This window comes from Emys orbicularis, chromosome 1, assembly GCF_028017835.1.
Source record: "Emys orbicularis isolate rEmyOrb1 chromosome 1, rEmyOrb1.hap1, whole genome shotgun sequence".
NCBI lineage: Eukaryota > Metazoa > Chordata > Testudines > Emydidae > Emys > Emys orbicularis.
The window spans coordinates 304887397-304938441 of NC_088683.1; the positions used below are offsets into that span (position 1 = coordinate 304887397).

The 51045-nt window shown below is 42.3% G+C and overlaps 1 protein-coding gene across 1 annotated transcript; it reads left to right on the forward strand.

The window, feature by feature from the left end:
- The first annotated feature begins 1907 nt into the window (after positions 1-1907).
- WBP4 (WW domain binding protein 4) lies at positions 1908-35369 on the forward strand. Its single transcript, XM_065419751.1, has 10 exons — positions 1908-1967; positions 10987-11059; positions 13337-13399; positions 13511-13634; positions 14454-14624; positions 15610-15665; positions 19459-19525; positions 28682-28848; positions 29917-30128; positions 35162-35369. Coding segments are annotated over exons 1-10 (1143 nt in total). The 5' UTR covers positions 1908-1965.
- Positions 35370-51045: the final 15676 nt, after the last annotated feature.

A 51045-nucleotide genomic window follows, 5' to 3' on the forward strand; every position in this document is an offset into this window, starting at 1 on the left:
ATCTACTTCTCCAATATACAAATAAAGATGATTATCTGCGCCATGTTTAAGATGATTCCCAGCCAACTCAATGCCTAAGAGTCATAGTTATTAAGTGATAAACATCATCAGGTCCAGATGCAGAAACAGCCAATCTGGGGCTGACATGTAGATGTATTTAGAAAGAGGCAACAACAGCCTGCTGTTGCTGCAGTGAGTACAAACACACACACACTGTCTGGCAAACACATGGCGCAAGCATACCTTCTATTTCTCTGAGCCCAGCCTGGAGCCCTTCATTACAGGACAAGACCAAATAGTGCTGAGTGCACAGGTGCGAGTGTATGTAACTCTACAGCGCTGCACACACTACACAGGCGAAGCAGCCACCTGAAACTCCCCCAGTCCCTCTAACACCAATGCCAGTCCAGAAAGCCAACCTGAACCAGGACAGCTGCCATGGGGGGTTAGGGAAAGGAGTCCTGGTGAGGGGCAACATGGTGGGAGACGATCTCGTATTGGGGGGAGAGCACCCCAGGGAGGCAGAGGGTCAGGTGAGGGGGGGGGAGTGGAGAGCGCCCAGGGGAGGCACAGAGGATCAAGTGAGGGGGGGGTGTGGAGAGCACCCCGGGGAGGCACAGAGGGTCAGGTGAGAGGAGGAAGAGCGCGGGGGGGCACAGAGGGTTGGGGGAGGGGAGAGCCTGGGGGGGCAGAGAGGAAAGAGGATGGGGGGAAGAGCACCCCAGGGGGGCACAGAGGATCAGGTGACAGGGTGGAGAGCACACTGGGAGGACACAGAGGATCGGGGAGGGGTAGGGAGAGCCTCAGGGGGAGAGCACCCCAGGGTGGGCACAGAGGATCAGGTGAGGGGAGGGCAGAGCCCCAGGGGGGCACAGAGGGTCTGGTGAGCAAGGGCGTGGGGGAGCCGAGGGGTTTGGGTCTGGTGATGGGGGGAGCTTAGGTTCTGAGGAAGGAAAGTGTGGAGGGTGGGGTCTGGTGAAGAGGGGGAGCCTGAGGGTAGGATCTGGTGAGGGGAAGCCCAGGGGAGGACCACTGTGAGGGGCAATACCGGGAGGGAGGTTTGCTGAGTGGGAGCGTGGGGGGAGCCAGGGGGAACGAGGGAGCCGGTGAGAGGGGAAGCGGGGGAATGTGCTGAGAGGGGGAAGAAGGGGGGATTTCTGGTGAGGGATATGGGGGAGCACACAGCGGGGTCTGGTGACAGGGAGCGAGGGGATCTGGTGAAAGGCAGCACGGGGGAGCCGGGGATCAGGGGCAGCCTGGTGAAGAGGGGAGCTGGGGCGGCCGGGTGAGGGGGCCGATGAGAGGGCACGGGGGGAGAGACGAGCAGGAACAGTTACCGAACTCACGAGGCTCAAACTCCACGGAAAGTTGGCGCAGCCGCGTGGGTCGCTGCGCCGCGCCCCGGCCGGGCTGCGGGCGCCTCACGTACAGCCGGGACTAGCCGGAGCCAGGCGCTCCCGTCCATGTCCCTGGTGTCATTCGCCCCGCCCTACCCCCGCGCCGCGGGCCGAGCGCCGGGGGGATTCCCAGCCCCGCAGCGGGACTCCCCGCGCCACGGGGCGAGCGCAGCTCCCGGCCCCACTGCCCGGCCAGCCCCTGGGGGACAGCGCCCTCCCCCCCCGGGCGCTGAAGTTCCGACGAGGCTGCCCCGCGCCTCCCGCCTCCCCCCAGGTGCGCAGCGAGTGTTGGCACCAGGAGAAGGGGCGTTAGGAGCCACCTGTAGCGCGTGCGAGTCACTCACCGAGTCGCCGTGGCTCCCTTGCTCAGCGGCTCCCCGCGGAGCGCTGATGACTGACTCTCGCGGGGGGGGCGGGGAGCGCGGCTTGAGCCTTCCCGGCGCCCGTAGCTCCAGACCCTGTGACGGGCCAGACTGTGCCTCCGCTGAGTGTAGCAGCTCGGGGCGTTCGAAAGGGCCCGGCGCGCGGGGCTGGGAGCGGCGGCGGCACCCGGAGCAGAGCGGCGGCGATGTGAGTGTCTGAGAGGGGCCATCCCAACCCCCTACCCCTGTGTGTGTGTGCGGGGGAGCAGGGAGCCTCTCCCTCGCCGTGTGCAGTGAGTGGAACGGATCCTCCTCCCCATGCACACCCCGCAGCCAGCTCCCCCCTAGTGCAGGGCTGGGGGCTGCCAGCCCCAGCATACACGCTGCCAGCCCCAGCCTACACTCTGCTGCGGGTTTCCCGGCAGTGCACGTGCCCCGCTGGGGACCTCCCCCCCCCTTCCACAGTGCACCCCTCTCCCTAGTCCGGGGCAGCAGAGGACCCTGTCTGCTTAAAACGATCTATGCTTCAAAATAAATACCTCATCTGTGCCACTAATAACACCCAAGGTGATTAACAGCGAGGATTTGACAAACCTGATTCACGTCTCCCACACTTGGTGTTGTTTGTTTTGTGTCTGTGACTCTTGTCTTAGACTGTGGAAAGCAATCTGGGCAGCTTCACTTTTTGTTTCTTGTGAACTTCACTTTCTTGTGTTGCAATTGTTGGGTGGTAAGCACTGCAGAGGAGCGTTTACATTTCATTCCCTAAAACAGGACTCCTTGAGTGCCTGTGGCTCTAGATACAGTTGGTGTTGAAGAAATCAGTATAGGTACATAGATTTAATACTCTTTTACATGATTGGAAACAGCAATATTTAATTTTAGCTGTTACATTTTTTTCTTACAATATTTAAGTTTTGGCCTTAATCGACTTAATAATGAGTTAAATAGTCAATGTGAGTCAGGTGAATAATATTTGTTCTAGTGTCCCTTTAATCTCCTTCCTTTATGTTTCTGCAATTTGCATTATTTGCTAAATATACTTAAATACAGTGCTATTTACTTCACTCAACAATAATAGTGCTTTTGTATGGTTTCCACCACCTGTTAGGATTTCACAAATTAATTGTTCACGCAACCTGAAACAGACCAGTACTTGGTTTAGAGTTTTTTTCCTTCCCTTTTATTCCCTTTTATTTGTATGATGAGGTTGCCACAGTTCAGAGCAACTGTACCTGTAGTCCTGCTCCATGGTCCAACAAGCAAAGCCATACTTGGCTTCCAGCTCCTCCGTCATCCCCTCACTCGGGCAGAAACCTGCATCTCTCTCTCCCTTGAAATTGGAGTATTTGCAGGCTGCATGGTTTCCTGCTAATACTGTGTTATTCCCAGCAAACCTGAATGGCTAAACAAGCACAGATTCTGTCCTTTCTCTCTCTCTTCCCCCCCTCCCCCCCCGGCTATTAAAATTGCCTAGTTATAAGTTACCACGCATCTCATTCTAAGCAAGCTCATTTATTCTTAAAGTGATAGCATTACAGAGAAAACATAAACAATAAAAGAACCTACGTGCATGCTAATAAGCTTACCAAAATCACTCTACCCCAGCTACACAAGTGCTCAGGTAGGAGTCAGTCCTTCACACGCACAGACTGGGTAAATCAGCCTATGTCTTTATACAGTTTGGGCCTTTCATCTCCAGTCTTGATGAATGGGTAATCAGGATACAGTGGTTTTTTCCTCAGGGCATAGCTTCAAAAGGTTAGGTTCACATGCAGTTCAGCCAATCCACATAGTTCAGTCCTTTGATCACACAGGCCCACAATAATACATAATCTTTGGATTTAATATAATGGACTCCAAAGATACTTAAACTTTTCAATAGCGTATTGCAGGAAATGAGTATTAGGTGTAGGTTGTAACCTGGGCCCTGTCCACATTAGTATCAACCGTGCTAGCTACAGCTACTAGGGCATGCTACTACAAGGGCATGTCTATACTTGCGACTAAATTGGCACTGCTGCAGTTGATGCAGCGGTGTCGATTTAGCTGGTCTGGTGAAGACCTGCTAAGTTGATGTCAGAGCACTCTCCCATCGAATTTGTACTCCAGCTCCCCGAGAAGCGTAAGGTAAATATGCAGGAGAGCATTTCCCGTTGACACAGCACAGTGTAGACACCGCTGTAAGTCGACCTAAGTTATGTTAAAAGCAACAAAGAGTCCCGTGGCACCTTATAGACTAATAGATGTATTGGAGCATAAGCTTTCATGGGTGAATACCCACTTTGTCAGACGCATGTGAAGTGGGTATTCACCCATGAAAGCTTATGCTCCAATACGTCTGTTAGTCTATAAGGTGCCACAGGACTCTTTGTTGCTTTTTACAGAGCCAGACTAACACGGCTACCCCTCTGATACTTGACACCATCTAAGTTATGTTGACTTCCATTACATAACTTAACGTAACTGAAATAGCATAATTTAGGTCGACTTTACAGCTTTAGTGTAGACCAGCCCTAACTATAATTATTGCTAACATTGTTATTGCACAGTTCCCCAACCATTGTGCACTGTTTTTGTTTTTTGTTTGTTTGAGAAGCAGGCCAGATCCTGTAGCTCAGTCTACACAGTGTAATCCCTGTGCCGCCACAGAGACTTAATGAGTTCAGTGGAGCTCCATGTGTGTGCAAGGATATGACCGCACTGATCCAGTTGTGAATTTCATCTTATGTAGTGCTGTAGATGTTATATTGCTTTACATAATAGAAAAACTGACTTTTAAAATAATTTACAATCCAAGGCCCTAATCCACACAGATAGACCCTGTACCAGCCCAGACCCATTGTATGGGCACATACATCCTCCTATGGAAATTGTCTTGCAGGATAGGCGCCTGTGTTATTTTATTTCTTTGGAATTATACAGTAATAAAAAGGGGGAGGAGGGGAATGTTGAATGGAAACAAATTACAGTTAAGAAATAAAATTAAATAGCATCTTATCCACTGATAATCAGCCCGCAGCAAAACACAAAACTCCCCTTTCCTATGCAGTTATAACCCTCATCAAATCCCACCCTCTGCCACAGCCCACATAAATTGATGCATCTTGCAGCATGCCTGAAGGCCAGCAGATCCAGGGTCATTTTGGACAGGGTTGGGAATGGGAGAACTTGTTCCTGACCTGTTGTTTACGGAAAAGGCTCTACCATCAGCCCCCTCTCTTTTAAATCAAGAGGCATCCAGTTGCAGGACTGTCTGCAGGTTTTTGATAACAGTGATACAATGTTCATGTCTTTTCCCAGGAAAAAGGCTGGGTAATCTTTAGTCAAATAGCACTGTGAATTTAGAATTATTTCTGTTAAAGAAATTAGGCAAGTTGGGATAAATATCACATAAAGCTCGATTGGTGCCTCCTAGTTTTAGCATCCTGAGCAGGTAAACCTGTATTGTCACCTCAGCTGAAAATTCAGGATACATACATCTATTACCATTGAAATATGAGAGAGATTTCAAGGTGAGACTAGTACACAATAGGTGAAATCCTGAACCCCTGGAAGTCAATGTAAATGTTCCCATTGACTCAGAGCTTGATTTTTGCCCCATGTCCTTGCCTGCAGGTCCCAAGACTATGCTTCCTCTGCCATTTTGAGGAGCAGTTATTGAGTGAAGATGCTGTGAAAGCCTTCCCTGGGGTGGGCAGTTGTGGCCATTGACCTGGACCCCTGTTCACAGTACCAGGAGAACTTGTTCCCTCCTGGCTTCTAGAGGTCTGTTCAACCCTAATTTTAAAGCCCAATCCAATCCTGACTAGACCACAGCCAGTCCAAATCTGAGCCCATCAAGTTGTTTTTATTCCTGACCCAACCCGAACCTTGTAGTTGGGTGGTCCCATCGGGTCTTGGCTGGATTGCAAGCCTCTACTTCACTTGCTGCCCTCACCCTAGCCCATGGCTCCCTACACCTACTGTGCCAAACTCTAGGCCTGGAGCCCTGCGCCCCCTGCCCTGTCTCCAGTCCTACATTCTGCTGTACCCTGTGAGAGGCTCCATCAATGCCACTGCTGGGCACAGACATGTCACACTCCACCAGGGCTCTTTCCTGCAGGACTGGGATGGCCTGTCCTAGATGTGCCCCTCCAGGGAGATTGGCCATCAGACAGCAGTTCTGGGTAGCCCAGCACCTCTGCCCACGGGGCTTCCTGTGGGCAGGCAGTGGGGAGGGATCAAGCCCACATGCCCAGCCAGGTAGGTCTGCATCATGCTATGCCTGCCTTGCCGCAGTGTGGATGTGGGTGTTAGACTCTTACCTGCAGAGCAGGTCAGTGGGGGTTACCTGCATGCTTTAAGCTTTCTGTGTATGCTGGCACTGCCGCAGCTTCCTTTTCAGGAAGACAAAGGCCCCTTCTCAGCATAGCCAGCCCGCTGTCCCACTGCTGACTCCTCCAGCCTGTTGCCACCACCTCCACTGGGCTCTGAGGACAGAGAGCCAGATCCTTCCCTTGCTCCCTCCATCCTGGTACCGACCTAGCCCCCTGGTAGTCCAAATCCACCCTGACCTGAGCTCAAGAGTATCAAGTTTTTTTATACCCAATCCAACCTGAAGCAGACACTTACAAGTCTCTACTGCAGAGATTGGCAACCTTTGGCACGCAGCCCATCAGGGAAATCCGCTGGCGGGCCGGGACAGTTAGTTTATCTGCAGCTTCCGCAGGTTCGGCCGATCGCAGCTCCCACTGGCCGCGGTTCGCCGTTCCAGGCCAATGGCTGCGGGAAGCAGCGCGAACTGAGGGATTTGCTAGCTGCCGCTTCCCGCAGCCCCATTGGCCTGGAACAGCGAACCACGGCCAGTTGGGAGCTACAATCGGCCGAACCTGCGGTCGCTGCAGGTAAACAAACCGGCCCACCAGCAGATTTCCCTGATGGGCCATGTGCCAAAGGTTGCCAATCCCTGCTCTACAGGCTTCCTCTCCCACACCCTCCCAATCCTGCAAACACTTAGGGCTTGTCTATGCAGAGAAATTGACCAGAATAGCTATATATATAGGAATAACTATATAGCTAATAGTTTATTCTGCAATAGCTCTCAATGTGAATGCTCTATTCCAGAATAAAAGTGATTTCATTGCAGAGTAATTACTTCACTTTGGAAGCACACTGATTATTATGCAATTAAAATGACTTTTTTCTGGAATAGAGTATCCACATGGGGAGCTATTCCAGAATAACTGTTCAGTTCAATGGAACTACTCACATGCTTAAAGATAAACACATGCATACATCTTTGAAGAATTGGAGCCTTAGATTGTACAGGCATTTGGGGCAAGAAACTTGTCTTTAAACAGGATTGCAAAGCAGTCATTTGACACTGTATAAATAATTATATCCCCCGCAAAATGATAAAAGAACATTCAGATTGCAAAGTCAAGTGCTGAAAAATTAGGAAATGCTGGAATAAAGATTGTTTGTGCAACTTTAACTCGCCATTTTATGTGTGCATTATGATACAGCTTTTAATTACATGATCACAAACTATCTTATCTACAGTCCAGCCACCAAAGACCCTGAAAACAGTGCCTCACCTCCCTTGCCTCTACCCGGTCACTTACACAGAGTTCCATCTTGGCTGGGGTCACTCGGGCTTCTAGTCCCACCTCTTCGGAGGCAACGTGACAGGAAAGTAAGGAACACAGGCTTAGCAAAGGAATTTCTTAACCACAGTCACTTTAATCTTAAAAGACACAGAGAGTTACAGATCTCTGCAAAATAACAAAAGTTCTGAGACAAACCCTCCACTGGTTTGGTCTCACTCTTATCCCTTCTGTGAGTCTGAGGTTTCTCAGTGTTTCAGGCTGGGAGAAGGGGCAAAGCAGCGGCCACTCCCCTGGGGCTGCCAGCAGTGATTGGGTCCTGGCTGTCTGGAGACAGAAAAGCTGGAGGAGCAGACAGCCGGTGTGTGTTCCCCACCTTCCCAGGTGAGGTGGGGTTGGGCTTTAGCCCTGGGGTGGTGGGTGCAGGCTCCACCCATGGGGCTTTGGGCTCCATCCCCATCCCCTGGGCAAAGGGCTTTGGGCTCCATTCCCTGGCTGTGCGGTGACGGGCTCTGGCCCCGAGCTCACCCTTCCCAATTACCCCTGGCCCGTGCTGCCTCCCCCAGTGCCCCATCGCCCTGGTGCCTCTGTAACCACTTCCCCATACAGGGCTTAATTTGTCCCTGGGCTTGCTGGGACTGAGTAAGTGTGCTGTGAAAAGTGATATTTGTATGTTTGTTATTATCAGTTTCCACAGCAGACTACTAGCTAACAAGTCTTAAAAAAAGAAAAGCAACCCCCCCCCCCAAAAAAAGGCAAAAGAAACAAAAAAGACAAGAACATGAGAATGTGCAAAGCACCTTATTTGTGTTTTTATTCTGTTTAGATCCAGTAAGGAATAGAGACAACTGTATGTTATTTTTATTATTGAGTCTGCAAAAAACCCTACATAAATAAATTACAATGCTTTGGACATGGATATGTGCATATTTATTTGATTTTCCTGAAGTTAATTAAGTATTTTAGGAAAAATTGTCAGAGCAGCCACCAGCAAGAGTTGGTGGCCACACTCTGAGGCCACCAACATTTTTTTTTTGGTGAGAACCCCTGGTTTAAAGGATTTGGGACCTGGAAAACTCAGTATGTTATCAGCTGTTTAGCAATGCGTACTTTCGTTAGGCAGTGAGAAAGCTAAGTCTGCACATGTTTGTCATGCTAGTCCATCTGTTATATCAAAAAACTGTCGGAGCTTATGCCAGAACAGATGCCTGATTTACATCTTTCTCTTACTGTATTGACCATTTCTGTTTCAAGTATTATTTTAACATAATATATCCAATTATCTTTGATATATGATCATTTTTAATGTAGCATGTTTTAAAAAGAGAATAAACTTGCCTTCATGTAAACAACTTAACACTTGGTAAATGTGCACAGTGCTTAACAAATTTATGCCCCAATCCCACAAACCGCTAAGCATGTGCTTAACTTTATGCACCATGGGCTTGTACCAAGCATAGCTCAGGTACAGTGAAGAGGCATGATTCTGAGGGAGCTGCTCATAGTTCCCTGGTTCTGGTGCCTGGCTCACGTGCAAGTTGGGGCCAGCCTTAACTTACTCCACTGACATGAGGTTCCTTAGGCCTAGTCTACACTAGAAATTTGTACTGCTTTAACTATACCAGTATAGTTACAGTGGCATGATCCCACTAGTGTGGACACAGTTATATCCGTATAAAGGTGCTCTTCACCAATATAACTGCATCTATACTAATGCATGTATCAGTGTAGTATATTGATTAAAAAAATCACAGTAGACCAGGCTTAAGCAACCTTTTGCCAGTGGAATATTGGACACAGTGGAGCCTCACTTCACCATCGCTGGCCTGTCCCTTGCAGGACTCTGACATACCCCTTCTTGCTGTTACAGATGCTCCCCGGGTTACGCAAACCTGACTTACGCAAACCCGCACTTACGGAAAAAGTTCCACAAGTGGGGTTTTTTTGTTTTTGTTTTTTTTCTATAATTGTCGGGTATATGTCCCCGATTTACGCAAAATTCGATTTACGCAAGGCGTTCCGGAACGGAACGCTTGCATAAGTCGGGGAGTGTCTGTATTCCAAATGGGGGAAGGGTTCTAGTGTTCCACTGCCTCCACCATCTTTAAGATGGTGGAGATTCTCCTTACATGGGGGATAGTCTCTGGTGACCATCTCAGTTTCCTTTAAGCGGCATGAAATTAGCTTGGTGACCAGGGAATCTGCCCCTTTTAGTAGTCCCCTAGTGGGACTACTCAGTGCATAAAATTGAACATGTGTATAAGTCTTCGGAGGGTTGGGGCCATAGTTTTCACAGTTAAAATCACACATGAAATGCAATAATATTAAAGTCTGCGGCATTGCACATCCACATCCTTTATGTTTGTTATACATTTAACAACATGGGTGAAATCTTGGCTCCATTGAGGACAATAGGAATTTTGTGTTTGACTTCAGTGAAGCCAAGATTTCAGCTGTAGGCCCCAGTCCCACCCTTACATTTGCTAGCACAGACTCCAGTGCCTGTGCAGAGCCCCGTTGACTCCTACAGGATGTAATGGCAGAATGGAGTCATGTCCGGTAACCTACTAAATGATGCATTTATTAAGGAAAACAAGAATAGAATATACATATGGGTAATGTAGCAGAGTTAATAGTTTAGGAACCTCACCTCTTTCATTTCTTGACTTTTGGTGACTTTAGCACTTTTTTGGATTTTTATGTATTTTCTTTTTTAGAAGATAGAGAGTCCCACATAATATACTACTTGAAGTTTTATTAATGTGTAGTCCTTTAACAGTGCTGTTAATACTCATTCACTTCAAAGAATACAGCCTTAAAAGTGAAACTATTCCTCTACCTCTCAAAAGTTAACCAGGGATTATCGTGGGGATTCACTTTCCATTTGTTAAAAGAATTAGAGATGGTTTAGGAACAACTTCTCAACTAAGAGAGAAGGTCCAAGAGGTGCTCTGGACCTGCTCTCTAATTGCCTATTTCAAATTTTCCAGTCTTTGGCCTAATACATTTTGGGACATAACCTAGAATCTATTCCATATCTGTTCCAGAATCCTTTGCACAGTTTTGAGTTGTCCAAAAATATCTCTTTCCCTCTCCCCAAAATATTTAAATTCATTGTACTATATAGCCAAAGTACGTATTTATGTTATGTTGATAGTTTAAAAAATATCCAAGTCTACATTTTTATTGCAGATATCATGAATTGTGCATTCCCCAGTGTTATATATTCAATAAGCCTGCCTACTGCAGCTGTTAATATTTGGAAGGTTATCTGACTACAGAAGCACCAAAAACATAATTTCTGTTGTAAGTGAAGGCTTTGGGTCTGTAGAAATTTTTGCAAAGCCACAGGTAACAGCTTGGGCACAATCCCTAAGTTGAGAACTTCTGATCTATTTTGTGAAACAGTCAAAGTCATTAATAAATATTGTTTTTGACCTAGAATAGCCACTCTAAACTGTCCACAAAAACTTGTGCAGAAGAAATCCTTGACAGCACAACCAAGCACCATGGCAAGGCTGGACTTGGTTTCTGATGCTCTCTGTTTCAGAACTTTTTGCTTTGGTTATTTTGTTTCTGATTATGCATAAATCTACCTAATTTTTTTTCTAATTTGTTTATTTGTTTGTTTATGTTTAGGGCTGATTACTGGAAATCACAGCCAAAGAAATTCTGTGGTTACTGCAAGTGCTGGATAGCAGACAACAAGCCAGTATGTTGGTCTAGTTAGTGTAATATTATTGATTCTGAAGTACTAGAATTTGAATTATCTGCTTTTAAAATATTTTTTTAGTATTGTTTACTGACATGTAAACTAATGTTTACCTAGTGTTTGTTTGTTTTAAATATGCCTTTGTAAGCCATGTGAGCTATAAAACTAGGGAAAAAAAGACTTGCAAATTAAGATCTGGATCCTGCATTAAGAATCTCCTGTACTCCATGGACCTCAATCCAAGACTGGAGCCCTAGGGCTTGATCCTACATTCCTTATTCATGTGTAAAAGGTCTGGAGAATCAAGTTCCATTTTCTCAGGCTCCATAATTTGAATTTTGCTCCACCTTGAAGCAAGGTTGGCCATTTCCTGGGGAAAAGTAGCCTGGACAGGGCACTGGTAAATACCGGAGTAAACCCAGTTTAACTGGGAAAAATAAAATTATTCTTAGAATATACTAATGAAAATTACTGAAAAATATTTACCAATATGATAATAGTTTTGCAGTATATATAATATGTATATAATACTGAAAACTGAAATATGAGTCGTGACATGTATAATTTCCTTGAGAAAATACTGAACCAAAATGCATACAGACATTCCAAAGTTCAGTATTATATTACATATATTAGTATTACCCCTACTGCAGTTTTACTTTTTATTTGTACAACCCTAAATTAATCTCCAAATCTACTTCCTTATTGAATTTGATAATTTGAATATGTAACTAAAATGAAGTGTGATGTGGTGTGCCTCAATGAAACAGTTTTTAAAACAGAAAAGGTCTTGAACTGGGACTAACTAGTTTTTCTTGGTGCAGTAAAAACCATGATTTTACCTAGTAAAAACCACCCAGGTAAATACCATGCCCATCATTGTCTTGAAGCTTTGCCTCTGTGCAGGTCTTCTAAAGTCTACAGGACCTGTTGTGGACCTTAGAATGTCAACAGAATCCACAAGAGCACAGTAGTGTTGCCTCCCTCCTGCAGGCCTTCTAAAGTTTGTGCTCTAAGCACTTAAGACCAAATTATCACTTTGAGCATGCACCATTTGCCATGTTGGTACGCCAGGCCTCCAGAAGTACTTTTGAGCCTTGTTTGTCGGCAAGTACACTAGCACCTGGATTAGGAGGTGATTCCTACAACCCCAAGAGCTCCTAAACTCCCCACGGCTTTCGCACCACACCTCCCTCAGTGCTCCTGCAGGACTCCTAAGCTCTTCAGGCTTCTGTTTCCCCTATTCTATCTGGCAGCCTTTTTGGTTTAGAGGCTCTCCAATTGTCTTCCTAAATTATCCGCATCCTACTCCCAGTCCGCCTGATCTCCTAGGTTACATACCTTGATTTCTGCTCCCAATCTCAGATTTGCTTAACTGCAAAGTTTTTAAAGTCCTCAAGAGCTCGGTGGATCTTAATATGATCTTCATGAGGCTCATAAGTTCCTACTGATCCACTAAGGTCTATGGCAGGGGTCGGCAACCTCTGGCACGCGGCTCGCCAGGGTAAGCACCTGGGCGGTCCGGGCCAGTTTGTTTACCTGCCACGTCGGCCGGTTCGGCCGATCGCGGCTCCCACTGGCCGCGGTTCGCCGTCCCAGGCCAATGGGTACGGCGGGAAGCCTTGGCCAGCACATCCCTCGGCCCGCGCCACTTCCTGCAGCCCCCATTGGCCTGGGAGCCAGTGGGAGCCGCAATCGGCCGAACCTGCCGACGCAGCAGGTAAACAAACTGGCCCGGCCCACAAGGGTGCTTACCCTGGCAAGCCGCGTGCAAGAGGTTGCCGACCCCTGGTCTATGGTAAGTCTTATAGACTTGGAAGGTAAAGGGGAGTGGAAATTGAGATATGAATCCTGGGGGCATAGAAGGGAGCTAGAGAACCGTGGACCATGCAAAACTCCCAAACCAAACGGGTCCCTGCTCTTTAATTTGTTTAATATATATTTTTTTTAATTAAAACCCCATACAAACCATCTGATGTCACTGAGACCCAGTCAATATAAAACTTCACCATGCCATTTTTTAGAATATAACTGCACTTCCATTCTTTCTACTGCTGGGTTTCTTTTATGTTTAAACTTTACTTTGTATTTCCTAAGTTTCTAATGGTTGGATTTTTTCATAACAATTTTTACCTACGTTGGGTACATTCAGTCTTAACTCCAGCTTAACTAAGTTTTTCTTCTTGTCTGGGTATATATTTGTAGTTTACCAAAGGAAATTAATTTCCTGCAAATTATGTTTTCATTGTATTTTAATTTACTTTTTTTCTCTTTAAGAGCATTGAATTTCATGAAAGGGGAAAGAACCATAAGGAAAATGTGGCAAAGAAAATTAGTGAGGTAAATTGAATTTTTCCTTTTTTCTCTAAACATTTAACTTTTTATCTCTTTTATTTATGACTTTGGTCTATTTCTTCTCTCCCCCCCCCTTTTTTTTTTTTTAAATTGTAGATTAAAAAGAAAAGTATGGAAAAGGCAAAAGAAGAAGAAAAAATGTCAAAGGAATTCGCAGCAATGGAGGAAGCTGCACTGAAAGCATATCAAGAGGATCTGAAAAGGCTTGGAGTTAAGTCAGGTAGTTCCTGTAGCTGCCAGAAAAGGCTTAAAGGCAGCAATAGAGATAATATTGAACAGGATTTTCTTTTGTATTAGTTTTGCAGAAACTCCAGAATTGTGTTTACATTGGCAAAAATGGGACATATAATTTGCCACAGTGTTAGCAATAGTGGAAGCTGTGAAGTTGTGTAAGCAGGGTTTTTAACTGTTATGTCTTCTAACCCTCAGGACACTTCAGGTGGTAGAAAATGTGCCTAAGCACTATCTACTGTACAGTTTCTATTATTACAGTTACTGGTGGAGCTGCACCAGTCATTAATTATGGTTCCCAATTCTCCCAATGGAGACAAGTGCATAGCTAATAGTTGAGCTTGCATCCATCACTTAACTGAGTCCTTTTTTTCTTCTTTTAATCTCCTTCCATTTTAAAGTTGAGCAGGTGCTTTTGTTCTGTTACCATGAGGGTAAACCACCATTTTTTTAATTAGTCCTGTTAGTTTGAACCCTCCATGGAGACTGTCTCCTCCATAACTCTTCTGGTTTCTAGCTTCTGTTGACTCCATGCTCAATAGCCCTGAGGTAATCCTTGAATTTAGATTTTTCAGCTTGTTGTTTCTCCTGGTGATTCTCAGACTGATTCATAATAGTATAGTGTTATACTAGAAAAGCTTTTGATATCTCGGCTCTCTGTGAGCTGAGGGGTGAAAACATTATCTACTATCATGAAAGAAGAAACTACTTTGGACTAAGTTGATATTTGCTGTTGCCTGTATGAGGAATGCCCAATAAGTAAATTCTGATTATAACTCTGAAAAATATGGGTGTTATTTTCTTTAAGATTCTATAGGTCACAGTTCAACACAAAGTAAACAGGAGGAAAAGAAAGAAAAGAAGGAAAAGAAAAAAAAGAGAAAAGACACCTCAGAAGCGCCATCAGATGAAACAAAGGAATGGGTGCAAGGACTTTCCCCTGAGGGTTACATGTATTACTACAATACTGTAACCGGAGGTAAATAATGGCAAGGAACACATATTGATCTAATTATTCCCTCTGAACAAAGCAGGGCGCCATACACTTTGCTAGCCTTCCACTATCTGTGTTGATAGGTTGATTATTAGTGTGTGGACAATTATATATTATAAATTCATGACTTTTATAATTATGTGAGAGTGCCCAGAGCTTAAGATTTTTATTAATCAGTAAATAACAGGAGAACTCATGGACGTTCCTAGAAGTTCTTGACACCCTACAAAGATTATATTTAAATGCACAGAAGGGCAATCCCCTCTCCACCCCCCACCCAAAAAAGGGCAATCAGAATCTACTTTATCAGGACTCAGGTATAAAATGGGTAATTATTTGAGTACCAATAGTATCTCAAGGTAAATGAGATAATGAGATTAGACTATGATTACTGGGTTTCTTGTTTACCTGCACAGGATTAAACTGGTCACCTTATTTGGGGTCAGGAACACAGTGTGTTGATAGGGCCTTAATGAATGTGTTTGCTGTGGAGCACTGAAGGGGTCCTATATTATGATTAGATGGGTATATTACACACGGTTTCTCTTAGGCACTGACATTGGTGTAATTCTCAGTCCTTCCTAACTTCCAAACCGTAAAAGTCTTCTGTTTCTCAGTCTCTCCTGGCTGATTGTCCTATAAGAAGATATTTTAAATGTACTATAACTATATATCAACTATAATGCAATAGAAATTTACAAGTCATAGTAGGACAGATTGTCATATCCTTACTCCACATTTAGTCTCACTTACTTCAGTGGAACTACTCTTGGGTTACTGTTCAGTGGAGTAAGGGGATCACAATCTGACCCAGTGTGATTTCTTTTTAGATGAGTAATACATATATTAGTCATGCATGGGTGAGCATACACAACTGCAATATGTTCTAGTCAACTATTTGTCATAATGGTTGATAGTAAAAATTGAAATGGTTTTATAAATGATAAATGAAATATGTTTCTGTTTAAAGAATCACAGTGGGAGAAACCTGAAGGATTTCAAGACAACTCTCAAAACTCACAAATGGTAATCAAATGTTATTTGTACTACTTCTTTGTTCTTATGGCTTTCTTTACAAAACTTTTTGCTGCCTAATTGACTTATCTCTCATGCATGTATTATTCATAATATTGAATTCAAACAACCTACATTTTGTGGATCTTAGAAAAATATATTGTAGCTTGAATACATAGAGCTGTGAAACCTACAGTTAAGGTTAAAACTCAGCTTTCATTACCAACTCCTGTTTTCAGTTGCAGAGAAGTTTTTTAAAATTATTCTTTTGGAGTCAAACTTTTGATGCTGTGTTTCAGCCAAAAAAGCTGAATCTTTCTGTAAAAAATCAAGCAAATCCTGTTCCGCCTTTTGCAAATTAGTCAACACAGGAAAAAAATTATATGTTCACATTTTAAAATAATTCATAAGATTCTTTTGCTTGGAAATGGCTAATGTTTTAAACTTTTTACATGTGGCTAGTTCTCCTTTAGGAAACATTATTTGTAGGGTATATATGCAGAGTGTGTGTGTGTGTGTATTTACACGCACCCAAAAACTATGTTAAAAGAATGTTAATGTTGCAAAGTCAAGCACTCAAAAGTTAAGAAATGCCAGAATTAAGTTTGCCTGAGCAATTCCACCTATAAGCAATTTAAAATTTTGCTTGTTTCTTTTATGCAGATTAAATAACTTCTATTCGTTTTTTGAAACATTAATTGCAGTAAATCCTATGCAACTATGTAGTGTAGTATTTGTGGAACTCCACAGTGCTGCATATATGTGTTTCTTGCAGCTATATAGTTGCACAGTTGTGTTTTTAATTCAGCTCCCTGATTTTAGAGTTAAAGTTTCAGCATATCTAAGGTAGTGTTGCAGTTTATGGAGTTGATTCTGCAGCATTTTGCACGTTATTTTCTTGTTTAAACTACACTGAGGAAATTAAATGGGAAAACTAATAATAAATAATGTGTGTTAAGATTGCAAACAAAAGATAAGCAAACGAAGTAGGAAATTCTAAAAGCAATGGCGCCTTCCCCATGTTGTATGTATGCTGGATTACTAGTTAGGTTCAGAGATTCTCCTTGCTTTACAGCCAGCAGAAAGTTAACTTCCTGAAGAAAGAAGGAGAAAGAGCTTTGTGTAGCTCGAAATCTTGTCTCTCTTTCACCAACAGAAGTTGGTCCAATAAAAGATATTACCTCACCTACTTTGTCTCTGTATGTCCATCAGCATTTATATATCTCTTAACTTATAGCTAAACTTCAGAAAGTTAACTTTCTGCTTTGACCTCACACAAACATACAGGGTGGAGTAATAAACCAGGGCTGTGTACTGAAGTTTAGCTACTATAGTGGTAAGAGCTATATAAATGCTGATAGATGTAGAGAGAGACAAGGTGGGTGAGGTAATATCTTTTATTGGACCAACTTCTGATGATGAGAGAGAGACAAGCTTTCGAGCTACACAGAGCTCTTCTTCCTTCTTCAGGTTAACCTCCTATCTAAAGAAGTTTTGTCTCACCCAGTCTGCAGTGCTTTCCACAAAGGCTGGTTGTGATCTTGTTTTCTTGAATGCAAACGTGCTGTCCGTTAACTTCCGATGGGCAGGATGAGGGGGTGTCTTCTTTGCCTTCTACATATACCTCCAAAGTTCATCGTGGTACATGTGGCTTGTTTTTCCTGTGTGCTGCTTCCCTGTTGACTTCACATCTCTTTGATAACATTTAACTTTGTATGTAAGTGGACATCCATTGTGTTAGTGTGCAATACTTAATTTACATCCCGACAGAGAGATATACATACACCTCTACCCCGATATAACGCGACCTGATATAACACGAATTCGGATATAACGCGGTAAAGCAGCGCTGGGGGGGGGCGGGGCTGCGCACTCCGGTGGATCAAAGCAAGTTCGATATAACGCGGTTTCACCTATAAGGCAGTAAGATTTTTTGGCTCCCGAGGACAGCATTATATCGGGGTAGAGGTGTATCTTACCTCCTGGCTGGAGGACAACCTGATTGTCACATCTGCTGGTGAATAATGCCTTGCTACAGTCTTCAAAAACATATTTTGTGTGTGTGTGTCTGTGTGTGTTAGAGAAGTATTTTGTTTGTGTGAAGTCTGTATGTATAACTCCTTACATAGTATCCGTACGTACATTTCACAATGATGTTAATGACCAATGTGACTCCAGCTTTCATTCAAGATTTATATTCTTTGGTGAACCAGAATATACATACCAGAATCAAGATATTCCTGTAACCCCCCTGACAGTTGGCATTAAGGGGTTCTTGGGTCATACCATGCTTAAAGTTAAGCATCTGCTTAAGTGCTCTGCTGGATCATGCCCAGAATGCATCGCATAGCTTTAATAGATCATGCTATAATAGAAAGGGCCAAGTTACGCCACAGGCTATTTTTTGTTGTCCGCTTTCTAGTTATGCACAGCAATTTTTCTTTTGTTTCCTCTTATGTAAACTAATGCACTGTAAAACCACAAAAATAAAACCTTGAGGAAACGTGTTCATAAGGGTCTGTTTTTCTTCTCTGAATCAACTGATTTCATTTCACCAGCATATATACGAAGATTTCTATATAGCAGGGGTCGGCAACCTTCGGCACGTGGCCCATCAGGGTAATCCGCTGGCGGGCCGCGAGACATTTTGTTTACGTTGACCGTCTGCAGGCACGGCCCCCCTCGTGGCCCGCCAGCGGATTACCCTGATGGGCCATGTGCCGAAGGTTGCCAACCTCTGCTATATATAGTATGTGCAAAAATGTTACAAAGCAAATCTTAATTTTTGATTGTCTTGACTTTTTAAAAAAATGCAGTCTAGCATTGCGTGAAGTCAAGACTGTTGTGTATGTGATTAATTATAATCCCACATTAATGTAAAAATAACATTGTGGGCTAGATCAGTGTGCAGCTTAAGGGAAATTTCAAAGGTTCATGTCCAGTATGCACTTCTTAAACAGTCATGACTTTGTTATTAATGTCGTGTGAAAATTAATATATTTTCCAAATAAGGAAATGCCTTAGTCCTCAGTGAGGACTATGTTCATGTCAAGTTTCAGTCTTCAGCCATTGTTGCTAAGCCCTGTGTTGGAAGGAAGGAAGACAAGTGTTGGCTTATTTTTGTTTTCAGTTTGGAGTAGGGTTTGTTCAAGTTGTTTTTCTCCAACCCTCACAAAACTTTAAATCTGCTCGATGAATTTTTCTCAGACTTTCTGAGAACTTTTCTGTTAACTTTAGGTCAGAAACCAACTATGGAAAATGTCAACTCAAGCAGTAAAAACAACGAGGAGTCCTTGTGGCACCTTAGAGACTAACAAATAAATTTTAGTCTCTAAGGTGCCACAAGGACTCCTCATTGTTTTTGCTGATACAGACTAACACGACTACCCCTCTGAGACTCAAGCAGTGAATGTTTTGGAAAGCCACAAGCATGTGAAAATAATAATGGGTTAAGTTGTAATTTCAACTGTTTGGCAACCTTAACTACAGTGATTGCTACTGAGCATCCTATTTTTAAAAACTAACTATTTGTATATATGTGTGAAATATGTGTACCTGTAGAGTGTCTGTGTGCATGTTTGCACATGTATTACTTTAAGTTATAAGGTCCCTATCTAACTCCCAGCAGAGTCAATGGGGAATTTTTCCAAAAACTTTAATATGAGTTGGAGCAGGCCCTAAAAACATCATAATTATCATGACTGGAAAGTACTGGAAGGCTGAATATCTTTATAGTTTGTCAGCAATTATTTGGTTAGTCATTAAAATTTATTCCACTAATTTACTTTCTGTGTGTTTTCATTAGACAGGAGTATGGGTGGAAGGAGTCAGTGAAGATGGTCAGACCTACTATTATAATACAGAGACAGGAGGTAAGCAACATAGTTTTCACAATTGAGCTCTGTCTTGAAAGAGATGGTTTTGTTTTGTTTTTTGTTTTTAATAAAACTTTCTTAGAACTATTTCAAACTTTTGAATCTTTTGAAAATGTAGTAATGGCTAAATTATTCCTGTTGCTTAATTCAGTGTTTCCCTCAGCTGAGAATCATCTGATGCTTTATGCTTTGTTAAACCACTCCTAGTTTTGTTGGCCTACAGGCAAACTGTTGCATAAAGATGAATGGTTTCTTCACCATTCTTGATGGCATGCAAACATAATAATTTCATATATGTCTACACATTCAGTTTGTAACTGTGAAGTATGGGTAGTCCATATACATAATTTCATTTAAAAAAATCTTTGATTGGAAACCAAAGAGGGACAGGCTCTTGTTTTGTTTTGTTTTGTTTTGTTTTTTTGCTGTAACTTTAGTGCTACAATTGTTGTTGTTGTTGTTATTATTATTATTATTATTATTTATATTATAGAAGGGCCTAGGAGTCCCAGTCATGGACCAGTACCTCATTGTGCTAGATGCTGTACAAAAAACAGTCCCTGCCCCAGAGAGCTTACAATCTAAGTATAGGACTAGAGACAACAGATGGATACAGACAAACCGATGGGGGAGTATAAGGATACACTGAGACAATATTGGTCAACATGATAGGCTCTTGTCTCAGGATGCCAGCAACCTAGTTGTTGTCAAATTTTTTGCAGGCTTCCTGGCAAAAGAGTTTGAAGGGGGATTTAGTTTTGTGGATGTTTGCGGGGAGATTCTCCCAAGCATGAGTGGCAGCATGGGAGAAAGCATGCGGGTGCTTGTTTTGAAAATGTAACAAGTGGGCAATGGAGGCTGGCATCTTGGGCCGATCAGAGGAAGGAGTCAATCGTTCGATACTGAATGAGAAATGATAGGAAGGGCGGGGATAGGTCGTGAAGGGCCTCGGAAGTGAAGACCAAATAGCTAATTTTGATTTGATAGAGAAGGAGAAGACAGTAGAGGGATGCAAAGAGAAGGGTGACATGGTCAAAGCAACAGGGTAGGGAAATGATCTTTGCAGCAGCATTCTGAATAGATACCAGTGAGGCAAGATTGCATTTGTCAAGGCCAGAGAAGATAATGATGGAGTAATTGATGAGACACAAGATCACGAGAGCCAGGCCGAGAGTGTTAGCTGTGTGGAAGGATAGGAAAGACCATATTTTAGAGATGTTATGTAGAAAGAATCTGCACTCGTGAGGACCTAGAGAGAGATCCCAGTTGAAGATGATGCCTTGGTTATGGGCCCAAGTGACAGGTAGGATGGTGATGTTGTCCACAGTGATTGAGAAAGGAGTCGGAGGAAGGACTTGCAGGTGAAGATTAAGAGCTCTGTTTTAGCTATGTTGAGCTTGGGCTAAACCTCGATGAGGAGATGTCAGAGAGACTGGCTGAGATGTTAGTTTGGACAAAAGGGACAGGTCTGGAGTAGAGAGGAGGATCTGTGAATCATCCACACAGAGATGGTACTGAACTTGTGTGTGTGGATGAGATTACCGAGAGATAAGGTATAGATAGAGAAGAGAAGGGAACTAAAGACAGAGCCTTGTGGAACTCCCACAGACAGTTGGAGGGCAGATGAGGAGGATCCTCCAAAGAACATACTAAAAGAATTATTGGGGAGGTAGGAGGAAAACTAGGAGAGGACAGAGTCACGGAAGCCAAGGGAGAACAAGGTTTCAAGAAGATGATCATGGTAAACTGTGTTTAAAGATGGCTGACAAGTCAAGGAGGATGAGGATGGAGTATGGTTCTGAGATTTGGCTAGGAAGAGGCCAGAGCAAAAGGTCAAAGAGTGGAAGCCAGATTGGCAAGGATCTAGGATGGAATTGGAGAAGAGGAGCTTGAGACAGCGATTGCAGATAGCATGTTCAATGAGTAGGGCTCTACCAAATTCACAGCCATGAGAAACGCATCACAGACTGTGAAATCTGGTCTCCCCTGTGAAATCTGATCTTTTGTGTGCTTTTACCCTATACTATACAGTTTTCAGGGAGGAGACCAACGTTTCTCAAATTGGGGGTCCTGACCCAAAAGAGAGTTGCAGGGGGGTCGTGGGATTGCCACCTTTACTTCTACGCTGCCTTCAGCACTGGGTGGCCGGAGAGCCGCAGCTGTTGGCAGGATGCCCAGCTATGAAGGCATCGCCCTACCAGCAGCAGCGCAGAAGTAAGGGTGACAATATCATACCATGTCATCCTTACTTCTGCGCAGCTGCTGGAAGCGACTCTGCCTTCAGAGCTGGGCTCCTGGTCAGCAGCCACCACTCTCCATTTGCTAGTTTTGAAGGTAGCGCCACCGCCTGCAGCAGCACAGAAGTAAGGGTAGCAGTACTGCAACTCCCCCTACAATAACCTTGCGACCCCTCCACAACTCCTCTTTGGGTCAGGACCCCTACAATTACAACACTGTGAAATTTCAGATTTAAATAGCTGAAATCATGAAATTTACGATTTTTAAAATCCTATGATCATGAAATTGACCAAAATGGACCATGAATTTGGTAGGGCCCTATCAATGAGCTTAGAAATGAAAGAAGAAGGGAGATGGGGCATTAGTTGGAGAGGCAAGTCTGGTCAAAGATGGGTTTTTTATAAGATAGAAGAGACTGAAGCATGTTTGTACGTGAGGGGAAAGAGCCAGAGGAGAGTCAGCGGTTAAGAAAAAAGTAAGGGGGGGGAATGAGAGTGGGCTGTCTTCACTGATACACTTTACATACTCTCTCTAGCAAGCTTAAATTTCCTAAAATAGAATATATACAACTTCCGTGCGACCCTCTGATTGGCTGAGCAGCCTAGTTAACCCTGGAGGGTGCCCTAGCAAATTGTCTAGGCAACAACACAAACTTTGGGCGTGTTGCAACTGATCTCCAGCCTCCGACCCCAGCTTGACTCTGACCCTGACTCTGGTCTCCTGACTCTAGCCTGGTACTTCCCTGATCTTGGTCTCTGACCTCAGCCTGACTCTGACCTCAATTCTTGCTTATTGAACCCGGCTCTAGCAATTCCTTCAACCTCTGCTCACTGACTACTGTCCCTGATGTGTGGACACCAGCCCCGCTGTGACCGCTAGTGCAGACCGCCTATGCCCTGGTCCCTTACAGTTTGCCCAGACCCTCTTCCGACCCCCTTTGCGGGAGCCCCTTAACAGGATATGGAAGGGACGCGTCTACCATCTCCCACTGGACCCCATGGGGTACTAGATCTGCAGGAGCGGGTCGTGCAACTACAAACCAAGAACCATCTGCTCCATTCCCAAGTGGCACAGCTCCTAGTGGAAAATTAGACACTCCGCGAGCTGCTACTACAGTCCCAGGAAGAGAGATCTGTGCTCCAGGCTTGGGTTGGGTCATTGCCCTCTGAACAGCGTCCTGCAGTACCACTACCCAAATGTTTTGATGGAAACCACCAGAGGTTCAGGGGGTGCCTGAACCAATTTTCTCTCTTTTTTTCCACCGGCCAGGCCAGGGTGGGACTAGTGATCAGTTTGCTAGCTGGAGAAGCACTGGATTGGGCCTCCCCCATGCTGGAGCAGGACAGCCAGGTGTTAACAGACTGGAACACCTTCCTGTGAGCATTTTCTGCACATTTGATGACCCTCATCGCACTCACCCAGTAGAAGCCACACTACGAAGGCTCCAGCAAGAGCAAGGGCCAGCTGCCTCATATGCTGCCTAGTTCCGTCACCTCATGGCTGACATTGAGTAGAATGAGGCAGCCCAAATTCTGCATTTTCGGTGTGGCCGTAGTGAGGAGGTAAAGGATAAGCTAACCCACGTTGAGACCCCAACCCACTTTGATGCTTTTACTGACCTCTTTCTCCGCATCAACAACCGGCTGTGTGAGTGAAAGGAAGAGAGGAGGGGCACCCTGCCACCACTTTGCTCACACCCCACACCAGAAACCCCAGGGCCCAACTGTGAACTGATGCAGGTTGATCTAGGTGACCGATGCTTGACCCTGGAAGAAAAGAAATGATGACTGCACAGTAACCTATGCATTTATTGCGAAGCACGAGGACATGCCGTCACCTCTTGTTCATTGTGGACCTCAACCCGCAAGGAATTGGGACATGAGCGAGCCCAGGCCCTATGGTGGGGGAGAGGCAGCCTGGGCACCACCAGGGCTCTATGTTCTGGAACTACTCCCCAGTCCTCAAGAGAAACTTGATCCAGGACACGCAGGTCCTCCCCACACTTCCAAGTATGAGTAAAGTTACATACCATGAATGAGGCCAAACTGATTCCCCCTTAGTGGGACCTGATTGATTCCAGGGCTACCAATAACATCATAGATGCTAAAGCTGCTTGAGCACTACAAAGCCTACATCAGTCCTTGTAGAGGCAATAGATGGATACATCCTGTCCTCAGGACCAGTAATGCAGGAAACAGAACCCCTAGAGGCTGTAATCCTGGCCCTTTGGGAAGTGCTACAGTTCAATATGATCCATTCTCTACACTGCCTCCTAATTCTTGGAATTACCTGGCTGGAGCAGCACGACTCTTGCATCTCCTGGAGAGAAAAAAGGGTCCGCTTTCCCTTGGAATACTGCTGAAGGGTCTGCCTGTGTGCAGCTGGCTTCAAGCCTCCAGTCCCCGTTTCCTGTAGCCAATTGGAAACGACAGAACCTGTGGGGGAACGCAAGATGGTGGCGGCTAACCAGAAGGAGTCACTCCCAAGCTTGAGTCCCCATCTCCCTGAAGAGTATTGGGATTATGCAGACATTTTTTAAAATAAAAATGTAGACACGCTACCTGTGCACCAAGACTACAACTGCCCCCATAGACCTGCAGCCTGGGGCAAAGATCCCTTATGGACATATTTATGCGATGTCCAAACCAGAACTGGCAGCCCTTCATGTGTGCGTCCAGGAAAACCTGGACAAGGGCTTCATCTAGCACTTCACCTCCCCAGCAGGGGCTTCAGTCCTTTTCATTAAGAAAAAAGACAGAATGCTAAGCCTTTCTGTAGGCTATCAGGCCCTAAACCAGGTGATGGTCCAAAACCTGTATCCTCTGCCCTTAATATCAGAGTTACTAGATCATGTGTGGTCTGCCAGAATTTTTACCAAACTGGACTTCTGGGGTGCTTACAACCTAGTGCGCATCAGGGTAGGAGATGAATGGAAGACTGCCTTTCAAACCCCGCTATGGGCACTTCAAATATTTAGTAATGCCATTCAGGCTGACAAACGCTCCTTCAACCTTTCAACACTTCACGAACAACATATTTCGAGACATCCTGGACCAGTATGTAATCATCCATCTCAATGACATACTTGTGTTTTCAGATAATCCTGAGCAGATTTGTTACCACATTCATTCCATCCTGAAAAGACTACAGAAGCCTGGCCTTTTTGTGACATTGGAAAAATGTACCTTTGACCAGTCCTCCACAGAATCCTTTCCCCAGAAGGAGTCAAGATGGACCCTCGGAAGGTAAAGGCCATCCGCAACTGGGCAGTGCCCTATTCCCTCCGGGAGTTACAGTTCTTCTGGGCTTTGCAAATGTTGCCAATTGTTCATTACAGGTTTCTCAAGGTAAATAGCCCCAGTAGCCAACCTACTCTGCAAGGCCATCAAATTTGTTTGGACACGTGAAGCTCGCCATGCTTTTGAACAGCTCAAGGCTGCTTTCACCACTGCTCTGCTTCTAGCACACCCAGACTCGGCCCAGGCATTCATAGTGGAAGCCATGCCTCCAATGTAACCATCGAGGCCATACTGTCTCAGAGGCATGGTCCACAGCACGTGTTGCACCCCTGCACCAACTACTCCTGAAAACTCACCCCCTGAAAAATGGAATGATAAGATAATAAATAAGGAACTGCTCACAATTAAATTAGTCTTGGAATTCTGGCACCATCACCTCGAGGGAGCCCGACACCCAGTGCAAGTCTTTTCCGACCTCAAGAACCTTGAATATCTGTGGAAGGCTCAAGCCTTGAACCAAAGATAGCTCAGGTGGGCATTATTTTTCTCTCAGATCAATTTCATTATCACCTATCACCTGGGAATCCGAAATGGGACGGCCAATCCCCTATCCCAAAAGGGGAATACTACCAAGAGGGCGAGGGGCCTAATCAAAAACCACCCCATCTCCTGAAAACTCTCAAATTCCTTAGTGCACAATACACCAATAGCAGTTTTAATTGCACTGTTAAACAATATTAGAATACCATTTATTTAAATTTTTTGGGTTTTCTATACTTTCAAATATAGGGTTAGGGCTGGGGGCTCTGGGCTACAGCCCAGCTCAGGGCTTCAGCCCCCCTGGGGGCACGGGGCTCAGGAATTCAACCCCTGGGGTCTCGACACTTCAGCCCCTCTCAGGGCACGGTGCGGGGCTTCAGCCCAGTTTGGGGCTCGGAACTTCAGCTGTTCTCGCTGGGCTCCAGCCCCCTTGCCACCAGGGAAACTGCAGGCTGGAGCTGCTTCAGCCCCTCCGCTGTCCATGGAGCTGTGGGCTGAGGCTTCAAATCCCCCCGCCCCGATGCCTTCTGCCCCGCCCACAGGCATGTGATTAACACATTCAAAAAATTAACTCGTGAATTTTGCTTTCAGTTAATCACAGCCGTTAACTGCGATTAATTGACAGCGCTAGTTGCTGACTTTCCAAAGTGCTGGGGAGTGCTCAACCTCTGGCTCTGTCCCAGACCCCACCCCAACTCCACCCCTTCCCCCAAGGCCCCACCCCCACCTCACCTCTTCCCGCCCAGTTCCTCACCCTCCCCCGAGCATGCCATGTCCTCACTCTTCCCCTCTTCCCTCCAGAGCCTTCTGCCTGCATGCAGCGAAACAGCTGTTCGTGGTGGGCGGGAGGCACTGGAGGGGGGGAGGTGCTGATCCGTGGGGCCTGCTGGTGGGCGGGAGGCACTCTGGGGGGGTGGGGGAAAGCTGATAGGGCGGCTGCTGGTGGGTGCTCAGAAGCCACCATTTTTTCCCTGAGAGTGCTTCAGCCCCGGAGCACCCACGGAGTCGGCGCCTATGCTGGTTTGAATCTTTAACAGAGAACTTTTTTCCTTGGGTGTCAGAATTTTGAGTTAAATACCTGGAAACAAAGAGGTTTAAGCAATCTAACTTAAAAACCCTTCTTCACCTGCAAAAAAATTGAACTGTGTCCTTTTTTTGATTCGTTATGATGTATGAAGAAGACTTGAAAGGATGGCTTTATTTCTTTATTTGTTGTTGTTTTTCATCCATATTAGAAATTCAGCATTTGTCTAGGCTGGAAAAGATTCTAGGATGGAGAACTAGTGAAATAATGCCAAAAGACCCAAAAGAAAGAAAGTTAAGCTACTGAGAAGGAAAGTGATTTTAGTCAATTTCTTGTAAAAACTCTTTGCTTTTTGTTTGTTTGTTTGTTAACACCTATTTAACTGTAATAACTAATCAACATTTTGGAGAAATGAATTCTTTCTAAATGATTAAAGAACCTGCCCTTCACTTAAGTCTTCAGAGCATAGAATAAACATCTGAGACTACTGACATGTTCTCCAGAAAAAAACAGGGAAAATCAGACTTGGCAGTCTTGATATTTCTAAGGAAGCAGAAAAATAACTCTTCTCAGCATATGTAGCATAAATATGCAAAAAGATGGGTTTTGGTTTGGGGTTTTTGTAGATTTGTTTGCAGGTCATGTGTCAGTGCTCTCTTTTAAACTCCAGTTTGTATTTTATAATTTGTGTTTTGTTACTTTTGACAGTTCTACATAGTTGTGTAAGCTGCATGAACAACTTCTTTGTAACTATTTTGCTTGGTATTATTTTATACCTGTTGGATTTTGAGTTACCATTCATTGTGACCACCAGACAAATATTTGTGGTTTTAATTTTCAGTGCAATTTAACTCTGTTGGAGTACATATCCTCTTAGTTAACCCTGTGTTCTAAAGAAGGGACAATTTTCAACAAAAACTCTGTTTTGTTGTTAACAGCTTTGAAGGCCACCAGATGTCAGTACAACACACCTAAATAAGAAAGCTTTTGCTCTTTGAAAATAATAAATCTTAGAAGTGCATTTGTTAAATGTTTTTAATTAATATGTCTAAAATATGAAAATAATGTCAAAAGTATGATAGTTTTTATTAATTTGAGTGTTCCTTTAAAATAATTTTTTGAGAGTCAGTGTACTTTACAGTGTTATAAAACTGATTTGGCTAGTCAAATAGAATCTGTCTATGCAAACTCTTCAACTAATTGTTGACTCTTCAAATGAATGCTGGAAATTACTTGGTTTTTAACTTAATAGTGGAACATTTTATTAAAATCAGTGCATTAAAGGCGATTAAGTGATGACATTGGGATTTTCAATATGTGGATACATCCATCACACCATCTCACTCAACAAGTTTACTGGAACATCATTGTTTAATTCGAGATAAGGTCATGTCCCTCAGTTGTTTGAGGGATTTCCAATAAATCAGGTTTGGATATGTAAACGCTGCTTTTTAATTAAAGAGCCTTAGTTCTACTGTATTCTACTGAGTCAGCTAGCATTGAGGAAACCGATAGACTTTCAGTCTGTAAATAGGGATGCTGGCTTTAAAATCTGTGCGGAGGGCTGGGACACCATATCTGAATATGTTAGAGTAATCAAAGCAAGAGATGGCCAATGCATGGTCAAAGGTATTTTTGTAGTGGGGAACAGTGTGGGTTATAGCTGTGTTAATTATGTTCACAGTTACATGCCAAAGAATCCTAATCCATTATTAGGGTTGTTATAGTTAAATTATCCAATCTGAAAAGAGAACTAATGGTATGAAAAGCAAATAATGTATAGTAGGTTGGACAGGTTTAATTGAAGTATTTCTACTTTAAAGAAAAGATCAAATGCATAGTAGAGGACAGGATACAGCAAGTCTTTTCATAAGTTGAGTGGAACTGTCATGAAACTTGTGTTTAAAAATAAAATATTGAAAAAGTAATTTTGAGAAGTCTAGAAAGAAAACATGAGAAAAAAAGAAAAGTGGAAGGGCTTATGCTAAATTCTTTACTGTATTTTTCACATGGAGCATATGGTACTGCTTAAGGTTAATGTTGTCAAAGTGGAACTGATGTAAGGCCAGAATTAAAACATGAATAATGTGACTGTCCAAATATGTTGAACAGTATCAACGTGGGAGAAGCCTCATGGTTTTGTTTCATCTTCGTATGAGAGCAATAAAGATGACGATCATCCTGAAGAACACACCACAGCGGATTCAAAGGGATCTGAATCAGATGCTGAGAAGGATGGTAATAAAAGTGAAGTACAAAAGCCAGAAACAAACTTAAAGGTAAGTTTTTTTCCGTCAGATTTACTTTATGTACAATATTAATGTTCCGGAATAACGTGATTTCATCTTTCTGGGTGGCTATATTGATTGTAGTTAGGTTAAACCTGATTGACGTTGATAAGAATTAGCACTTTATAGTGCTTGAAAAGCAAAATAAATAACTGTTAATCTATAGGAACATCAGCAGCACTGTTACACCATGGAAGATAGACTCTTCAATGTGGGTGGCTTGGATGTAGCTAGAGGTGCTCATGGTTTCCAAGGAAGGGCATTGGCATCCCCATTAGATGATCCTCAGATTGATATTGACTTCAATATGTGGCTATAATTTTTGGCCCATATTCTTCAAAGGTATCTGCTTACAGTGGGACACCACAAGGTCATGGCCGTTGTCTGAAAATGTGACACTTACAGGCTTTCCTATTAATTGTCCGTCAAGACCAATGGTAGGATAAAAGTAGTGTCAAAACTAGATACTATGTCTTCATATTAAAGTTCACAATAAAGGCTGTAATTTTAGGTATGGGTAGATAAAATTTTTCCAGTGCCTTTTATTTTGAGTCCAGAAACAGTAACTTGGGCTTCCAAAGATAGTGTTTTCATTTAAAGTGTGAAAATACCCAGATACAAATGCTTTAAGGTATTATTCCAATTTTCTTCCCCGCTGTGTACGAAACTAGTCAAAGTTCTACCAAATGTTATCCATAAGAAAGTGTGCAAAGAATATTTAATTAAAAAAAGAATTAAAAGTTAAATATATATGATAGAGCTTTGTTTTGTAAATGTGTATGTGGTACTCCACTCATTTTCAGCTGTGTGAGATGGGACCTTTTAACTATAGCTTGTTCTAATGATTGTTCTTCTTATGCATGTATTGAATGACTGTCTCTTTCTGAATGGAGTAAGAAGCTTGTGGAGAAAAATAGTAAAATTCTACTAAAATATTGTTTCTTTATTGCTTTTGGTTTTCCTTGGTTGAAAAGTATAAATAATAGATGTGAAAAAGAGCAATATTCTGTTGTTTCATTTAGGCATTTTTGCTGAAGGTGAGTTTTTTTTCTTCCTTAGATGAAAAGAGACAGCGATGAAGAAACAGAGGAAGAGAAGCCCCCCAAAGTTAAAAAGATAAGCCCTTATGGAGAGTGGCAGGAAGTTAAACAAGAAACTGATGTTGCTCAGGATGAGGCCCCGTCAGTTCCACAAGTTACCTCCCACAATGTATCTAAAAAGACAAACCCTTATGGAAACTGGGAGACAGTTACAGAAAAGGAAGACCCATAGTAAGTGTCCATTTACCATAAGTATTTATAAGAGGTCTATCACCTTGCTGTTCCAGAGGCCCTATCTATAGGGCCAAAACCTGCATTCCTCACTCAGGCAATATTAATACTCAAGTCAGTTGGAGTTTAGCCTGAGTAAAGATTTAAGGGTTTTACCCATGGTGATTATTTAAAAAGTTTTCATTCTTTTTTAATGCTGAAGTTCATTATAATCACAGGGTAAACTTCACAAATTGCTGGTGATGGTTGTTTTCAATGGATTTAGCATTCAGTTGCCATGGGCCAGATTTTTAAGTGTAGTTTTGTAGGCCCCATTCTGGGTGTGAATGCAAATTGGCATACATACAATTTTTTCACCTTTAAAAATTTGGCTCTGTATATATTTTTCCAAAAATTCAGTAATATTTGATCAGAGAAGCAGATGATGCTTGTTGAACTCTCTCTCTATGTAAAAATTATAGGCTAAATCCTGCCCACATATTGCTACATATCTAGTAAAATCAGGTATTCTGCTTGCTTACACATTCATTAGATTAAACATGACCATGTGGTCTCATGTCTTGGAGGACATGGTAGAGCCTTCCCATGTTGCTTCTCTACAGGCAGCTAGAAATGGAGCTTGATCTTTTCAGATAGCTGTTATTGTTTATGAGTTTCCCATATGATCTTTTCATAAATTAATTAAAATAATACATTTTACTAGAGTAAAAATAGTCACTTATTATTAGTATAAAAATATCTTTCACTGTTAACAGTAAAAATATTTACTAGTTGCTACAAATTGCTTGTGTTATCCTCAAAAATATGGGAAGTTGGTACTTAGAGCAAGGCAATTGGGAGTCAAGACTCTTGGGTTCCGTTTCTGATTCTACCCGAAACTCGCTGGTTACCTTGTGGCAAGTCACTAAACCTCTTTGTGCTTAATTTTCCCTCTCTGTAAAAGGGGGATAACACTTTCATGTCTCAGAAAGGTTAATTAATAAGGATGCGTGGATCCTTAGGTAAATGCAAAGTTGTACCATCGTTGGACCGTCTTATTGTTCAGTGTTTACACAACACCTAGTGGGATCTGGTCCATGAGTAGGACTCCTAAGCACTACAGTAATGCAAATAATAATAATAACAAATTCAACATTCCATAGGTAAGAATCATAGTATAATGTCACTTGTTCAGCTCAGTATAGTTAAGGCTGCCACTTTTCCCTCATTTCTTAAGCTTTCATGTAAGATGGTTGTCTGTGGACAAAAGAGACTTTGCTCAGTTGCATGGGGAAGACATGCCCTTCGTTGTCCTTTCTTCAAGAACTTCTGCGATGCAAGTCTTCTTTGTCTTGGTGGCAATTTAGCAAATTCTAATAAAAATGTTTATTCTTTTGTGGGTTCTCAGGTGCAGGCTGGGTTACCTGTGGTTCTAGTATAATGGAAGTGGGGAACAATGGCAAAAGGCACTCTCATACTCCAGAGGTGAGAGATGACTTTTGATTACAGGAAGGACGCAGTCACATCTTCCATTCATGGAGTGAGATGCTAGGCTTATCGTGAGAGGTTTTCAGTTTAACCCACAAACATTAATTAATATTTAGATTATGATAGCACAGAGCCTTGATCAGAATTAGAGCCCCATTAGCTTACCCACTATAGAAACAAAGTGATAGAGCTCTGCGCGGATAAAAAAAGGTGTATCTGTATCCGATCCACGATCCGCAAAAATTGTCTGTGGATATCTGCATATATCTGCGGATTTTCAGGGCTCTAAAAAGCTCCACAGGTCACTGCACAGCAGTGACACAGGGCTGTGTCAAACCCCTGACCACCCCACCCCCCCAGCCCCACTTCTCACCAAAGACCTCCTGTCCTCCCGCCTGCTCCTCCCCTGCTGTACCTCCTTCCTTGCTCCGGGCAGGGAGGCTACAATTCTGGATCCTTCTATGCAGTGCTGCCATCCCTGTGAGGGGCTCGGACACCCCTACGCAGTTGCAGTGGCTCTAATGAACGTAGCCATTGCCGCCTGCTCATTTAAAGAACAACCACACCTTCAAAACGGCGCTTGGCTCACTCCCTTCTGGGAGCTGTAGTTTACCTCCTCCCTCCGAGCAAGCTGGGGACTACAACTGCCAGAATGCCCAGCACGCTGCTGCGTGATTCAGAGAGCCAAGTTGGAGCCTGCAGGCTGGGTGACACCCGCGCTGTTCGGGTGTTTCCATGCTACAGAGCCTTGTGCGGATACAAATTTTGTATCTGCATCCGCGCTGCAATACACAATAATGGTCTGTGGATACAAAACGGATACCCATGGATTTACAGGGCTCTAGTGGTAGAGACCATCTGTACCCTGAATAGCTTATAATTGAAGTTCATTTCAGGGACTTTAAAGGATTTTTTTTTTTTAAGTTCCCAAAGTCAGTTGTAATATATATTTGATGACTATATATATTGTCACATGCTGGGGTGCAATCCAGCCCAGTGAGGTGTTGTGTCACCGCCTGCCCTGCAACCTTGGGTGCTTCACAATGCCTTGCTATTGCAGCTCCCAGTCAGGACTACTCACAAACAACCATGCAGGTCACACCCTGAGTGTCTGTTTACCTGCAGCCCTGGTCCAGCAACTCTGATCCCAGCAGCCTGTCAGCAACACTCTGCTGACACTCTGGCTTCCACCACCCAACACACTCCCAGTTCCGAATTTTCCCAAAAAACTGAGTTCTGCACTGTTCAGCCATTTCCTGGACAGTTCCGATATAAAGGTCCGTTGTCCCTGCAAAAGGTCAATATTCAACAGTTTGCTACTTTACCTGGAGTTACCAAACAGAGTTTAAACAGAGCACAGGATTAGTTTAGATTAAAAATAAAACAAGTTCATTTAACTACAGAGAGAGAGAGATTTTAAGTGAGTACAAATATATGGTATTAAAGTCGAAAATGGTTACAAGAGAAATAGATAAAATGCTTTCTCTTAGCTAAAACTTAATAAGCTAGACTTGGTTCAAGGCAAAATCCTTACCACATGTTCCCAGCAATCGGGCTGACCAAATTCTCAGGTCAGGATCTCCTCCCAAAGCCAAAGGGCTGGTTCCTTTGTCTTCTTAGGTAAAAGAGAGAGAAAGATAGCTTGGGTTTTTCTGCCCTTTTCTTTTATAATCCAGTTAACCTTTGAAGTGGATTCTTCTGATGGTTATTACTCAAAGCAAAGTTATTCAAACTGTAAAGAAGGCAACATGGAGTCTGGTGGTGAAGGAGGTGCCAGGCTCTTTCTTCTCACGTGTTTGGTGAAATGCAACTTTGCTTTGCCTCCTGCCATCTCTTCTCCCTGCTGTCTTGAGGACCCTGTTTACTACTTATATGTACATTGAGGTCAACACACAGTTCTGCGTTCAGTATACTTGTGCCTAGGCAGGGCTGTGTGGTTTTGAACATACGTGAAGAACATCATACAGGGATATTTCATAACTTTATATATACTGTTGCTACATACATTTCACCATGATATTATTGACCAGTGAGTTATTCGTTTTCAAATGATGCCTCACAAGATGTATTTTGTACAAAGATTATTATAATCGTGTGTAGGGTGTGAATATATGAGGCTAAACCACTGTGTGTTAGAATATATCAATCTTCAGGAGCACAGGCTTTTAGTGTGGTGGAGATTAGTCTAAAGCAGGTACAAAATATTCTGTATTTCCCTCCTTTCTTCATTAACCCTCAATCCAATTAATGGATCTGAGCAAAATTACTTCAAAAGTTCTTTTTAACCCCGTTATGATAGAGCCCATGGAATAAAGTGACTCTTTTAATTTATTTTTTTAATGTAATGACATTTATTCATTTATTTGTTTGTTTGTTTGTTTATTTGGTTAGGTGACATGACATGACGTGACTTCTGCAGTGGCTGGTGTGGCTGACCTGGGGGCCAGCCGCTCAGGCGGTCCCGGGGACATCCACATCAGCTACTGCTGAAGTGGCTCCACAGCCAGCCGCAATGGCACTGCTGGAGCCGCAACTGGCCTGTGCAGCTGGCCCTGGGGACCACCTGAGCAGCGGTCCTGGGGGCAACAGGAGCAGTGACAGGTGGGCGGTCCCAGGGGCAGCCAGAGCAGCTGCTGCTCAGTGGCCCCCAGCAGTTGGTGCTGCTGAACCTCGGGCCCCCCTCCCCAGAGCAGCCCCCCCCTCCCTAGAGCAGCGGCCCACCCCTACCCACCAGAGAAGCACCCCCGCACCCTAGCTAAGATTTAGTCAGGGGTATATAGTACAAGTCATGGACAGGTCATAGGCCATGAATTTTTGTTTATTGCCCATGACCTCTCCACGACTTTTACTAAAAATACCCAGGACTAAATCATAGCCTGATTTATTATGGATATAGCATCTCTGAGGCTGCGCAGCAGGAAAGCTGTACCAAACAAATTACAGATTTTTTGCCTCCAAGGGCTTACCGTTTAGTGGGAAAAGCTGGAACTGTGTGGAACAATACAGAAACAGTGGCAGCTGATGATTGTAACTCAAACCTTATATATCTTAGTTGTTAGGTTTAAGGTCTTATCCTGAGGACTGCTGGCTACCTGCAGCTCTGGTTGACTTCAGTGGTGGGTGTAGCTGCTTAGCCCCTGTTCAAAGTCAAGCTCATGTGACCTGATCCTGTGTGCTTTGGCAAAACTCCCTAATCATGTACCAAAAGATTGTTCCCTTAGATGTTGACCCTGCAAACACTTACGCACCTGCTTAACTTTACACATGAGTAGCAATAATGGCTATTATAGGACTTACATGAGCAAAATGCTTACATGCTTGAGTGTTTGCAGGATAGAGGCCCTAGTTTGCTATTTGTCAGCTCACCCAAGGCAAATACAGTATTTATTTTAATGCCAGATTATCATGGTCATGATGAGGATGGGCAAGTAAACTTGTGCCAGGGTTATAAAATTTCCTAACAATTTTGTCGGGCCGCTATGAAAATAAAAGTGCTATCTGCCGTCTGTGGTGCCATTCTTGTTCTTGTCATCTAGCAGTTGTTGTTTTTTTACCTCCTCTCCTAGTGAAAAAGTGGACTTAGAGCTTCCCAGTACAGAGAGTGACTATCTCCCTCTGCCAGTGCTCCAGGTTCCAGAGGATGCAAAAATGATATTTAAAGAAAAAACAGTCACCTCCCTTGGAGACCTGACAGAAGAGGTGCCGATCTTCAAAAAGAGAAAATTTGAAAATGGAAAATCTAGAAATTTACGACAAAGACCAACTGATCAGTAATAAATTAACAAAGCATTTTAGATGCTGTTTAAATGAGAGAGGGTCAAGAGTTACTATTTTAAACAAGCTTTTTTTAAATAAAATGTTGGTTATAAATTAAGAATTTATAGTTATTCAAAAATGTATTGAATGTGGATTGTAATAATTTTTTTATTTTTATGTTAATTTGATTATATTTTGTTTTCTGAATGGATAATTGCACAATTTATGCAGTGTTGTAAATACATTTATTTTTTATTTTAACCCTGTTATCTGATTTCAGTTTGCTCAATGTGTGCTACTTAAAATACAATATAATATATAAGATTTTGACTACTCTCCTAGGTATATGGGAATACATCAATGCATAACTTGGAAAAATATGGTACAGAGCATGTGTGTGAACACAAGGAGTGGATAAGCAGCAGTCCACTGGTACCCATGTACTAGAAAGTAGAATTAAGACCCAATATGATATAAGCAGAGTGGCCTTCTAGCAAATAAGCTTTGATTTAATAGTTACAAAATTGAAGGTGATGCAAGTGCAACCCACTCCAAGCATAATTTGAGATTTTCAAAGCCAAGGTAGGGGAGTGAGCCACACAGATCCCATTTATTACAAAAGCGAGTTTTGAAACTTTTGAAAATCTCAGCCAAGTGTTCTAACTTAGATTCATGGAAAGCAATACTGTACATACATGATAAATATATTGCAAGTATACAGAGATTCAAACCTTGTTCTGATTAATCTGTTTTTCATGATACCATGATAAGTACCACCTCTGTGTCACACGTATTTCTATGGTATCTTCCCCATTGTGTTTTTTACTGTATATTTGTGTGTCCATGATTTTTCCTCCAGTTACACATTTATTTTCTTTCTTCTCTCCATATTTTCTTTGTCTGTTTCCTTGTAAGTCAGGAATGGTCACACACTAGTTTCATGAACAAGTCCTTCAAAGTTGGAGTCATGCTCCAATGCAAGACACTATTTTAGTGGCTGTTGCTTGTGTGAAATGTTCAGATGAGTGCACTGCCTAGCTACACAGTGCTAGATTACTGATCATAGAATCTGGTAGAGACCAAGTGTATAGTGATCCCAACGTGTGGACGTATGTTAGGAGAGGAAAACAGAAGGATGATAGACATAGTTGATTGCAGGGCTGTCACAGAAAGCTGCAGCTTGAAGTCCATGACGTAAATGATTAAACACTTTCTTAAGGTTAGTGTCCTAAAATTCACAAATTGAGTTGATTTCTATTTTTTCAGATGATAGAGTGGTCTGTGTTTAGCATCATCAAAGGTCCATGGACTGCAAAAGATGTCAAGTATCGGGGGTAGCGTGTTAGTCTGTATCCACAAAAACAACAAGGAGTCCGGTGGCACCTTAAAGACTAACAGATTTATTTAGGCTTAAGCTTTCATGGGTAAAAAACCTCACTTCTTCAGATGCATGGAGTGAAAGATACAGATGCGGACATTATATAATGACACATGAAGAGAAGGGAGTACCTCACAAGTGGAGAACCAGTGTTGACGGGGCCAATTCGATCAGGGTGGATGTAGTCCACTCCCAATAATAGATGAGGAGGTGTCAATTCCAGGAGAGGCAAAGCTGTTTTTGTAATGAGCCAGCCACTCCCAGTCCCTATTCAAGCCTAAATTAATGGTGTTAAATTTGCAAATGAATTTTAGTTCTGCTGTTTCTCTTTGAAGTCTGTTTCTGAAGTTTTTTTGTTCAAGAATAGTTACTTTTAAATCTGTTATAGAATGTCCAGGGAGGTTAAAGTGTTCACCTACTGGCTTTTGTATGTTACCATTCCTGATGTAAAAGAAGATGGCTATACATAGAGCTTCCCAAATTGTTGGCTGTGATCCACTGGGTGCTCATGGACTTTCTAATGAAGAGCTAGTGTGGGTTCATAATGTGCAGTGGTGCCACTTCTAAAATCACGAGTACCTCGTTAGAGAGGGTCTCAGTCAATTATAGAGCATGTGTACAAGCTATGAAGTATTTCAGCGCCCAGATACAATGTGATGTACCTTATAAGTGCTTGCCCCCTGCATTTCTTTACTTGAGCAAAGGCAATGTCTTTGTGGCCCTGCAGTTCATTCTACAGGGGGTGTGACTTGCAGCATGCCCTAGCATGTTGTGCTGTCACTTCCCTGTGTGAATGCTGCAGGCACAAATTAGGAGATACCCAGTTCACCGTTAACTTAGGCCTCTTTTAAACAAGACTATGTTAATGCAAACTTAGGTACCTTTTAGTTCGTGTCAGCGGCATCCACATGGCGTTACAGTGCAGCATGCTAGTGCATGCTACAGTTCATACCCTCAGAGTCTGTACTGCAGGGGTGTGTAGACAAACCTAAAGAGTGCAGGATTGGGGACCTTGACTGTAAATTACAATAGAGATTTTTTTTAATTTTTTTTTTTTTGGAGCTCTGATATTTTCTGTGGATGCAGAGAGGAATTAAATGATTACAGATTCAGGCCCTTGTGTGCTGCTTGTGTTGCACTGTCATGACAATTGTGTTTATCGTGGTACCTGCCACGCTGTGAGAAATTTCAAGGAGCTGTTTAGTGTCCACTCAGAGACCAGCCCACATAGGAGCTCCACATAGGAGCAACTTTTCAGGATGCTCTGAATGGCCTTGTGGTCATAGGTCAAGTAATGGTTACATTTATTCTTTGCTCACATGATCAATAAGGGAAAGTACTATGCAGGTAGTGGCCTAGGACACCTGAATTGGTGTGATCATGTAGAAAATGCCTAACTATAGCTATATGTCATGTTAAAAAAAAATCTTAAAATGAGAAATTAAAATTGTTAGAACTTTTGTTCCTTGAGGAGCTCCTGAAAAAAGGCAGCCAGAAATCAAAGACATTGCAATATGCCGAGTTTAATAGATCAATCTTAAAAAAAAAAAAAATCCAAACACTTATTTTTTAGTATGAAAAAGGATCAGAGGTTTTCTTTATTCACCACTGACAGTCTCTTTTCTCCCTGGTGGTTCTTCTGATTTTATATGTAATGGCTACTAAAGAAGGGGAGTTGAAAAGCTTCTAGCCCATAACTTATTAAAAATTTACAAATTGTTCCATCAGAAGTAAAATTTACAAACTGAGCCAACATGAGGTGAGAGTCACAGTTTAAAGTTGGATTAGGATCAGTATGGCCGCTTTCATTAGGCACATTTGTATGATAGTAAGTGTGGTTTCTAAAACCTACTTTCCACTTCATGTGAAATGCATCATTTAAGTTCCTTCCCAAAAAACACATTCATAATTATTGTCAGTATTATGTCTTTTTAAAATGTAATCTGGGCTCTAAGAACATAAGAATGGCCATACTGGGTCAGACCAAAGGTCATCTAGCCTAGTATCCTGTCTTCCAACAGTGGCCAATGCCAGATGCCCCAAAGGGAATGAACAGAACAGGTAATCACCAAGTGATCCATTCCCTGTTGCTCATTCCCAGCTTCTGGCAAAGCTTGAGAAGCTTAATATTTAAATAGGCATTGTTGCTTTTGGACCATGCTCCAGCACTTTGGCAGCTGTTTCCTTGTTGCATACCTAAACTAAATATTTTCTGACCACATACAGAAGTGTTACCTCATCTAAGAATTAGTTAGGGATACTGATACTCCAGGGCATATTTACTACATATGCACTGATCACCTCATTTCCTAAGCTCTCATGCCTTTGGCACTCAGCACCCCAGGGGATTTTATGGTAACTAGTTATGCTCTGTGTATTCTAATCCTTCTTTAAATTGCACTTCTTTAGCAAGTCCTATTAATGTTAATTTGTCAAACAAAGAAAGGTTTTATTGTTTAAAAAAAACCTGCAGTGTTTTCTGATCGATCAGTTTTCTCATCTTCCGGTACATTTTGTATCTGAATTGTATTGTTTGCCTAGATTGTAAGCTCCTTGGGGCAGGAACCATATCTTCCTTGGTTTGTACAGAGTCATGCAGTCTATCAGCACTACTGTGCAGCAGTGATTATTGGAGAAAGAAAGGTGCTGTGGTCCAATGTCCACAGCACTGGAATGGAACTCAGACCCAGGCTCTGCTACTGTCTGGCTCTGTGACCTTGGGAAAGTCACTTCACTACTGTATTTTTATTTCCCTTTCCACCTTTTGTCTGCTTAGTCTAGTTAGACAATAAGCTTTTCAGAGTAGGACTGTCTCTTACTATATATTTATACAGTGCCTAGCACAATAGGGCCTGATCTTGGTTGGGGTCTTTAGATGTTAACATAACACTATTTATTTATTTGTGGTTTGGCTTGATGTGGAAACCTGTCTGCCAGGAATTGCACTGAGACCACCTACTTTTCACTTTGCGACTACTTGACAGGAGCTTGAATCTACACCCTGAGGTCTGAACACGGCAATTTGTTTGAAATCCACACTTTTCCATTTTGAGCAGTAGTTGTGTTCAGTGTTTGTATTTGACACATTATGGCCCTGAAACTCAAATCCAATTATAATGTTCAGATTTAGGGTTTTGGTCAAGTCTACCTCTGGTTGCAACCTGAGTTAGATTCAAACTGGTGAAAATTTATTTAACTCCTCACTAACCCCACGAGTCTTCAAGTTTCTGTTTTATTCTATAAAAGTAATTTTGAGGGACCACTTTTTAATATTATTTGGCTGCTAAGAAAGCAGCCAATCTCCTTTATTAACAAAGCACCTCCCCTTTGCTACCATTATTCAAATAATTAGTGTCACCCTTGACCTAGAACTGTCTTCTCCAGTATCTCCCATATGTGTAAATATATACATCACCAAATATGCCACAATACCAATGTACATCTTTACCCCAACCCTTACTACTGAAAATACTCATTAATGCCTTCATTTCCTCTCAGCTTGACTGTTATAGTTCCCAGCTCTTCAGACTCCAGCATATGAAGTATGCTCCTGCCAGGTCTGCCTCATAAATACAAGAAGCACAACCAAATTACATGTATTTACAAACAATTTTCTAGTCATTTCAGGATTGATTTCAAGTACTCTTTGATCCAGTTCACAATTTCCCTCCTTGAGACAAATTTTACTCAGTTAGTTACGCTGGTATAAATCCAGAATAACTTAATTGCAGTGAATCTTTGACGTTCACTAAAATCAAAGGAGTTACTATGGATTTACCCCAAAATGTGACCCCTTATGTTTAAAACCTGACATGGACCTGGTCCGTCTTAGTCCATCTGCTCCCCTACCCATTTCTTCTGTTAGACTCACTGCCCCTATGTCCTTTCACACAGTATCATTACTGTTGGTGCAAGAGCCTTCTTTATAGCTTCTGCCATCTGCCTTCCTGTGTTTCTATCTTGAACTCTTTGTCTGCTCCCTTGCATCTACCTCATAATTCCTTTTTCCCATAATACCTCAGATACCTGCTATTTAACTTTTGAATTGTATTATTTCTTTCTGTGATTATATAACCTAGCTGTGTAAAACATTTTGGGATATAGTTTGTATGAAAGTTGCTGTACAAAATAAAGCAATATTGTATTGTAAATAAAGTAGTAACCTCAACAAATTGGAGTTTGACACATGTAGTTGCCATTCACAATTTCCAGAAAATGGTATGAAACTTGTATCAAATCAAACTGATATCAAATTTGTACTTGTCAATGTAGAAATAGTCTCTATAATAATGTTATTTTTTTTTTGCCAAAATTATATTGCCAGCTTTACAGTTTATTTGCAATCAAATGTTTAAATTGATAAACAATGGGGAACTGTTAGAAATTACGTGTTTAGTTTTTTAAAAATTCATTATTTGCCAGGCCAACAGACCATTCTCATTTTATAACTTCTCCATTCAAAGTACAGAAAATTACCAGCTGCTGAAGTGGAGCTGACGTAAAAATCCTGAATAAAGCTTAAGACGTAAGCAATTGCTGATATTTTTAACAATAATATTCATATTGTTAAAAGATTTTTAAGGCGGCATAAGAGATTTAGACACACATGTTCCATTAAAAACTGAGGATAATGATAAATATAAACTAAAAGAAGTGTGTGACTACAGAACTGTTTATATGAAATTCTATTCTAAGTTCTTATACCACGTTCATCACCATAGTATCTGAGCGTCTTCCAGTAGTGCATTCAGCAATTAATGGAAATTGCTTTACCCAGTGCACCAGTCATGAGTAACAAATGGCCTTGGGTTAAAATTGTTAATTTTTAAATTTTTAACAGAATGCAGTTGGGGTTTGTTGTAGTTACTACTTAGCAACATCCAAAGTATATATCGGAAAGGATGTTTTTCATGTAACAGATTATCATAAAGTGGTCTTCACAGTTATTGATCTGGATGAGAAACAACTCAGAAACATTAAGGTTAAGATTTTTAAAAAGATGAGTAATACAAGCAAATATTTGTATCAAGTTTCTTTGAACAAGAAAATCCCGTAGTAAACTTGTTTGGGAATTTCTTTTACAGAAAGCAGAGCCACCTGTTCAGCTGCATAAGGAGGACAGAAAAAATAAGGTAATGGCCAAGCAAACAGTTTTGCTGGTTATGAAATTTGGTTTATCATCATTGGGGGGAGGTTATTTCTGGGAATTAGCTGTATTTATTTCTACTTCAGGAAACATTCATAATCCTAAAAATACTAAAGACACTGATTAACACAGACTTAAGTCAAAGAAACAAGCTTCATTTTTGTAATATGGGTATAAGAATAACTTCTTGGTTTTCCAAGTGACTGAATTCATTCATAGCTGCAGGATCACCGAGAACTTTGCTGATACATCTTACAAATGACTAAATGAAGGCTGAATTTTTATTAAGACTGATATTTTTCTACTGGTCTAGAAAAAAAAATCTGTATTTTCACTGTCTTGCCCATAACTTTGTTATGCTTACTGGTTTTTCTAGTATTTCTTCCTAAACTTATGTTTAACCCATGCACATAAGAAATTTAGCAATGCCGTGAAAGTACTGTCATACTTAGTCACATGAGAAGTCATAGATATTAGCATGTCTTACAGTGATTCCTGCTGTTTCATTTAGGAATATGTTGCGAGGCTACAAAAGGAATATTGTCTCATTCTAGAAGTCAGAGGAAGAAGGAAATAGGATCAGAATGATTAAAATTCATGTTTTATTAAAATATGGACATGGGAATACCCTACACATCAGCCAAAGGCTCTGGATAACATATCCTCATGAAAGATTCCCTTTATGAATTCTCAACCTACTGAAAGAAGTGTTCTGCCTCTGCCTGCTGGGGTGTAAACCACAGAGAAAAGCTGTGTACAAGAAGCTACACTTTCAAAACTATGCTCCCTATATGCACACAGTAATAAACTGGCAGCATTTGCCTAAAACATCCTCATCCTGTTAGCATGTGTTGACCCTGCTGAGAAAGCGGAGTCTTTGAGGCACATGCCTCATTATTCCAACATCGATACAAGGGAAATGAGAGTCACTCTGTGGAACAGAGGTTCAAGGGAGTGGGCTGAGAAGTCCTAAGGGGAGACAGCTTAAGCAGGACTTTCTGTGATCTTATTTTTAATTGATTTATCTCAGTAAAGCCAAACCCCAGGAAAGGTGAGTTTGGACTCCATATAGCGTGCAGAACAGTGTGGGAAAGGTGCCTGTTCACATACAACCAAAAATAGGGACTGTGCATAATATGTATAGTCATATTACATGTTCATGTTGGCCTCATACTGGGCTCTAATTTGAACATGCATAAGTATGTGGACAGCAGTGTTTGTTTTGGTTTTAATTTCCATGTATCATTTCAAGCATTTAGTATCAATGAAATATTGGGGGACCTGGCTCAGAAAATCACATTGTCCATTAGAACTGTAAAGAGGTTGTGGAACAGAAAGGTCAGAAAACATGGGCACAAGAAAAGGACTCTGCCCTCTCTTATTTCCTGCCCAGATCTGATGGAGTGAACAGCTGATCAACTTTCACCTGAAAAGTATCCCTGAGCCATCAAATGGCCCAGTAGCCTGCATGAAAGCACTCTTAGGTTTTGACACCATGGCCTCCTTCTCCACAATACATTACCCTTGATTTTCCCCATCACAGTTCAGTACAGATCTGGATTTCAACAGCAATAAAGAAAGCCAGAAGCATTAACACCCCTTTGTGACAGGACCTGTGGGGTATTATCTATTGCTCATTTGCATCTCTTGGCTTTTCCAGGCCAGTTAGAGGAGCTGATGCTGTTTAAACAGTAAATGCCATAGGCACGTAATAACTATTAGTATCAATACTTTTGGAAAGTAATTTGTGAAATATAATTGCTGTGAAAAATACTATTGCATTATATCTATCTGAAAATAGATATCTTTCTCATTGCCATCCTGACGATAGCTGCTACATAGAAAGTAAAGAAGTTTTGCCAGATGTTCAAGTGGAATCTACATTAAAAATGCCAAATAAAGCCCAAGAGGTAAACAAAATGTACACTTAATCTTCAGAGAAAGGGGTCTTTTTATTTTTGTTTTTGTCACATGGAATGTTCTCCCAAAGTGTTTCAGAGAAGCCGTTAATCTTTCAGCCACTAATTTTAAGATAAAAATGCTTACAAGGTTATATCTGTCTATCCATATTCATGCAGTTATGACTCCTAGAAATGGAAAATTGTACCTTGGATGCTTAGTCACTATGGTGATGGGGTACTGTCAAACAGGTAAATTGAGAAAGATCTTGGTGACTAAGAAAGCATTACTAGTGCCTGAAGAACATATTTGTCTCTTAAACTAATTAGCATATCATTTAATACATATTAATGTTAACACAGTTTTTAATTCTCTTAGTAAAATTGCTTGTGGTAAGTATAAACAAGATGCTCAATACTAAACAGAAAGTTATTTATTTATATTATAATAGCATCCAAAATGGACTAGGTGCTGTAAAGATATGAAGAAACAGCCCCTGCCCTAATAAAGAGCTTGCATTCTAAAAAGAAACATACAAATCAACCTGTACGTCCCTGTGGGAGGATCACAGCAGTGTCAGAGGACACGTCAGTGGCAACCAACTGGCATAATGGCTTCTACCCCAGAGTAGGAGGCTGAGCCGAGCAAAATAAGGTGTGATTAAGGTTCACATAGGTGATCAATTGTAGCACAGCTTAAAATCAGGCAAATGCAAAAGGGGCTTAAAGGGTACATGGTCAAAGGACATGTCTACATTGGAGATGGTAGCTTTGATCAAGCTACCACGCTAAGAATAGAAGCACAGCCATGGCTGTGCAAAGGGTGGAATGGGCTAACGGCCCCAAGTGTGTGCCTAGGATTTCAGACGGGATCATACTCAGGTGGATGGGCTCTCATGACGCCCCGGCTACACTTCTATTCTTAGTATGCGTGCTCCATCAGATCTACCTGCACTGGAAATTACACCTCCAGCTCCAGTGTAGACATACCCAAAGCTGCATTATAAATGCATTTTACTGCAGGATTCCACCTTTTATCAACTATGTACCACCACCAAGTATTTAGTATTTGTGCACATCTATTTGCCAATATATTATGTGTATATAAATCCCTCCAGGCTTTTTATTACTGTTATTTGTGTGGGCACACCTAGGAGCACTAGTCATGGATCAGGACCCCACTGTGCTAGGCACCGTTCACATAACAAAAAGATGATCTATACTTTAATATGTACATGTCATAGGATCATAGAAATGTAATGCTGGAAAGGATATCGAGATCATCTAGTCCATTGCATTGTTCTTGAAAACCTCCAATGATGGAGAGTCCACAGCCCCTTTTGGAGGCCTATTCCAGTCCTTAACTACCCTGACAGTTAAGTTTTTCCTAAAGTTTAACCTAAATCTCCCTTGCTGCAAAGTTGATTATTTCTTGTCCTGTCTTCAGTGGACATGAAGAACAATTGATCACCATCCTCTTTATAACAGCCTTTAATATATTTGAAGACTGTTATTAGGTCCCCCCTCAGTCTTCTTTTCTCAAGACTAAACCTGCCCAGTTTCATTAGCCTTCCTTCATCGGTCAGGTTTTCTAAACCTTTTATAGTTTTTGTTGCTCTCCTCTGGACTGTCTCCAGTATGTCCACATCTTTTTTAAAGTAGGCACTCAGAATTGGACACAGTACTCCAGCTGAGGCCTCACCACTGCCAAGAAGAGTGGGACAGTTACCTCACATGTCTTCCATATGACACTCCTATTAATATATGCTAGAATATTAGCTTTTTTCATAACTGCATCACATTGTTGACTCATATTCAATTTGTGATCCATTATACCCCCCAAATCATTTTCAGCATTACTAGTTAGTTTTCCTCATTTTTTAGTTTTGCATTTGATTTTTTTCTTCCTAAGTGTAGTGTTTTACATTTCTCTTTATGTCATAACATTATTTTCAATGAGTTAAACAATGTGAATTTATCTGACTACTAGGATGCTGTGATTAACCTGAAATCAGTACAAGAACTGGGTAAGCAGCTGGGTTTTGAGTGGACAATTGTTGCTAATGAGCTGGGATTCAGCAGAGCAGAAATAACCCAGTTTCACTCAGCTAGCACAGAGAAGAAGATTCAAGCACAGAAAATGCTGGAATGCTGGTAAGTAGCTCAAGCTGAGAGAGGAGTGCAAAGTCCCTCATCCTTTCAAATAAATAGTTGTATTAATCATTTTATACTTTCATCCACATCCCACAGTTAAGATGGCTCTGACCTATGGGGATACTTTTAGATTATTCCTATTTTTCTTATCGCGTTCAAAAGAAATGTTTATATGATACTTGTCACAACCTGACCCACTACTCTTCTGTATGGTCAGCAGTCTGTTGCAAGTAAACCCACTTGTTGTGTCATAGAATATAGAATATGGGTCCCATGTGCTTTCAAGCCAACTCTGTCTGGGTAGAGTCTCATCACTGTTTCTAGTTCTGGAACTAAAGAGCACACTCTCAGGTTCAGATCTCATCTGGCATCCTTCTTCAGCATGTGGCAGACTGACGCCCAGCTGCCCTAGATCCTGAAATCAGTGTCAGACCTCTCAGTCCCCCACCCACAAGTGTCTACACATGCTCCCCCAGAATCCCACCTATGCTCTGGTCACTCTGTTTCTATTTTAACCCATTTGGGGACAGATTGGCAGGAATGCAAGAAACACAGACTTAGCAAAGGAATTTCTTAATCACAGTCACTTTACTCTTAAACTACTCAAGACTTACAGATTTTTGAAAACAAGATAACTCCTGAAACACACCCTCCCCCGGTTTGATCTTACAGCATCTGAGAGTCCCAGGTTTGTCAGCAGTGTTTGATGCTGGACAAAGTTCCTCCTGCATTCTCTCTCCTTCACGTCCTTCTTACATGTGGCAATGGTCAGTCCTCTAGCACAGAGCGAACATTGCCCTTAAGTAGGTCGCTCCTGTGCCATGTGTTCCGCTGGGAAGATCCAGCTCCCTCCCCCAGTCATGCTTGCCCCACCTGTGTAGAAAAAACTTGACCCCTGGGTTGGACCAGTAGTTGAGATAATAAAATTCAATCACCCTAGACCGCAGCCTTGATAGCGTCTCAGTGATAGTTCTTCAATGAGGCATCCAGTACCTTTTCCAGGTAGGGCAGCTGTCTGGTATGCAGTAAATAGGCTGCCCACCAATAAGTATAGATGTGTTCAATACATAATACAAAGTGGAGGTCATACTTCGATACAGACACAATGTCAAAATGTTCATTAAAGTTTGTTAGAATTGTAGCAGCAAAACTTCGGCATGCCCAAGAGGAGATAGAAATGTTTTCAGAGTACAGATGAGACAGTTGAGTTGTGTGCAGCATGAACAAATTCCTCTCTTGAAAATTTATTATTCATTTCTTCATCTTTATTATTGTTTCTGTACCACTCTAAATATACTCATTGCTGTACAGGAGGTAAACTGGGCCAGACAAATAACAGGGTGCCTGCTGAAAAGAGATTAAAGCATAACCATGTACAAATACAATATTGCTAGCTTTGTATTCTTATACACCTATGGATGGTATAATCATATATTAAGCAAACTGCTCTGATGATCTCTAATCCCTATCCAATCAACTAGCCACACAAAGCAATTTGGTGGATATTTTCAATATATTAGATTTTTGCAGTCACTAAAATAACCCTTATTGCATCTGACAAAGTGGGTATTCACCCATGAAAGCTTATGCTCCAATACATCTGTTAGTCTATAAGGTGCCACAGGACTCTTTGTTGCTTTTTACAGATCCAGACTTACACGGCTACCCCTCTGATACTTATTGCTAAGGGCATCTTCCTGGATCCCTCTGTAATATTGAGTGCTATGACCCATTTTGTATTGTATGTTAGTTCAAACAATCTCAAATGAGCCAGTTTGTGTCTGGCCCTTGATTGAGGCCGCAAGAGTCTGCTGTTGCACCAACAATTCCTTCCCCCAGGCAGGGGGCAGCAGGCAGCCACAATTAAAGTCTCTGAAATCCTGGGTGCAAGAACTGCTCCCTGCTACAGCCCATAACTAGACATAACCCCACCTACTCCAAAACAGGTAAGAAAAGATGGAGACAAGACTGGCCTGTAGTCTCCCATCTTCTGCACACCATCCAACAGAGCTTCTAGCTGGGAAAGAGAACACACAGCTGACTATAAACCCAACATAGGTTTCTGTCTCAATTGGCACTTAATCTGGTCTAGTGCAGTGGTTCTCAAAGCCGGTCCGCCGCTTGTTCAGGGAAAGCCCCTGGCGGGCCGAGCCGGTTTGTTTGGCCGAACCTGCAGACGCGGCAGGTAATCGCGGCTCCCACTGGCCGCAATTCGCTGCTCCAGGCCAATGGGGCGGGGGAGGGATAGCTCACTGGTTTGAGCATTGGCCTGCTAAACCCAGAGTTGTGAGTTCAATCCTTGAGGGGGCCACTTAGGGATCTGGGGCAAAATCAGTACTTGGTCCTGCTAGTGAAGGCAGGGAGCTGGACTCGATGACCTTTCAAGATCCCTTCCAGTTCTGGGAGATAGGATATCTCCATTAATTAAATTATTATTTTTATTAAATTAATGGGGGCTGCGGGAAGCAGCACGGGCCGAGGGATGTGCCGGCCACCCTTCCCACAACCCCCATTGGCCTAGAGCGGCGAACCGCGGCCAGTGGGAGCTGCGATTGGCCGAACCTGCGGACGCGGCAGGTAAACAAACCGGCCTGGCCCACCAGGGGCTTTCCCTGAACAAGCAGCAGATCGGCTTTGAGAACCACTGGTCTAGTGTGTTCATCATAGCAGTGCATCATTGTACTAACTTTGATACCTAGGAGAGAAAAGTGGAGGAAAGAGAAAGAGGCAGAAAGGAAGAGAGAGGGATAGGAAATAAAAAGGGAACAAATAGAAGTTTTGGTTGGATATTTAGAATTTCATTAGCTTTGTTATGGTGCATTTCACTGGGACTGAAATACAACAGCAGACTGAATAACCCAAAGACCAGAACCAGAGACTTCAGGAATAGGTATTTTGCTTTTAGATTCACAAGAGAGAGTGAAGATCTTAAAGTGGGAAGATAATTATAGGACTGTCAGCCTGATATCGGCCCCAGGCAAGATAGTGGTGCAACTGATATGAGACTCAATTAATAAAGAATTAAAGGAGGGTAACGTAATTAATGCAATATGGGTTCATGGAAAATAGATCCTGTCAAAGTAACTTGATATATTTTTTTGGTGAGATTACAAGTTTGGTTCATAAAGTTAATAGTATTGATGACATATACTCAGACTTCGGTAATGTGGTTGACTTAGTACCACATGGCATTTTGATTAAAAAACTAAAATGATATAAAATTACCCTGGCACACATTAAATGGATTAAAAACTGATAGGTCTCAAAATGTAACTGTAAATAGGGAATCATCATCAAGTGGGTGTGTTTCCAGTGGGGTCCTGCAGGGTTTGGTTCTTGGCCCTATGCTAGTAACATTTTTGTCAATGACCTGGAAGAAAACATAATATCATAACTGATAAAGTTTGCAGATGACACAAAAATTGGGGGAGTGGTAAATAATGACGAGGACAAGTCACTGATTCAAAGCGATCTGAATCACTTGGTAAGTGGGGGGCAAACAATATGCATTTTAATATGGCTAAATGTAAATGAATACATCTAGGAACAAAGACTGTAGGCCATACGTACAGAATGGGGGACTCTGTCCTGGGAAACAGTGACTCTGAAAAAGATTTGGGGGTCCTGGTGGATAATGATCTGAACATGAGCTCTAGATGTCATACGGTGGCTGAAAGAGCTAATGCGATCATGGGATCCATAAACAGGAATCTCGAGTAAGAGTAGATAGGTTATTTTATCTCTATATCTGTTAATGGTGCGAGTGGTGCTGGAATCCTGTGCCCAGTTCATGCCACAATTCAAGAAGGGTGTTGATAAATTGGAGAGGGTTCGGAGAAGAGCCACAAGAATGATTAAAGGATTGGAAAACATGCCTTATAATGATAGAATCAGAGTATGTCTACACTGGAATAAAACACCCATGGCTGGCCCGTGTCAGCTGTTTGGGCTTGGGCTGGAGCCCAGGCTCTGAGGCCCTGCAGAGCCCAAGATCCAGCCCACCCAAACGTCTGTGCTGTAATTTTATAGCCCCACAGCCCAAACCTTGAGAGCCTGAGTCAGCTGACCTGGGCTAGCTATGGGTGTTTTATTGCAGTGTAAACATAAGCTAAATAGATTGAGCTCTTTGGGTAACAAAGAGAAGGTTAAGGAGTGACTTGATTACCGTCCACAAATATCTACATGACAAACAAATATTTAATAATGGGCTCTTCATCAGAGTGAGATATAACACAATCCAATGGCTGGAAGTTAAGGCTAGACAAATTCAGACTGGAAATAAGGCATACATTTTTGACAGTGAGGGTAACTGACCATTGGAACAATTTACCAGAGGTCATGGTGGATTCTCCATCACTAACAATTTTCAAATCAAGATTGGATGTTTTTCTAAAAAATAAGCTCTAGGAATTTTGGGGGGAGGGCATTCTATGGCCTGTGTTATACAAAAGGTCATGATCACAACCCTTCTGGACTTAGAATCTCTGAAAAGGCATTGACTAATAATGATTACCATTGTTATGCCAAAGTACAAGGTTGGGATTATACACAGTCATGAGTACTGAAGAAAGTGAGAGTAGTGGGTGGTAAAGCAGGTATTTGATTTGTGTTACAATTTTTATTTTACAGGCAAACAAACTATAAGGCAATAAGGATTACTGTACAGATTATACCAAAGTACTGTACTGTACCTGCTTTGTTCTACAGGGATACAATGAGCAACTGTATTCTCTCTCTGGTGTATTTCCTACCATTATAAAAGGCACTTTTCTTTCCCATTTAACATTGTGGTTTGTTATTAAAACCGTTCCCATAAGTAGTTTAGAATAACATCCATCTGAGGACTATTTCTTAGTAGTGATGATTTTTGCAAGTGCTGAGCATCCAGCAGCTTCTATTGAAACCAATGGGAGTTGCTGGTTGCTCAGCACTATGGATAATCAGGCCCTGTTTTAAGTACTTAAATGTGGACAGAAGACTTTAAATTTAGGGTACCGAGTTTTGCAAATATTGGCCTAGGACCAGTAATTCACAATGGGTATAGCTCCACCAGTGTTGATTTTCCTACTGCAAGTGCAGCCTAAGGAGCTTAGACTATTTTCGGTTACGGTGTCCCTG

What these genes read in the sequence shown, in the direction of transcription:
- WBP4 (XM_065419751.1), top strand. An exon ending in AAGGCTTGGAGTTAAGTCAG is followed by an intron (nt 13,635 to 14,453) that starts GTAGTTCCTGTA and finishes ATTTTCTTTAAG; the next exon opens with ATTCTATAGGTCACAGTTCA. An exon ending in ACAGAAAAGGAAGACCCATA is followed by an intron (nt 30,129 to 35,161) that starts GTAAGTGTCCAT and finishes CTCCTCTCCTAG; the next exon opens with TGAAAAAGTGGACTTAGAGC.